We start from the raw sequence: 70,972 nt of genomic DNA, 5'->3' as shown, positions 1-70,972 counted from the left end.
ACTACGCAAGACAGTGAAGCTGATTTGGGCGGCGGCGACGTCTCTAGGCCACCAGCAAGTCATCAACAATCAAGCGGAATTCATCGGTCTACATAGAGTGTTGAAGAAAGCACAAGAAATGCAATGGTACGGCCTTCACATTGTAGGAGACAGCGCCATGATACTGGGAATAATGAAGCGGCGGAGCCAGCCGAGGGCCAAAAAATTGTTGCACTGGCACAGAATGGCACGACGTCTGGCAGATAAGTGCAGAGTGGAGTCCTGGACGCATCATTACCGGAGCTACAATAAAGCGGCAGACTGGCTGGCAAACTACGCAATGGATCACTCGGTGAGCAAAGTTTACATGTCAATGGGCGAAGCGGGGGAACACCCGCTGAGCACAAGTATCCAAGACCTCATGCAGAGCGATGTCGGTCATTGGGAAGAGCGAAGAAGAGATGAAGGGACTTTAATGAAGTAGAATGAGGAAAGAGAATGGGGAGCAGAGGCGAAAACCCCAAGGTAGACAGGGAAACTCGGCAGAACAAGACTAGTCTGGCGAGAATGGGTATTAGAGTTCAGGTGAATCAAGGTCCGCCAGTAGCACAATACACCTCACTTATTATTATTATTATAATCTCAAAGTCGAAAGACATCGACTTGGCTGCAATAACGCGGTGGAGTCTCAATCCACGGTTAGAGCCTCGGGCAGCACTTAAGCGCTCTTCCTCTGGGTCTCCACTGCGGCATTAAGCATCCCCATGGCACTGCGAAGTGCGGTGCGAAAGCACACTCCAAGGCTGCTGCCGGAAAGGCTCAAGCCAAAATCACTAAGCCTCGCGGCAAAGGTTCTGCACTCCAGGAGGCTACTAATATGGCCTCAGTTGCGATCGGTTCATACGGTGACACGGCTGCGAGCAAGCGCGCAAGCAAATGCCGCAGTCCGTCACCTTCGGTCTCTCCAGACAACCGACCAAACCCGCATTTCGTTGAGCGTGAGTTCGGTTCGGGCAGTGAGGACGAGGCCGAGTCCGGGAGCACTCACAATGCTCCTGGGGGCTCTGTGGTGAAGTACTTTCTCAGAAATAAGAGACGTGATCTGACAAGGAGCCATAAGCACAGATTAGTGACAACACCCGGTGGTTAGGGTGGATTTAGATTGCCCAACATGGATCCATGTTGCTCGTAGTGAATTGGGCCAAAAAAGGCCGCGGGCTGGCGATGGAAATGGCATGGATAACGGACGGGAAAGCAAGATCCACCAAATGGAGACTAGGATCCACCCTCACCCGATAACAACTAGGAGATATGGGATACACCATGTGCGGGTGGATCGGGTGGGGATCCTATGGAGGAAAGACTGTGGATGTCATCTGGAGGTAAATTCGGTGTCAACAACAAAAGAGAAGGCAAGAACCACCGCAATATGTCTCAGATCCCACACTTCCAAGTCCAGATCCAAGAGATTGAGGATCCCAAATCGAGTGACCTGGATCCAGGATATGGAGATTGTGGATGCAACGGATGTCGAACTTTCGTGGAGTAATGGAGACCGCATGCATTCGTTGGGTGATGTTGGGGGGGGGGGGGTCGAGGGCTTAGATCCATGATGAGTGTACACTTGCAGTAAGGTGGATCAAAGTGGCTTGGGTCCAGAACAGTGTACCCATAATACGGCGACCTCATTATGATTACGCCATGGATTCGGTGGATCGGATGCTAATCCAGCTGGGGTGGTGGACCAAGGAGAAAAAGGGCATGCAGCCGAGCCTGGTAGGGAATTTAGCAGGTAAAAGGCATAGAAGGTAGAAATCCAGGCAGATATAGGCCGAACTAAATAGACCTCAATTTGCACAGTATCACGCAGGTGCCTTCCTGCCCTCAAGAATCGGAACTTCTCTGGCCGTACGAGCTCAGTGAAGGTTGAGAATTGCGAATCTAGGGTTGGTAGTGATAACTGGATAACACATTGGCCAGATCCTACCACCTAGTGAGCTTTCCTTTACACATGCAGATCCGAAGGGTTAAACGAATTTACTACTTGGCCGGTATACCTAAGAGGCTCTCAGCTCTCAAGATCCCGCTACAGGAAGCGGCAAGTACGACGCAAAGAGAAAAAGGCAAGGGAACACACCCGCAAGGCAACCCTACGGCCAGATCCCAGATCTAGGCCCTGAATTCACCAAGCTCGAATATTTGCTTGGGATTCAAAACCAACTATGGACGCAGAGTGAAGATCGTACCATTACTGCTTTACCCCATCCCCACGTCTCGCCAAGACACTCAGGCTTCACCTTTCAACTCTTCGGAAGCTATCGAGAGAGCAGGATCGCGCCCTACCGACGCATACACAAGGTGAAGAAAGTTCAGCAGATCAAGGATCAGCGGGGGGGGGCTCCTCTGTTAGTCGGTGTCTGGGCGCTGTTGGTGAGTTGATTCCAGTAATCTCGCAAATTTGTTGACCCCGCTACGCCACAATAATGCGCGTGCCCGAATTCAAGCCAGGGATTTCACCGTGAGTCCCAAGAAGATGCTCAAGTGAAGATTCAGCCAGGGGAAGAGACGTCATCGGAGGTCGGATCGACGAAGACGCCGCTGAATGAAGCAAGATCCGCGGATCGATGGAGTCCTGGGAGGAACTATGTCGACGGAAGAGAGGTGGATCCGGGTCCGGATCTAGAAGAGAAATCGCTTCGGGGACCCCTGCGGATCTTGACGGAAGTCAAGATCCGCTAACAAAACAAAGGAAAGTGAAGGCGAAACGGTATGCATTTGCAGATTCACCGGTCAAGCTAACGCCGTACTTAAACCCAAGACCGTTAATCGTAAAGATGAGATAGAAGACCGATACGAGTATAACTACGCGGAAGAAAATGCAAGCTCCAGAGTCGAAAGAAGACTAAGCTGGATCCAGGTCAAGCTGGTCCGACAAGGATCTCGCGTTTGTATATCGCCACCAAGCTCTACGCGATTTTCTGTATCAAGATCATGTCATGCGGATCCTGAATCCACGACAGATCGAAGGCCAAGGGAATCAGTGAGAGCACCAACGATAACGGCGAGAAAATTAGTTGCATTTCAGAAAATATTACGTCTGCTTACAGATTAGGGCATCGTAGCGGGTGCGCTCGATGCGAAGGATATCTTCGGTCTAGACTTGGATCTCATAATATCGGCGACGCGGGACCTCTTCGTCGGAGTCAAGTCCCTCGCCGGAGAAAAGTCGCACACCATGTGTTGTCGCCGAGGATCAGCCAAGCTGCATCCTCTAACTACAAATCCACGGCTGATTATGGGTCAGATACGTCTTCCGAGCCGCGGCGCATGTCTTTAGGCTCCTCCAGGGCGTCAATGCTGGAAGCGCGAGCAAGTATCCGGGGACAGGAGGCGCCCTCAAGTGTGAAGAATCGGAATCCAGGGCGCCATACCCGTGATCTGATAACATCCAGCCAGTATCGAGCCAGATCCAGCAAGAAGACAGTGGGATTATCGTCGGATCGGGCTCAAGCTAAAATCGCCTCACGAATCCTTCCCCGCCAGTAGACCAGACTGCGACTACAGTGTCTTCCGACACCTCACCGGGTACTTTGAAACGGCACCTCGAAGCTGCGGTGAGTCGGATCCTGGCCGAACATGGTATGAGGGTGCCCAAGCCGCAAACGCAACTTATCCATGACCATGGAGCACGAGATGTCGAAATGGAGTCGGTAGAGGGAGACAACTCCCATGATGAGTTCGACCCAGATGATCTGGATATCCCATCCCCCTCGCCAGCGGCGGTAGCAACAGCTGCAGCCGGGACGAATGGATTGTCTATGATCTAGGGGGTACGGATCTCAACCATATCATATCTGAATGAGATCACGGGCAAGAATAGAGACGAAGAACGAGCGCGAGCATCGATCAGCAAAGTCAAGTCAGCCCTCACGAAATATCAAGCGTCGGATGCCGAAAAGTGTCTGACATTTGCGGACCTGCTGGCGGAATTAGCCAGAAACTGGTATCGGCAGTTGGGCAGATCCGCTATGAACAAGTGGTCGGATTTGCTACGTAGTTTCCAAACGCAGTATTGTGGATTGTCGCGCTACCTGCACGCTAGAGTATCTTCATCGGCTAAATGTGGCCGGTCTACGGGCCAAGTTGAAGATCAAGGATGGGGGATCCATGGTACTACGGGAACACGTGGATCATTTCATTGAAACCTTGGGAGATGTCGATCTGGCCTACCGGTTGACACTGTTCCGACTTCCAGACGCTGATGAGCTCGAAGAAGTGCAAGGGCGGTGGATCGGGCGAAACACCGTCAGAAGAAGGCGACTGTCGGATCTGGCAAGTATCGCCAAAAGGCTCCGACGCCCCCAGCCCCGGCTCGACGTGTCCACTAAGTCATGGCGCCCGACTCAGGAACCGAATCTGGATCTGATGGTTCGGACTCCGATCCGTAGGATTACCGCAAAGTCTGACCAACCGCTCCCAACGATCGTACGGCGAAAACTGGAGACAACGCCCGCACTGGTGATTACTTACCCGGGGACCGTAGGATGTACAGATTCCGAGATCTCATGGAGGGGACAGGACAAATCAGGTGCTCGCAGTGTGGATCCCGGAAGCACAACGGGGTTTTGGAAACATCTGCTTTGTGAGAAGTGTGGTAAGAAAGGTCATCCCGGGGACCATTGTTTCTACGTGTATCGAAGTTGCGGTGAGATCCACGATGCTGGCAAGTGCCCGATGGAGGAGTTCTACAACCAAATTCGCCAATAGTTCGATTCAGCCAAGCACAGAGGGATGTTGCCCGAGGTGGCAGAAAAAAAGTTAAACTAGGACGCTCGCCGGGTTTGAATTCGGTACGAGCCGAGCGTTCTAGGTATTGCATTTATGCATTTGTGAACAAGACGTCGCTATATCCAGGTCGCAGGCTCCTAGATCCAGTCGATAATACACGTGAGCTACACTGCCAAGATCTCTAGCTTGCGTCAAGTGAACGAATTTGCCAGGTCCGAAGTTTCTGCAACCCTGGATTTACGAAGGGGAGAAGCGGCAATATGGCCAATGGTTTGAGACTACCAAGGGTGAGGTCATTGCAGATCCACCCAAGGTTCGCCAGGTCACTGGATCCCGTGGATCTGAGAATGTTGGATCTATGGATCTGCTGACAGGAGAATCCCGTGGATACTGATAATACCATGCCCCAGGAAAACGGTTCCGACAAGCCAAGGTAGGAGGCAAGGTCAACAATGAAAAACCGATTCTGCTCCTGGATAGTTGTGCCGAGGTGTCTGTACTAGATACCGCCTTTGCTCGTAAGGTTGGGTGCCAAGTGGATGGGGGTCGGATCATAGATTGTGTTGGGATTGGTGAAGGCGTGTACCGTACGAATGGAAGAACGCGGATCAAGATCACGTTGGCGGGTTGTTTAGTGTTTTGGTTCGATATTTGGGTCGGAGATCTCGCGTGGCAGGATGCTATTCTTGGAATGGATTTCATGGTACCAGCCAAGGTAAGGTTGGATCTGGCAGATGGGACACTGTGCTTCCTAGATGAATATGGATCCAGCTCAGTGGGCGAAGACCGCTGTTCGGGGCGAGGATGAGAATCATAAGGGCAGACAAAACGACCTGGATCGAGGCTGGGGAAACCTGGGAAATGCCGGATCGGATAAAATGGGTGGAACTGGAGAAACCGTGGGTCACTTGGGGCGAGCAGTGGGTGCCTACCGTGATCCAAGGACCGGGTCGATCGCAGTACCTCCAGATTACGAATGTCAGCGACAAGAGATTATTACTAGATCACTGTGAGGAAATTGGACGATAGGTGGGAAAGGAAGGTATCCCTAGGCGACCTGGGGATGTGTCAGTTGGATCTCGTCGCTATAGAGAATAACATAATCTGTGCGTATGAAGCGACTACCCGAGACAGAGCATCTCTAGGATGTGTAAGCCCCCTGCGGAGCCGAATGGCCTTTGGTTGACCGACCTTCATATCCAACCCCGCGGATGATCTTACTGAGATATCGTCGGATTGGGATCCAAGTGGTGGAGGCTGGATCTGAGACAGCGGGAGATACCCAGAGCCGGTCCCCAGGTAACCAGGGGTCGGTGGATGGGGGATCGCAGGTGATTGATACCGGCCCGTAGGATCCTGCTAATCCAAAACTGGATCCGCGCTTTCCATTGGACAGAATGCCTGGATCCCGGTCGAGAGTGTCGACACCGCTTGAACGGGAGCCGTCGTGTGTATGCATACCAGAAGACCAAGTCGGTCCAGAAGCCCCCCCCCAGGTACCAGAATAACCGTTTCAATGAAAACAGAAGGGTTGACTGAAGAGGGGGAAATCGCGGTGCCTGGATCCACTGGTGGATCCGACAAAGACTGAGGATGAACAGGTATGTTACCCTGAAGGTGGGGATCTGCACGCCAAAGATCTTGAAGAAGGTAAGGCGGTAATCCCAGACGTGAGCAACAAACCACGGCTCCGTACGCGCACCAGACTAACGGCACGACAGAGCGGGGCATCCGCACCATTGTCACGATCGGCCGCAGCATGCTGCATCATACCAAGTCAGGAAAATGCGTCTGATGTTAGGTGGCGATGACGGCCATCTACTTGAAGAATCGCTTGCCGTCACCTAAGATCGATGGAAGACTCCGTTCGATATTGTAAGCAAGTCCGCGCCAAGTGTGAAGCACATGCGCGTCTTCGGCTGTCGAGCTCACATCTTAACTCCGAAGGAGAAACGTCTCAAGTGGGATCCGAAGGCTCGCGCCGGATTGTTCCTGGGCTACGAAGAAGTAATCAGGGCATATCGACTTTATGACATCGAAGCGGGGCAGGTAGTTATCAGTCGCGATGTCAACTTCGATGAATCGACATTTGTACTTTCAGCGCCAGTTACCGATGAAGATGTTGACGTCCTGGGCTTCGACTCTCTCGACATCGACAATGACGGTTCGCGTCAGCCAGAGCACAGGCAGGCGGGGAAGCGCAAGAGCCGCCCGAGTGACGAAGATGAATCTGCCACACGACCGCGAACTATGCGTCATCGACCCGGACTGGAAGAAGCAAGTGCGCCGACCAATTCGTCCTCACGTCGAGCAGACGAGAATGGAGACAAAAAGCTGGAGATCAAGATGAAGAATTGACCCCCCCCGTGTTTTGGCGTGCAAGTGCCAACGCAGTCGAAGCTGCGGTGGACTTATCGGAACCGGCGACTTTCTATTAGGCGGTGAACGGCCCCGACCAAGGGCACTGACGCAAGGCAATTTGTGCTGAGCTGAAGTCGATGCGACTTCGAGGAGTGTTCCGTGCTGCTAAAATTTCCGAACGGAGAACGTGCCATTGGTACCAAGTGGGTGTTCAAGATCGAGCGCAAAGCGGACGGATCGACCGAGAAGTACAAGGCACGCCTCCTATCCAAGGGCTTCAAGCAAACGTACGGCATCGACTACACTGCGACGTTCTCGCTGACGTTGCGCATGGTGATCGCTTTGGTCAAGTACTTTGGCTAGCCGCTAGAACAGCTCGACGGTGACTTCGACTGCCAGGAATTGGTGAATGCTATTTTACGGTCTCAAACAAGCTTCGCGCGTGTGGAATGAGACCTTCGACGAGTTCGTAAGCTCTATTGGCTTTCAAGCTTCGACCTTTGACCTGTGTCTCAACATCAAAGTTGTTGATGACCACTGTGTACTCATACTGGTCCACGTCGACGATGTCCTGGTCACCGGAAGTTCACCCGAGCTAAGCCCACGCACGAAGGGCGACCCCAAGACACGCTTTAAAATGACAGACAGCAGCAAGGGCGCGCTCGTCATTGGAATCGAATTGGTAGACGGCCCGGACGGTAGCGTGACGATGAGCCAACGGCGTTATATGGATGGCATCATGAAGTGCTTTGGTATGGACGGATGCAAGACTGTGGTATGTCCGGTGGATATGAGCTCTCGACTAGCTCCAAGCGACGCGGCGACCAAGGTGCAAGATCCGTTTCGCGAAGCTGTTGGTGCACTACTGCACCTGATGACCGAGACGCGTCCGGACATTGCGTATAACGGTGGGCTATGTGTCGTGCTATATGTGGAATCCCCAAAAAAGAACACTGGGTTGCGGGCAAGCGCATCTTTCGATACCTGCAAGGCACCAAGACGCATGTAATCTGCTACAAGCCGGATGACATCATCGACTTTCCGGATACTCTAACGCGGACTGGACTGGTGACCTTGCGGCCCGCAAGTCGACTTCCGGCTACACGTTCATGCTGAAGGGTGCGCCAGCGAGCTGGGCAGCAAGAAGCCGTTAAGTGTCCCGCTGTCTACGAGTGATGCGGAATACATCGCGCTCAGTCTGGCAATTCAAGAAGGCAAACGGATTTATCGCCTGCTGTGCGAAATCGTAGCGGCTGCCAATGAGACTGGGCCCAACCCCAAGGCCCAACAAGACAACCAGTCGTGCATCAAGATAACAAAGAACCCTGTGAGCTACGGTCGCATTAAGCACATCGACACTAAGTACCACCACATCCGCGATGAAGTCAAACGTGGTGAAGTCAAGCTCGAGTGTTGCGAGCCTTCTGTGATGCTGGCTGACATAATGACGAAGGCGCTCCCAGGGCCTCGTCACATGGATCTAGCCGCTTGATGCAGGTATCATTGCGACATTGAAGCGACGGTATCGAAACAGACAGCTACAACAGGCGCTTGACAAAGAAGAAGAAGAAGGTCTTAGTCATGATATCTACGACGTAGACCAGTTATTGGCAATGCGGTAGGTGAAATCGTGCTGGCGCGAGCTGGGTCGTGCCGAGGCCGGTGATCTTGTGTTAAACTGCTTTAGACACACTAAGATCGTGCCTGGGATGACGTCAACCTGGCGCTCTCGACACGACGATTTCATTTGCAATCCTGCTGAGGACGATACTACAATGAAGTCCCTAACGAGAGAAGAGCTGCTAAGTGACTCGACTGATTTGCCGTTCGTTGATACAACGGGGAATGAACCTGACGATGATGCCGATAATGCATCCGTTCAATGTGACACGCCAGAGCAGACCACACAAGAGAAAGTGGATGCAATACCGAGTGTCATTTTCATGCTTCCAGAGCACCCGGACCTTGATGCAAAACTGCTGAGAGATCTCCGAAAGCTACAGCTACGCGTACGGGATCAACTCCGCAGTGAACAAGAAGCTAAAACTACTCAGACATCGATAACCAGCTTCTTTCAGGCAAGCTGAAGGCTATCAGATCTGCAGAAGTGAAGATCAGTTATAATATTCAACAGGTATCAGTTTAACTCGGTACATTTTGCTAAAACTATGTATTGATATCAGATATAGGAGTATATCGGGTTTATAAGATATCGGTTAGGACAGTTTAATCTGTAGGAAGGCGCAGAGTGGTAGGATGGTGGGATGGGCAAAGAAGTCACGTGGTGGAAATCTTTGGGTCGGTAAAACGGCGAGCACCGTTGGCCCACACGCGGCGCAGATAGCGTCCAGCGGCATCACTGTGCTTGGTTGACAAAGTGCTTGCTTTAGACTAAGAAGAAGGAGAAGAGTCCAGTGACACCAACTTTGACAAGCAATCGGTACTAACAGGTCATCCGTTTCTGAAATGATACAAAAATGCAAAGAGGTAAGCTCTGGCAAAATTGATTTTAGCTATTATAGGAGGGATATCGTATGCCAGCGGCTTTCTACAGAGGGAAAGGGGGGACTTGGTGAAAAGGGGGAGCACGACCAGTGGCAAAAGTCAATATTCGACCGCGCACGCACCCGCGTCTCCTCCGCAGCGCCTGACAGCGCTCTATCTCGCTCTGCCCACACACACACGCTTCTAGTATACGCAGCACTATGGCGGACACGGCATCCGACAATCAACCGGAGCCAGCCCCACCCACCGAATCGGCGAGTGCTGACAACTTCGGCGATCTACTGGCGCAGCTACTACAATCACTACCCGCTGAGGCGTCACGGCTCTTCCTTATGGCGCTCAGTGGTCTATCTCCGAGTGAGAGTGCTGAGCTTTGTCGCTATGTTGATCGCCTACGCGACGAGAAGCAGTTTCGCGTGATTAAAGCCATGGCCGAGTCTACCATCGAGGGCAAAAAAAAGTTTATCCTAAACTTGCGCAAGAAGTTTATCGTTCAGCAGGCTAAGCTGGCCGAAGTACAGGCGCAGGAAGAGCAGAACATGGAGTCTCACCTTAAGCGCAAGCAGGCGCTAAACGGTGCGCTCGCCTGGCTACCTGGCAGCATTTCTTTCCATGTTTTATTGCTTCTCTGACCTTGGCTTCTTTTTTTTACCTGCAGCTGCCAGTCGCGTCAAAATGCTCAATGGTGGAGCCAACAAATTTCATTCGTTTAATGCTGTCGTTGGCCCTGATGGGTACGTTTCAACTCACACTCACATGCCTTTAGTTAACTTCTCGTGCTCACTGAATGTTGTTCTTCTTCTTGATTAAAAGCAAAGAAAATGATGGTCAGAAACTGACGTCACAGCTTTTGGCTGGTATGCCAAATGCGGATGGCGTCGTCGTTGGCCGCTCGCTGTCTTCCTCGTCTGTAGTAATCTCCAAGGAAGATATTTCTCAAGTGGGGCGTCTACTCAGCCACTCGCATATTGGCGACTCGGAGATGAACTTACGCGAACTGGAAATTAACAAAAAAGGTTTCATCCCGGGATTTAGCAAGAGCGCAACAACTGCAACACAGGACGACGACTTCTCGATGTCGAAGCGCGACCGTCCTGAGAGTAGCCGTGCGCTTGTTGAAGGCGAACAGAAGCCCGCGCAGCGCACACGTCCCGATGCAGACACGCCTGTTGCAGTCCACACTGACAACACTGAGAACTCCAACGGAGACATTGAAACTGTTGAAGACCCCGACGCTCCGACGACCAAGCGCTGGACGAAGAGTCAGGATGCGGCGCTTCGTGAGAGTGTGCGTATCCACGGTGAAAAGAACTGGAAGGCTATTGCCGAGTTGGTACCAGGTCGCAACCACGCCCAATGCCTGCAGCGTTGGCGAAAAGTGCTCAAGCCGGGTCTAGTGAAGGGCCACTGGTCGTTTGAAGAGGATCAAGTGCTCGAGTATTTGGTAACACAGGGCTGCAACAACTGGGGTCAAATTGCTGAGCGTATACCTGGCCGTACACCCAAGCAGTGTCGTGAAAGATGGAAAAACCACTTAGACCCGGCCATTAATAAGGGCCCGTATACGGAAGAGGAAGATTCTGTGATCCTTACGGCACAAGCACGGCTCGGTAACAAGTGGTCGCAGATCGCACAACTTCTGAAGGGGCGTACCGAAGACTCTGTGAAAATTCGTTGGAAGTCGCTCAAGCAGAACCCAAGCAAGGCTGCAGCATCGCACGCTCAGCACAAGAAGAATCAGCAGCAAGCACAGGCTGCCGCAGCACAGCAGGCGGCGATGGGCTACAACAACTCGGCGCTGATGCGGCAGCGACAGATGCAACTTTTGCAGCAGCAGCAACATCTGCAGGCGCATAACGCCGAGGCAGTACAGCAACTCGACCAGCAGCAACAAATGCAACAGATGCGTCTTCACGAGAAGATGATGCAGCAGCAGATGCAGCAGGGCCAGCACATTAGCCACGTTGCCATGCTTACGGAGGATCTGAAGGCAGAACCGTACCAGCAAAACCGCGCTATGCTCATGGGCCACTCGCCTGCTGCCGACCCGAATTTGTACGCCGCTGCTGCCTATGCCCAGCAATCTTATGTCCCACCGCAGCAATATGAGAGTCAGGAGTACGCTGCCAACAGTGGCTACGATCCGCGGTATTTCGAACGACAGACGTCCACTGGCGTTGCGAGTCAAGGCGCGTCTCCTGCACACCAGTCTGGCCAGCAGCAGCAACAGAATGGCAGTGAGACCTGGCTCCCGCCCTCTGCAGCCCCCGCAAACGGTGAGATCGACCAAGACGGGATGTCCCGGATAGCCGATAACCAGCAGCAAGCTCAGCAGCCGCAGCAACCTGGCGCCAACGGGCAGGGTATGTGGGACCCGTACCCACGACAGGATGCCGCACAACTGAGCCCGCTGAGTCTGCAGGTGAGTGAGTTTCTTTTCTAAGAAGGCCCAATGCCGCGTATAGCGTCTACTGCTGGCAGATGAAGCGAGCAAGGGCGAGCTACCGTCCTACGGACACCTTGAGGTTGACATTGGTTGCTGACAGCCGATATCGCGTGCATTTTGCAGGCGTTGTTGCAAGATCCTGCACGCGCTGGTACAATGGATCCAAGTTTTTACCAGCCCGTGGAGCAGCAGCCACCGGAGGCCGTGACGTACGAAATTGGTGGCTCAAGCTTCGGCGGCACACCGAGCATGGCGTTTCCACACACCCATGCGCTGTAGCGCTGCAGGTCGCCAAAAAAAATTCTCTGAATAGGAATGTATAAAGGAATTATAAAGGAAACTGTCGGTAGCAGGACGTGTACATGTGCTTGCCGTGGACCGTGGCAACGAAGCCACGGTCCGTGGCTCCAAACTGAAGCCATATCTGGTACATTAGGGCATGGGGTTAGCTATTTTGGCCAGTGCAAACCCACGATGAGGTTGAAATTATCTTGTATCCGGACAAATGCCTTTCTGAGGGAGTCACAAATAGATGGAAAGAAATCGGGATAACCGGAGACAATAAATTTGGGCAGGCTTCTCGTCAAATCAAGCACACCGAAGTCAAGAAGAGAAGCGGAGCCCTCTTCCTCCCTATTGCATTCTCCCTACCGCGGCCTCCATGGCAGACACACAGACGCTGGACTTGTTCGACGGCTTGCCGCTCGACTACAACTGTCTTGAGGGAAGTGGAGACACGTCCGCGGACACCTCCATGAACGATGGAGGCAGCAGTATCGGCACCAATGGAGCACCCCATGCAGTCGGCTTCGCTGCGCCGAACGACCAAATGCTGCTGGATAGTGACGTGCCCGGCTCATCGCCCACTAACATGATGGCGCCGAAGTCCGAAGGCGAGGACCTGCTCACGCCGCTCAGCTTCTCCTTCAACCCGAACGGGTCGACGGCTGTGGGGCAAAACTACCGTATGGCGCCGCAGCACAAGCACAAACGAGTGCGCTCGAACCCAGACGTGCTGCAAGGCTTTGGCATGGTCAATATGGCACCCAGCGTCATCACGCCCCCTGTCATGGGGGAAAACGGCATGGGATTTCCTCAGCATCACAACATCATGCCCATTAATCCGGTCCAAATGGCGCCGCATGTCAATTCCATGCAGTTTGGGGGCACGGCAACACCGCAGGGAGAATCATTCCAAGAGATGGACGAGTTCTTGAAGGAACTGTCGTGGTCGGAGCTCAACTCAGAACAGCAACAGCAGATGCCTGTCATGAATGCGGCAACGACGAGTGGCAATAGTGTCCCGGGCAGTGAGGCGTCGCCCGTGGCCTACCGCACTCAACGTATCCAGGAAGGAGTGAACGAGCTTAAGATGAAGCGTAAACGTCCAGTGAATCATCACTCGAGGCATCACTCGAACCCTGTCGACTTGCTGCACAACTTGGACCAGTTTCGCGTGTTGGCGCAGCAGAACAAGGAGCAGCCGCCTATGCAACAAATACATGCACAACAACAGGTGCAACAACAGCAGAACATGAACCCGAACCAAGGATATCCCAATCCGTTTGCCAGCTTCCAGGACCCTACGAACTTCCCTGCACCACCACAGCCGAACATGCAGCAATTTCAGTTCCAGGTACCACCTCAAGTTGCAAGTGGTACTGTGCACTCCCTGCATGCGCGTCGGTCATCCCTTGGTAGCAATCTGCCACCGCGTGCAGCCGCTCGAAGGCGTGGTGCCAATCGCTCGTCCGGTCTGTCCATGGATATGTCCCAGATGAATTTGGGCTTTCTTTCGGTTCCAGAAGAGGCAAGCATGGTTGATCTGAACCCGCACCGGTCACCGCCGCGACGCAGCGCGAGCTCGTCTGCCTCCTCATCGGCCCTAAAAAAGGTGATCCTAGATGACGCAAACCGGAAGCTGTACAAGTGTGGTCGCTGTGGTCAGCCAAAGGTGGGTCACATCTGCACGATGCCTGACCAACGCAACAATTGGACGCAGGTAGACTTGGAGGTCACCAAGGGACTCAAGGTCATGCGCATTAACTGCCACATAATGCCCGTGAAGAGCAAGTGGGTTGCCCAGTGTGACGACCACAAGCCGCCGCAACTTGCTGCCAAGGGCGAAGTCAAGAGCGAGGAAGAAGTCGAGGCAGAACCGCTGGGGCTTTAAGCTCGTGCTCAACTCTCTCAGTCTCATTGCACGTTCTGCCCACGTACAGCGCGAAAGCTGCGCACCAATAACGATAATATGGACAAGTGTGGGTTTGATTGGGTGGCTGCTGGCGAGTCAATGACGTACAGACTGAGTTTCTTTAGTGAGCTTACACTGAAAACTCGGCGTCTTTGCATTGCTGAAGTTAGCAATTCGCGCCGTCCCTGTAGAAATTAATTCATGTAAAAGGATAAATAGGACACATTTCCTCTCCCAGCTGGAAGCACAGAAGCGCTCGTTGAGCGGGTCGCTTCATTTGCACGGTGGACCAATCTTTGAAGAAGGCACAATCACCGTGGTCACCAGACCCTGGTGTCACTCAAGTTTTAGGACGTAGCGACGAGCTCCCTATGCCCTGGCATTCCAGGCTGGAATCCAGCACGGCAAATTCGCGTCACGTGCCGTCCGGCCCGAACGTGATTAGTTTGTAACTGTATACACAATCAAGTTAATAAAATTGTTTCCAGTGCCGAAGTAGTGAGCGTCGATACTATCGGTGATTAATTTACATGTAACTACAGTGTACCTACGTCACACTGCACCGAAGGCTATGTGCTCCATCGAGACGAAAATGTCCAGCAGGTGTCGTGTGTTGTCGTCTGCTACTGTATTGCTCTAACTCCAAATGTGATAGCTTCGTAGAACTTATAGTCCAGTCAGCATAGACAAGATCTGTATAAATGAATACAAGGATGATATTCGATATTAAGTGGGACGATAATGTGAGATAGACCAACTTACTTCTGCATGACAAAGAAAGCGCTAGTCGCTGCTCTCATGGCCGCCATATGTTTGGCATCTGAACTGGTCCTCAGCTTCGTCAGGCCCTGGGCCAGGCCTAGCTTGCCATAAGTAACCTGCGTCTCCATCACCACCATGCAGCGGAGGCGGCGGAGGCGGGCGGGTCTACTCGCCATAGCGGCTCTCCTCTCTCCCTGTACTTCTTCTAACAACGCTGACGAATGGTCCACTAGCGGCGCACGGGACGCCACGCCGTGCCTCGTATCACCTCAGGACGGCAAGTGCGTCGCACTGACCCAAACCGCAGCTGGGGACGAGTGGCGCGTAGCGCTGGAGGGCGCGAGCTACCACTTCGATGATGTGGCCCTTCCGCCGCTGGTGCGGAAGCTGGTACTGCACGGGAACATGACGCGCGTTACGTTTGACGCTGCCAGCCGCTGGACGGGCGAGCGCCTGGCCGCGCTGCTATTTATTGGCCTGGACCTATCCAACACCTCGCTGCCGGTGTTGCCGGGATCGCTTACACAGGCACACTTGGTGGACTGCGTGCTAAATAGGATGGCTGTGGCATGGCTGCTGTCGCTACCGAGACTTGAGACGCTCGTATTCTCAAACAACACTGTAACTGGTGAGAGGCAAACGCTAATGGAGCTCAGTGAGCAGCAATTCAAGCTTCTCAGCTCCCGCTTGGCGGAGAAATCAACAATTCAGACGGAGATAGACGAAGCGCAGACGATTGAGTGTCAGGATGTACGAGGTGGGCGCGTAGAGAGGTTTACTGGCAGTCAGGTGTGCGTTGTCCCCGACGACAGTGCTGTTGCTCGACAACTGCAGACGTCAGCAGACTCTGGATCTGACGCTAAACTAGCAGAAGACAACAGCGATGACATGGATGCTTCCAGTCGCAGCTCGTCGTCCGATGACGGCCACACGCCGACACTCGTCCTGCTCAGTATGGGCTTGCCGTTCGTCTACTTTTTGTACAAGGTGGCCCTCTACATCTACTACATGCGGACCTACAACCGAAGTCCCAAAGAGAGCAAGAGCGCCAACGTCGGCACGACAAACGACAGTGAACGGGATCGACCCACGGCCAACGAGTCGACCACTTCTCCACCAGCGAGCCCATCGCCTCGGGTACATCGAAAGCAGGACAAACAGCCATTCTTCAGCAACAACGTTGGATTTTGGGTGGATGAGGAGCTGCACCCCTGGCGGTTGGACTTTCAGCGTCTGAAAATGGTCAAGTGCCTCAACCTGCTGACTTCTGAAAAGCGCCAGACGCTACGCAAGCAAAGCGTGACGAGTGCTATGAACCCTCGCGAGATTTGGCTGGCTTCTTTAGCTCGTGCAAAAGGAGCAGCGGTGGCAGTGTCTCCAGGGGGAGGCGCTACAGATACTTTAGTGGTGGCAAAGTTTTTGACTCCGAAGGAAGACCAAGGACTGCGCTCTTCTGCAAGTGGAAACGGTGGAGGAGGCGCGAGCGATAAACTCAAAAGCGAGTTAAAGCGTCAAGCTGTATTCTCACATCCACAAGTCGTGGCTTTCATCGGCGTGGCCTGGTCGCGCGAAACGAACCTGGTCGCCATTACAGAGTACATGGCTCAAGGCGACCTCCGACAATGGCTTCATCGCACTGCGAACAAGCAAAGTGGAAAATGGACGGTACTTAAAGCTCAAATGTTGCTGGACGTAAGCAGAGCGTTGCTTTACCTTCACTCCATGCACCCACGTCTGGTACACGGCAACTGCAACTCCCGGAACGTGCTGTTGGACCAGTCACTGCGAGCCAAACTGAGCGATTTTGGTATGGACAGTCGAGCCGATGGCCTTAGTGAGCAGGAGCTCATGTCGTACAGTGCGGTGGGCTCTGGTCGATGGATATCACCTGAAGCGCTACTAGGGCGCGAGACTAGCGCTTCGTACCCGGACGCCAGCGATGTGTACTCGTTTGGAATCCTAATTGCAGAGATGGATTCGCACGAGCTTCCGTTTTCGGATCTGATGCAGGCCAACCGGTCAGCTGTGCCCGAGACGGACATCCTACAGCTAATTGCGAGGGGAGCGCTGTCGCCCACGCTGTCGTCGGCGTGCCCGAAGAGCATCATAAAACTCGTGAACGCGTGCACCAGCTACAAGCCTAAATACAGACCTAGCAGTTCGCAAGTGCAGCAGGACCTCCTGCGTATTTTGGAAGACTTCCGGGCGATTGAGAATAACACGACGGCAACCATATCAGTCGGAGCACCGCGCTCGAACCCGCCGTCGAATTTGGTATGAGGCTGCTTCTGTGTAGCTCGATATTGTCCCGGCCACCAAACCTCGGACGGACTTTGCGCTATAATTAAGGTGTTTTGCCGTTCTAAAACCTATATCGACATTTAGATATATAGGATAAAAAAAGGTGCTGAGTCCGAATCTGACGTCGAATTTTGCAAATTCGAACTGCCACTATTTGTTGCAGAATTCTTTGCAGTTAATAGCCTGCCACGTACAGCGTTTCTGTCTCTATGATTGGCTTAAGCAGGATAGCAGCCGGAGATTCCCAATCATTTTGGATAAATTTCAATAAATGACGACAATCGTGTTTTTTACCATCATGGTTAACATGATACAGCTGGTGTTACAATTCCTTTAATATAGCATAGATCAGTCAGTCGTTCAGCTCGATCTAAGATAATCAAATTGATTCATACCTGCAATATCTTATACATTGCAGTACGACTACTGCAATGATATTTTTGATATGTAACAGCAACAGCACGGTGGTCACCGATAGACGATGGACTCGCCCTATAGCTTTCCTCACAGACGCCCGTATTGGCTCAAACCTGGCGCTACAGGAAGCTAGCATTCCACTTAGCATACTGGAGAAAGATGAGGACTTAAATTTGCGTTGAGCTTAAGTTATGATAGGTCAAGTATGTAAGGACTTATACCTTACATCTTTTCGCTATCGAGATAATAAATTACGTGCTCAATTTAGACTATACCGCTCTCATGTAAAACGCGCTGCATGCCTGAGCAGTTTCTTAAGACAGGCATCTAACAAAGGAGGGTAAGCACGTCTTAAGCTCTCATCAGGAAGACGAGATATTATCAAATTTATTTGGGCCACCTGATTTTTTATTTTCCGTCCGAGCCTTTTTGGCCGGGACAACAGTATAGGAAGTTTTTAAGCCCGTAAAAGGAAAGACAGATATTCTTAAATGTGGTTCTACTCGATTTTTCACCGACCCGCACCAACGAGCTCCCGAGCCTACATCAAATAATAAACCCTATGTTACGGAATGTTGCCGTTCCAGATCCTTCATTAGCACGCCCGAGCGCGGTCGTGCACGCGTCACACCGCACCAAGTTTGACCTATTCACGTCAATAATCCTCCGTCTACTTACTCGCAATGCTCTTCACTCGTTGAGTCACGACGCATTACTTCAGGGCCACCATGCTCTCCTGCAGGTCCAGGACGCGCGTCCTGGACCTGCTGGTCTCAAGTCGGACGAGGAAGCTCTCCAGCGGGAAAAACTACGGAGCACCGAACTTCGAAGCACCGGGACATAAATAGAGCCAACATCTGTGACACAAGTACGAATGGCGTTAAGGCACCCTAAGAAGACGACAACACAACAGCCTTAGAGCACCCTTAACGTGCTTCTGCACCATTAGCACTGATCAGCGCCCTTATTTGTGGAAATAAATTACCAACAGAGGCAGCCGACAGAGGCGAAGTTTCACGATACTGCCGTCCATATTGTCAATTTTGCATTCATCACATTTTATTGTCACATTTGATTGTCTTGTTGTAGCGGCTAATCCATCAACAACTTTTTTCCCTGATATTTAATAGCACCAGATACATGTACGTGGTGCACGAGCTGCGCTCTAGAGATGAGCGCGAGAGGCTCGACCTAGCGTTCGCACTTTAAGGAGAGATAATAAAGGACTTGCACGTGAAGCGAGCAAGGCAATGGCGCTATGCAACGCCCAATGTAAGAGTGAATTGTCAAAATAGGAGTGGAAATGCTAAACACACATGTGGTTTGTTATATTGATAAGGAACAAAGTAGTAGCTCGCTCCTGAATGTAGCACGATGTTTATGTTGACGCGAAGAACCTGCTGATTTCTTCATCCGTCTTCTGCATTTCAGCTAAATTCCCGGTGCTTGTCGGTACCCGCTTTGCTGTACACAGCAACATCCGTGCGAGTCTCAATCGCATAACGCGTAAATACGCGTCAGTGACCCGATGACGCCCAAATCTGCGAGCGTTGAGCACATATGAGTAAACCATTCCGATGATCATCACTCCACAGCGATACCATCGGGCTGAGTCGGCTCAGGGATCCAGCTCGTAATTACTTCCTTTGGAAATGATTCTTTTGAGCCACTATCAGTATGCCACCTTTGCAAGTACGGCAGTAACTCATTTTTCCATGCGCTCAAAACTTCTTTGCGATAGCATTGCTGATGAAGCGGCTCGTAAAAGCTCACTCTCAGCGTTGTTGGGGACAAAACTTCCACGACGATATCTCCCAAGTGATCCGTACTCAAGTGAAGCGGCAGAATCACAAATTGCGTCTGAGATAACCATTGTTCTGGTGGCTTTGGCCATCGCAATGCCAGAGTCAGCGACGAAAAGGCAACACATCCTCGTGACCTCTCTGCTATCAAAGTGATTGCCATGTCGATGGCAGCGTCGTTTAGCCTGCCGCGTAGGACTCCACAAGCAATATTGCTAAACTTTACAACGCAGGTTCCCGACTTGGTCTTCAGCTCTGTCATCAGCGATAGTGTCGAAAACTTCTTGATCACATCGTCGGACAGTGTTTTGTGCATTTGTGCAGATTCGGAATGTAGCAACCCGTTCGTTTTGGTCTCCATAGCAAATAATTCAACTGGGTGGGCTTGAACAAAGCGCCATTCCTGTTTTATCCACTTCAGGTCTTCAAGTAAACCCTTCGATTTCGCCTTTATGTCGTACAAACTCCTCATTCTGTACAAGAAAGAGCTACATAGACATCACCAGTGTTAGTAGCAAATACACGACTTAATAATTGTGATGTGGCGCCCTTAGTACTCCTCGAGCAACTTTAATACTCTTGTAGCACCCTTGGTACTGCAGAGAAGAAACTGTTGACGTACCTGTGGAGAGTGATGTCGCTTGAGCTGAATGAAACCATGAGCCCCCATGGCGCGTCTTCCTTATTGGCAGCAAGACGGGTCCTCTTGTTCATCATCGAAGCCTCTGCGTTTTTCACAAGAACGTCTGGAATAACAAAAGAATGTTCCTTGTGGCTGTTCGCGCTGGTTTCCGTTGCAATTTCACATCTAACGGGACGAGCTTGGATGAATTTGTCAGTCATCCGCACTGGATACTACTCGAGCACATTCGAGACCTTCTCCACGTTTGGATGATAGTAACACCACTGAATAATTTCTGTCATCGTGGTCGTCACCTCAGAAGAAAACAAAACAAGAGCAAACTTCGGTTGTGGGGTGCTCCATCCTTGCTTCGTCTTTTTTCTTCTTCGAGGTTTGGGGGCTGCGAGCTGGAGAAATTTTAGATCTCGAGCTTTGGGAAGAATGTCCGATGACACGGTAGCCTCAACAGGCAGGACTTTTGCTTGGTTTGTTTTGATGTCAGATGTATCCACGTCCTCGTCGTCTGGAGAGAGTTGTAGTGTAGGCTGTTCAGAAGGTTGCGCAGGTTGTGTTGGTTCTACAAACAAATTATCGGACGGCGCTGTATCTTTGTCTGAAAGAGAAACGTCGTGCATCGAAATGCTCCACTTTCGAGCGAGGTCAGCTAGAGATTCAGCCTTCGTGGCCTGTTCTTGATCAACTTCCATTTCGGCCATCACATCTGCGTAATCGAGTTGGTCCAGGTAGCTTCCCGTATCACTATCGAAGCTATCGTCAATGGATCCACAGTCACCTCCAACTTCTTCCTCGAGCACTGTCTTCCACTTGCTCATCTGCTGGTAAAAGTCAACTGTCGGTAACGCACTAAGTTTTTCAATAATTGGTTCAAACATTGCTTGTGCTCTTGCATATTTCTCAGCGTCGGATAAGACAGCCATATTTGCCTGTTCTTTTCGTCGTAGACGCACGTACTTAACAGAACGTTTTCCCGTGCTCAGAGCCGCAGCAGAAAAATGCTTTAAGGGTGCTGCAACGACTTGGGGCGCCATAACCGGAGGTGGTCGTGCCTTCACCATATTAACCATCTCACGAAGCGGGAGCAACCCATTTCTAAACGTCGCGTACAATTCTTCAGTCTTTGTCGTGCTCCATCGAGCTGGTACTGATTCTGCTGGAAGTGATTCGAATCCATGCATTTTGCTAGCAACAATTATTACGTGCTGGCAAGGAAGTCGGCAGCTTTTATAAAACAAACAATTGCACGACCATAGTAGATCGTCAGCACACCATTCTTGACCATGCAAACACACCTTCCATTCGGATTGGGCCAACCCGACGTGCCGACATGTAGCTTCACTCTGGTGCACCATGAACAAGTTCCACTGAAACGAAACCTTCACAAATGTGTCGTTAGACAGCTTCACAGCAACGCGTTGCAAGAACCGAGGAATATCATCCGGGGGACGCGACTGACTTGAAAACTTGCGCAACGATGTCAGGGCGTGGTTGACACCATTGATTTGGTTTTGTAGTAATCCCGCGATTGTTCGATCAATCCACGATTTTTTCCCAAGAAGCCGTTTAAGCTGGTTCCAATTGCTTTCAATCCTATCGTCGTCGTATTGCCCGCTGTAAAGTAATCCCACGACCATGGTCGACCACATATCGCTACACCACTCCCAGTTGTTTTGAAAGTACGAAAAAAAACCTTTGGGCACGGCTTACTACAAATATCGGGACACTTTCCTTTACACAGTTTCTCGAATCCATCTCTTGCTCGCTCAAAAGCTTCTCTGGTAGTACTGTACATCATCTGCTTGATCGAGATCTCCACTTCATCTCGCTGAACACCATTAAGCCCATACTCTGCCCGCTTTATAATTTTTTTCCAGTTCGCCATGGTGTGAAACTGGCAGAGTAGCACTGTGGCTTGGGGAAAGCATCTCTCTAACACTTTCCATTCCTTGAAGTCTTTGTCTATCACAAAGGTCTCAATGTTTCTCCACAAATTGTTGTGCGTCTAGAAAAATTCCAAAATAGTCTCCATTGTCTTTATCTTTTCGCTGAGAGCGATAAAGTCTAGTACAGGCACGCCACGTCCTGTTGCACTAGTCACCAGCAGGCCACCTGCATTTACATATAGATAAGTGACAATTAGTAAGGATGCTACACCAGAGATAAGGGCGCCCTAGAGATAAGGGTGCCTAGCGTAAAGGGCGCCGCAAAGATAAGGGCGCCGAACGAAAAACATTGAAGAAAATTTATATGACTTCACACAATTAATGAGTAATCTTACCGAGATGAAACCCCAAGTTGTTCGTGCCGTAAGTGTAGTCCATGCATAAATTGTCGCCCCATTGCTCAAAAGCTACCTTTTGAGTGGCACTTTGCATCACAACGCCGCACGTCACATCGTTTTGATCGTGGATAACAAGTACCTCATGATTCTTGAACTCCACGAGGGTATCAAGCATGCGCGCTTGCTGTTTATCAGCGGAAGTACTTTTCAGTACCCTTTGCACAATATTACGCGCTTGCTGGGGTGTCACCTGACGGTCTAAGGCGCCCGATAGAAACTCTTGAATGCGACGCGAGTCTGTGTTTGCATCGGCAAGAAGGCCCACTTGTTCGAGAACCAGACTATCTTCCGGTATCGACCCGGCTCCAAAGTAACCCGCGTAAATCGCTGCGTTCGTGCGGTGATTATGTGTCCATGTCTACAATCAGAGACATCAGCTTGTTAATAGTTCATCAGACTCTTCAACAATTGTACGGCCACGTACCCAGTTCCGTAAAACAATTTCCCCCTCTGGTTTTTCTCCTTGTGCGGCAACATTTCTTACTGCAGCTGTGAAGCGGGCTTGACATCCAGTGTATCGACTTGGCGTACTGCGCCGACCTTTGCTGCGAGACTTTTGCGAGCACCCATGTGTGCAGCGGAACACCTTGTAGCTGTGCTCCATACTCGTTGGTATCTGCAGAGCGTTCAATCTAATAAATCATATCACCATGTTATCAGTATTCAATAATATGATGGTACAATCTTTAAACTTACGAGTTGTGTTTTTTCACGGTCTGAGTGTCACGGGCCCGGAATAACAGGAAAAAATCGCTGCTGTACCTCTCTAAAACGCGGCTAACCTCACTCCACGACGAAAAACCCAGCGTAGGTAGTGGAGGTATCTTGTTGCAAACGCCTTCACGGGATGATTCCATCGCCATACGAGCTGGATACGTTTCGGTACGCCTGGCGCGGGGCGTGCGGTCGGATTGTGGGGCTTGAGCATACCGTTCGAGTGGATCGTAACGAGAATCGGCTGGTGCTCCGTCAGATGAATGCATCGACAGCGTCTCTGCTTCACTTTCTTCGCCAGTGCAGCTGCTCGTTCCACTCGATCGCCGCCGCCGCCGCTTCCCGGATCTTGCTGTACGTCGACGGCAAAACGTTTTCCGCTTTAGAGATTGTCTCTCCGACCAAAGCAATTTTGTAGCGCCTACATTATTTCGTTTAATAATACACAGTTGTTATTTTTGTGATTCAGCAGAGCTCCAAGAAGCAGCAATATAAACCTTGTCGATGAGAGTGCTTTGGCTTCGATTCTGCGCACGCCGTTAAAATTCATAGTAAACAAACGTAGAAAGATGTCTAGCAGCCGATTGTTCTCACCGATCTCCTCAAGAAGTTCCTGCAACTCCTCGTTTGAATCGCTCATGTGTATAAAATATTCGTCGCGGTCGTCGTCTGGGGCGTCACTAGAAGAATTACTATCCATCGAAATCTCGTCGACGGAGAAATACACGTCATGATACCAAACATGGTCAAGCCGTAGATAAACGCACGTACCCTTCTGCATTGACTTTACCCTCAGCGAAGTGCACGTGCGCGCAAGCGATTCCCGGCGACAGATACTTCAGTTGGCGATCGTCTGGCAGTATCGCGCGCGGAGCCCCCTTTTCCGCGCTGCGCGTTTTCTAGAATGTTCACTTAAAATCCGACGGCCAGTATTTATCGTACCTAAATGAGAATGTATTGTACTACTGAGTAATTTAAATTGTCACGGAAATTTAATATTTTACGTGTAATCTTTGAAGCTCTTAAAAAATGACGAAAATTCTTAGGGCGCCCAAACGCGTTTAAACGCCCTTAAAGGGACCTTTTATGCAAAAAACTTAAGGTGCTCCAACCACTTCGCACAAGTACGCCATATTTGCAAACACGACATCGCTAATTATTGTAGGCTACATCCACGCAGAAACCACCCCTTTGTCTAAGCGTAAAGCTGGAATAATCATCATGGAGCCTCGGCGTTCTACACTGCTAGCCCATTAATCCTCTGTCCCGGATCCAACTCCTGACGAACCTGTTGAAGATAACGTGCAGTTCATGCTCACTACGTCCACTGCGGATTTGCCTACGGGCTTAGTTACTGGATCTCTCGACTCCGCATCTTCGCCACTTTTCGAAAAGAGGCCCATAGAGCCGCCTTCCGGTTGCGGAAGTACTGCTGCAAGCTATGTCGTTCAATGCACCGCTATGCGGGATTAAATATGAAGCTAGACGATATAGTAAAAAAAGTTGAACACAGTTTACATGTTGACAATTATAAATAATATACAGCTTACAGAAGTGTAGCACTTCTGTAAAATTCAAAGTTTACAGAAGTGCTACACTTCTGTAAAATGTTAAGGTTACAGATGTGATACAATTCTGTAAAAGAGGTCATTTTAGGAACTGTAATAGCCCGTTAAAATGAACTTTCCAAGCAGTGTTGCTAATCTGTAAAGCTAATACACGCACAACATTTGCTGTTTGAATAACTATGAAGTTTACATTAGTGCAACACTTATGTAATTAAACCGTATACACACTTTCAATTGATAAGCTTTCGTACACATGCGCGAGGCTTGCTTCTCACCGTGTCCGCAGCGCTGCACTGACCTCTTTTTCCGCTATCATTAGCTTCACCATCACTCGAAATTAAAATGTCTGCAGACCCGCCGTCTCCACGCGGGCCCTTATTTACGCCTCCATGGCTTTGGCGCGCAGTAGAGCCCCCCCCCCGTTTCCACACCAAGAGAAGAGTCGCTCATGTTACCGTCGCACGTTGTTAGCTCGTTTATTGGCCCTTCCACACCATCGATTCCATCCATATCAATCCAAGAGAATTCGTTCAGATATCGCGTAGCAGTGGGCCTGGTAATTTGTCGCTGCAGTGGGGCTGCCGTAGCTTTAGCGTCAGAGGAAGACGTTCGACTCAAAGAGTCACTAATACTTAGTTCCTTATCCAAAGGACACTTACAGCCCAAGACCAGGGCTCAAAGTTAACACCTTAACTTTTATGCTTCAAAACCAGAAGTGTTTTATTTACTATTGTTGCGGCCAAGCCGCCTAGGGGTAAATGTATCTCTTTAACTATCTAGCATAGTTAAACCTAATCAAATGCATAACGTGTGGCTTTCGGCCAACGTACTGAGAGACCTTGTTAACTCTCCAACTTATGTACTGAGAGTTTGTTAACTCTCCGGGTATTTCGTACCCCTGTGTGTTCCACACTATGTAACCCCGTTACACTCTCCCCCACTAAGATGAGAACATTCCGTTCTCGAACTTTCCTCAGCGAGGTCACGTCTTGTCAAGACGACGGAGGTCACTAGACCTCACCTCTGCGTTCTGCAGCTCCACGAGCTCACAAACGCGTTCGCATCCTTGATGCCTGGCACTTCCACTCCGGCCCACGGCCCCACGTCTCCAGCGCGTCGCGCCGCCCCTGCCTCGTCGGTCCCTGACCCTCAACTGCGCTCCGCAACTGCTCCAAGAGAACCTTCGTCTCTTTCTGTGGCAGAGTACCACCAAGAGTATCGCCGTCGACACGGTCAACGCTCCATGAGCCGTCAACAAGAGGAGAGCAAAGCTCAAAGCTCGTCAGAGCCGCGGGCGCCGCCCAGAGGGAACGATGTTCTGTTCTCGGAAATGAAGAGGGCGAAGTCGACTATGACGAGCCCATGGGTGGTGAGGATTACTCCAACCCAACCTCTCCGAGGTCGCACACTGGTGCCGCGTCTTCTCCCGCTTCCTCTGTGAGATCTAGCCGCTCGGCGGCGTGATCTCAAGCAAGAAGAGACTTGCGGACACCGCATCCGTTCTCTAAACGCTCGAATCCGATTCGCGCACTGCGCGATGCGCCACCGCTATCGTCGCGATATGACGAGGACGTTCGATACGATCACACCGTCATTACGAATGACCTGGACGAGGTCCAAGGCCGTCATTTGTCCAATGAGCAGCGCTCGCAGTCGTTCCTACCTGTGGTCCGACCACTAGTTCTTACGTCACGTCGTGACTACGGCTTCCAGCCGCGGAACCCTGCCGAAGCGGCCCGCCTCGCGGCGCAGCAGCCGCTGAACACGTACGCGTGTGGGCCTGCGGCCTCAGCTGCTGATGAGCAAGTGCAGCGGCACCGGCTCCGAGAGCGATATCTGACTTCACAAGTCACAACTCCTCAGGAGTATCAGGCGCGCCTGCAGATGCAGCTTGACCGCCAACCGGTTCCCTCTATGCGAACCATTCCGGTTGTTCTCAACCCTGGGGAATCTCAGCGTGCTTATGAAGCACAATTCCGAAGCTGGGTGGAGAGAGCTCGACGGCTCCCCTCCTACAATGCTCTTCGAGCAAGTTTCTCTGAAGCTGATATTCGTCTTGAGAGACGTTTGCGCTTAGCCTTTGCTAAGTCAAAAGCACGTCGACAGACACTGGGACCCCGTCCTCATCACCTCGAGGCGTCACCACCTCTTGCTCATGCTGCGAGCGCCGCTCATTCCTATGAGCCGGCTGCTACAGCCACTGGTCGGAGCTTGAGCTCAGCCACCGACCTGTCATCCCCGCGTTCTAGCGGCGGGAAGCGCTCGGCGCCTGACGACGCGGTCGTACGCCGTAGCGGCGGGGCAGTGAGTGTGCCCGATCAAAAGCGTCGACGACGTCAGGGCAGTCCTGCCGGAGGACAACCTCAAACTCCCAAGGGTTTTGTGACTGAGGATAACCCCTCCATTTCACAAGGTACTGAGTACGACCCTGGCGCATGCGCCTCGCCATCAGGCATTTCACATGGAAGTGGAGCTCGCCGTGCTCATCGAGCAGAGCAGGAGGAGGCCGAGCCTCAGCTGGACTCTCGCGTCGCGAGTCGCAGCGACGTGTTCGCGCTGGAGCAGCGTGTGGGTTCTCTGAACCGGTATCCCCATGATACGACTGACTCTCTGAGTCGCCTTGCAGATGGTCTCGATAAGACGAACCACCGCGTGGACTGGTTTGAACAACCACAGTCGGTTCAGAACCGAGTCGCGGACCTTGAGCGTCAAGTCGCTCAGCTGCAAGGTCAGATCGACTTGCTGTTGCGTCTTGTGGCCCCGCCACCTGCTGTCGCTCAGCCCGCCGTGGTTCGGCCTCCCGCTGTTGCGCAGCCTGTCGTGGCCCAGCCACCGTTGGCGCCAACGCCTCCGCGCTCACCTGAGCAGGGTTCTGATACGGCTTGAGTAAGCCAACGTAGAAGACTGGATGCGTGCGCATCTTCTTCGGAAGGTTAAGCGTATACGCTAGGCCCTTCTTGGCCACGACCTTGAACGGCCCTATGAACCGTGGTCTCAATTTTGTCTTAAAGACTGCAGACACTGCAAGAGTAGGTAGGTTTTTGGCATTTAATAAAACTAGGTCTCCGACCTCAAACCTTTCTTCATTGCGTCTGCCTTTGGCATCTGCACGCTCTTTTTGCATGTCTTGGCTTTCAGTCATAGCGTCGCGTACTTGACGCATTACGCTTAGTCTCAAAGAGACAAAGTCATCGACTTGCTTGCGAGCCGCAACAGGGCTGACATCAGCTAGCCGCTCGGCTATCTCTCCCCCATCAAGCCCTGAGCCACTGCGTGATGGCGTCAGTGGAACGCGAGGATTAACCAAGCCTCTCACATAGAACGGAGTGTAGCCTGTCGAGGCGTGCACTGCATTATTTAATGCGAACTCAACGAGTGGGAGCATCTGGCTCCAGCGTTTTGGCGCCTCAGCGCATACGCTTCGGAGGATATCCTCCACAACGCGATTCACGCGTTCGGTTTGACCATCGGTCTGCGGATGGTCCGCTGTGGACATGTCCAACCGAGTGCCGAGCACTCTGAAGAGGGACGTCCAGAACTTCGCGGTGAAGCGCGGGTCTCGATCCGAGACAATTGCCTCAGGCAAGCCATGTTGGCGAAAGACTCGGTCTAAAAACAGCAAAGCTGTACCTTCACCATCTATGGTGTCCGGCACCGCCGCTAAATGAGCCATCTTGCTCAATCGGTCTACAAAGACCACAATACCCGTGTTTCCTGCCTTGTCCTTGGGAAGGCCAAACACAAAGTCCATACTCATGGACTGCCAACATCCCTTGGGGACAGGCAAACTCGCCAATGGCGCTGCCGTGCTCGGCGCGGACTTCGTCCGTTGACACGTCTCACACGTGCGTACATAGGTGCCGACCCACTTATACATCTTGGGCCACCGGTACATCGTGCTCACCGAGCCGTAGGTCTTCTCCCGACCTAAGTTCCCGCCCACGGACGTATCATGAACCTCATAGAGGATTCGATACTTTAAATCCTCATCATGAGGAACGACTACACGAGGATTATCCTCAGAGTCGGTGCCGTAGTACAGCAGACCGCCATCGAGCGAGTATCGATGCAGCCTCGAGCGTAAGCGCCCAGACAATTCTTTGTCAGAGTCTTAAAACTCTTCGCTCCCAAGAGCCCGTAGCAGCGCTACGCACATGTCGTCTTGTGCATACGCTCCGCGTATCAAGTCAGGCACTGACGACGTCACTGTCGTGACATGGGCTAACTCGTAGTCCGGCCTGCGCGAGAGCGCATCGGCCACTACATTAAGCCGCCCCGGCTTGTACTTCACCTCGAAGTTATACTCGGCAAAGAAGGAAAGCCATCTTGCCATTCTCTGAGAGAGATGAGGCGACTGTGTCGCAGTGCGTAACGACGCATGATCAGTAAAGATCACAAAAGGCTTAGAGCCTGACAGGTGTACCCTGAATTTGACTAGAGCATACTTCATTGCAAGTAGCTCTTTGTCATGAACTGGATAGTTCTTCTCTGCAGCTTTGAGCTGGCGAGACTCAAATGCGATCACGCGCTCACGCCCTTCGGCGTCTGCTTGTAGTAAAGCACAACCGATTGCCAAATCGGAGGCGTCACAGACGACGCTAAACGGACTATCCGGGTCCGGTAGCGCAAGGATCGGAGCCTGTTGAAGGCTCTCCTTCACAGCCTCAAAGGCTCCGTCGTGCTCGACGTTCCAGCACCATGGTGCATCCTTCCTAAGGAGATCTGATAATGGCCGAGCCAATTCGCGCTGGACTTGCGCAAGTAATTGACTAAGCCTAGCCACTTGCGTAAGTTTTTTTGGTTCTTGGGAACCGGCCAGTCCACGATGGCCTTGACTTTGGCAGGATCTGCCCGTAAGCCACGCTTCCCAATGAAGCACCCGAGGAAAGGTATCTCCTCCGCGCCAAAGACGCACTTGTCCAAGTTGGCATACAACTTATTAGTGCGCATGCACTCGAGCACCGCTCGCAAGTGGTCAATAAGGTTATCCACGTCTGACTTTCCGTGCTCGGCACGACTATGGACGAACATATCGTCAAAGTACGTCTGAGCGTACGCTCGGTGGGGCCTAAACAACTGCGTCACAAGACGATTGAACGTTGCTGGTGCGTTCGACAGCCCCTGGGGCATCACCAGCCACTCCCAGAGCATACTGCTCGGAGTACTTACCGCTATCAGCGGAATGTCGCTCGCTCTCATGATTAATTGGTAGTAGCCATCGACCAAGTCGAGCGCGCTGTACAACGTACAGCCTACCATGTTGTTCTGCAGAACGTCCTTGCGAGAAATCGGCGCTTGCGCCGGGATAGTGGCCGCATTTAGCTTGCTAAAAGCACGAACAATGCGCCACTTGCCGTTCGGCTTTCTGACACAGAACGTGGGTGTCGAGTGCGGAGACTTACTCTCGCGCACCATCCCTGCCTCGTGCTTCGCACGGAAAAATGCGTCGATGACGTCACACAGCTCTCTCGGCAAAGGCCATTGCCTTGTTACGCAGTATTTGGTTCCAGGAACCAGGTCAATCTCATGACACACGCCTCGATCCGGAGGCAGGCCCGTTGGTGGGGATTTCGAGACAACGTCTCCATACTCCTTCACCACCGGGTAGAAGGGATCCGAAGGATCTTTGAGGATCGCCGATCCACTTCTTGCGCTCAGCGCCTTCTTGGTTTCCTCTAGGACCGCGTCGTCCACGACGGATGAGGAGTTCAACTCCTCCTCAGGTCCCAGCAGGACCACCTCGGCTAGCTCGCCTGCCTTTAAGGCTTCGCCAAACTCGGCAATGGACATCTCGTCCAGCTCTAGCAGAGCATCTGCAGCGGGCAGAGTGTCAAGGCTGATGTCGCCTTCTACCTCCCCCGTCACTCCGTTCACGAGTGTGTACGGCTGTTCACAGCAATCACGTGGATCCTCACCGCTCATCACGTGGGACACATCGTCCGACGTCGAAGACGTCACAGACGCCCTCCGTCTTCTTCTCCTCTCCCCCCGCGACCTAGCCCGGCCGGATGAGGGCGGTGTGGTGACATCTCCGTCACCATTACCGGGTGCAGCAGCACCATCACTCCTCGAAGAGGATACAGTGTCTCGCAAGATACTCGGCTGAAAGCCGAGAGGTCCTCGACCTTCACACATTGAACTAGGTGTCACTTCACCTGCATCTTCTGGGCCACGCCCATGATGCCTCGACTCGCAGTCGACCGCGACCCTCGGGTCACGCAGCGGTAGGTCATCGACCAGATTCGTACCACTCAGTGGATTACGCGCCACTCCGCGCTCGTCCTCACCAGGACCCAGCAGTTGGTCATCGACCTGACCTGCACCGCTCAGCGGATAACGTGCCGCACCACGTACGCCGTCAGGGCAAACAGCAACCTCGTTGCTAACAATTTCGGACATACCAATGTCCAGCACTACGGCCGCCTCGGCCTCGTGCTCGCGCCAGAAGTGCTTTCGCTTCCTAGCAGAGGTGGGTTCATGACTCACCTAAGCTCCACTAGGAGCAGGGTGCGACGCACCCAGCGTTTTCGACTTCCAGTCGATCCATGGCTCATGGCGTTCCAGCCATGCCATGCCAAGGATGAGGTCATACCTCGCATCCAGGTCTAAGACCAAACAGCGTTCCACGCTATCGAAGTTCCTAAACTTCACTCCAAGGTCGACAGAGACCTTCGACACAGTTACCAGTGTCCCCGTCGCGAGACAGACAGAGATCGTATCTCTCGTTGGCACTTCCAGTGCCTCAGCATACAGCTGACTCCCTTCCAGGGTGGAGCGACGGGCGTAGTTGCCCGAGGCTCCCGAGTCAATCAAGACTCTCCATGGCTTTGCAAAGCCCTTCACGTTCGCTTGAACGACTAGCAAGCCCGGCTTGCACACACTCTTCTCGTAAGAGAGCTCAGCTCTCTTCGAGGCTGAGCCCCGTTGCCCTCTACCTCTTCGAGGCACAACAGAACTCAGTTCTTCCCCAGTAGGCCGCCCCGCGCCTACTTGGAGTTGCCGTTTCCCGGTGATGACCCGGAGGGTTGGCTCGCCGGAGCCTCGCGCTTCTTGCGCAGAAGGCAATAGGCCCTCAAGTGCTTAGTGCTATTGCACACAAAGCATCGGCGGATGCCGGCGTGCTGCTCCCCAGCAAGAAGCTCCGCTTCTTCATCTTCAGCATAGATGAGGTCCATCGGCTCTGGACCGCTCGAAGAGCTTGCGCTACTACCACTATAACCAGGTCAAGTCGACCGGAAGTTGTGCTCGGCATTCAATGCCACATCTACCGCCTCTTCGAAATAGTTAGGGTGTACACGGAACACTTCCGTTCGAGCTGCGCTCACACGAAGTCCCTCCATGAACACGGTCACGCTGACCAGTTCTGGAAGAGGGTCCGCCGCCATTCCGGCGATAAGAGTTCTCAACTCTTAGACATAGTCCAATAACTCCTTCTTACCCTGGCGGGTAGCAAGGAACTTCGACCGGATACGGTACGCCTGATTAGGCGGCGCGAACACGCGCGAAAGCTGTTGCTTCAGCTGATCCCAAGTGGGAAATGCAGCGTCAACAGACGTGCCGCACGTTAGTGCCCATTCGCGAGCGCGACCTCCAAGCCTGGAGATAGCCAGCGCCACGCGCTGATGCTCAGACTGGAGCAGGGCCGATCCCATGGCCATCTCGACCTCACGGGTCCAGAGAAGGAGATTCTCTCCATCCTTCCCCTCGAAGGTTTTTACGCTCACCATGAGCGGTTTCAGTCTCATAGACTCTTCACGCGTCATCGACGCCGCCGCCGTTGCGGCGCTCATCTTCTCTTGGACATGCTCCAAGAGCGCGTTCTCGTAGCGGGAGAACGATTCCAGCCTGGCAGGGACCGCCTGTGGACCTTGCGATGCAAGATGAGCCACGCCCTCCGGGCCAAGCAAGGACATAAGCTTAGTAAGCGCGTCCTGCTGCGCCGGGGGCAAATTCGCGAACACGGGGTGTTCCATCCTCGCAGAGGATATAGTCAACCGACTCAGGAGCGGGATTGACTACAAGTGCTACCAAGTGCAGTGGGGCTGCCGTAGCTTTAGCGTCAGAGGAAGACGTTCGACTCAAAGAGTCACTAATACTAAGTTCCTTATCCAAAGGACACTAACAGCCCAAGACCAGGGCTCAAAGTTAACACCTTAACTTTTATGCTTCAAAACCAGAAGTGTTTATTTACTATTATTGCGGCCAAGCCGCCTAGGGGTAAATGTATCTCTTTAACTATCTAGCATAGTTAAACCTAATCAAATGCATAACGTGTGGCTTTCGGCCAACGTACTGAGAGACCTTGATAACTCTCCAATTTATGTACTGAGAGTTTGCTAACTCTCCGGGTACTTCGTACCCCTGTGTGTTCCACACTATGTAACCCCGTTACAGTCGCTCTCGATATATCGACCTGAAGTGCGAATTTGATTTTTTTGCGTTGCTTGTAAACCCTTTGAGCGCAGTATTAGCTCCAACGACCGCAGCATCCGTGACCGTAACAGCTTCCTTGGCTTCCGCGTCTGTGTGTAATCCGTTATGAAGCTGCAATCTGGTAGCTCTCATCGAATCACTCACGTCGTGAGTAATGCTCAAAATTTTCCGTCGAGATTCTACGCTGACAGCACTACCAATCAATCCACCTAAACCGTCTACAACGGCTGCTGCACGAAATACCACAAGTAGAGAGTTATTTTCTCTAACTGCCATAGCCATTGCAGTTATCTCCGCCGTTAGGGCAGAATTTATCACTTCGCTAGTTAATTCGTCATGTAACTGGATAAATTGGCCAAACACTCGGTCGGTTGGTGCCTGTGAGCTGGTCCGGGCCGGTCGGATACGAGATGCGTCTTGAAGAACGGTAGGTATGTCTGCAGGCCTTCCCCTGTACGGGTAACAGGACGGATCACTGCAACTGTCTTGGATGCCCTGTGGATACTCGTCGAGATTGAAACCAGGGTCCTCAACACCTTGTAGGTGGAGGTCATGCTCTGACTGTGACAGGCCTAGCCACTTCTGTCTTAGCGATTTTCCTTGGCGATCCCGCAGCCATCTCTCCGTCGTTACGCGATCGTGGGATCCATTGAGCTCATCTGTAGCGAAATGTTTCCCTCGAGACGATACGGCTGGCGGCGACAGCGTTGTTATCCAGCTATAAAAGCCTTTATGCGCCCGCATGGAGACCACCCCCTCCACTTTTGCCTTTGATGAATGAACGGTCGCTCGGCGACGTCGTGTTTGCCAATATGGCGTACTTGTGTCACAGCTGTTGACTCTTTTTATGTCCCGGTGCTCCGAAGTTCGGTGCTCCGTAGTTTCTCCCCTCTCCAGCCGTTCGACGACGATATCCAGCCCGTCCACAGCGTTCTCCAGTCCGCCCGCCACGCTCCCCAGTTGCACTACCACGCTCTCCAGCCGAGTCCCTATACTCTCCACCTCAACCGTAGTAGGCCTCGCTGGAACTGCAGCGTTCTTCAGCTGCGTCCTCAGCTGATCCACAGCGCTCTTACTCTGTTGAATCACAACTATTGCTTGAGTCACGATGCTATCTAAACGCGAGCATACACTTAACTTCACTCGCTGGGGGATCATCCGCTGAGCCCCGTCACTTTTCCCTAGACCATACTCCAGTCTCGGTGCCCGCCGAGCGGCCACGCTCCTCGACATCTCCATCAGCCCAGGAACAGCGGCATCAGCTCGTCGTACGCCTAATTGTGAAGTCAACGATTAGGCAGCGCAATACGTCGGGCAACACGGTGGACGACGTCATTGTAAATGGGCAATCATTCAATGACATCATTCCGAAGCTATGGGACCTATTCAGTGAAGTGCTGTACAGTGAAGATAGATGGATACTGAGAGAGCGGACGTTGGAGAATGAGAAAAGGTTATGCATCTCAAAGTGAAGCAACACCTTGGTGACACAACAAAGTCCGAGCAAGGATGGAAGCAATGGTTAGTGAAGATGCGTGGTGAGACTGTAGAGGCAGTGGTAGACGGTGTTCAGGTGCGCATGCTTCCGCGTTACAGCTTGCTCCATGGTTACTTCCAGAGTGAATGTCACTTCAACATGATGCGGATCATCATCGTCTCTCTGATTCGCTATAAATTTAAAGTTTATGATCATTTAGATTACTGGGTGTGCTGGCTGATAGGTTTGCGGGAGTCAGAACCGCTCTCGTTCGGCAACTTTGACTGGAATCTACAATACTACTACGTAGTACATGTACGGCGGGTGTAGAAAGTCAGGACATCCTCCTATTTTTACACACTCTTGAATCCTGTGGGCGCTATAGGCATCCGTTTGGCGCGAAACTTGTCTTGTTCAAAAGCTGATTTCTCTGCTATCCTCGCACACCCTTTCTTCGTTGGTAGAACGTGTAAGCATTCCGCCAATCAGCGTTCAATTGAGAATTGGCCCCCCGATCAGACCTAAGTTTATACTGAAGTTTGTATTGAGCATAATGCTACACGAGTGTTGCACTATCTTAAAGCCATAGATCAAGTTAAATAGAGCCGTATTGTAAGCTTCAATGGTATGCGCGCGTTTCTAGCTCGCTCTCACTTTGCATTTGCACTTGGCGACCTCAAATGCCAACGCAACCCAAGCCAAAGCCTCGACGTCACCAATGGCCCCAAGATCTCGGTCTACAATGCGTTTACAAGCATAACAGTGGTCTTAAATACGGCAAGATCGCAACGCAGCTAAACATACCCAAGGCTTCTGTTGCAAAAATCATAAGATACTATAAGAAGCATGGCCACGCGCTTGTATCTCAGAGGTCTGGTCGACCAAGAATGACAGACGTACGTCAAGATCGTAGCATCGTTCGCGAGGTAGAAGAAAATCGCTCCATCATTGCCTCAAGACTGGCAGCCCAGGCCGGGACAGAGATCGGTAAGTCTTTTTCACGCAGTACAATCCGCGAAAGAATCCGTGAGACTGGTCTTCACGGGCGTTCCACCCGCTAAGCATCGCAAGCAGCGCTTAGCCTACGCGAAAAAGTACGAGACGATGACCGAGGTCGACTGGGAGGAAGTCCTGTTTACTGACGAGGCCATGGTTGAGATACACGGCACCACAGGCCGGGTTTCTGTGTGGCGTAGAACGCACGAAGCGTTTGCTCCAGCCTACGATTAAGCTGCCAGTCTTTAATGATATGGAGCTCCATTTGCGGTAGCGGAGTCGGTCTACTCCACATTTGCGAAGCGTCTGTGAATGGTGAATATTACCGCAAGATTTTGGTAAACGAGGTACCATTCACCACGGCTCTGAACGGCTTTGCCAGATTAAAACCTGTTTGTACAGGATAATGCACCTGCGCACACCGCCAAGAAGAACGAAAAGGGTGCTGCGTGATCTGATTTTGAAGGCCCTTACGCACCCTACTCAAAGTCCAGACCTGAATCCGATCGAGAATATCTGGGCTATCATGAAGTGGGAGTTTAACAAGACTCCTGCGACGTCCCTCGAAGATTTAAAGCAGAAGTTGCCCAAGATTTGTAATCAGATTCACGATGACGTCATGAAGAGAGCCGTACGCTTCAAACCCAAGCGCCTCGATGCCGTCAAGCAAGCCAAGGGCTGCCACACTAAGTACTAGTGGAAGACGTTGAAGTTGAAGTCAAATCACTTGATGTTTGTGTTGGATATGGTTCACATCAGGGGGTGTCTTCAGTTTTCGCCACTTATGTTTTCAATTAATCCTGCTCTACCAATAAAAGCTTTAACGATGCACCTCAGGCACATTGCTCCTAAAGGCCCTACATCGGGCTTTTGAACAAGCCAAGTTTCGCGCCAAACGGATGCCTATAGCTCCCACAGGCGTCAAGAGTCTGTAAGAACAGGAGGGGTGACCTGACTTCCTACACCCGCTGTAGTATGCCAATACAACTGTATTGGCATCAAAATTTGATGCTACAGAAGAAGAATACAGCTTGTATTCTTGTATCGAAATGCTCGGTCACAGGTGATCAAAAGTGCGCTCTCAGAGTCTGGGCCACAGCGGGAACGATCTCGTGTATCATATTAAACTTATCGAAACCTGCACGATTTCTATTGACGTTGACTCAATTGGCATGTTAGTATTTAAAGCCTGTATAGAGTAGGTAGCAATCTAGATACTGAGTGGCCGATTATAACAGTGCCTGTACCGCCATTGGCTCTTGGCAGAGACTATTGACACAAGAGGAGGAATGGGTGTCATGAGACTGAAAATCTCCAAAAGCGGAGGACTGGGCATGAATTCTATCACCCTCCTAATGTCGCGAGTCGCCCTGGAACGGGGCGCTTGCGCTAATTAACGGTAGCGAGCTCTAGACGTGCGGGACAAAAAGAAGGAATCCAAGTCGACACAAGTAGCAATATAAGTAATATAACGCCAAATGGATTAAGTCAACTCGGGTTTTCAGGAAAAATTCACGACTGACAAAACTCACCTCGCCCACAATGTCACTCTTACCGTATCCTTACTCAGTCGAACCACACGTCAGCACGACCTTGGGTACACTGTTGCCGTTGACGTCCCTTCCTTCGCTTCACTGTCCTTCGCATACGCTGCAGTATTGCCGTAGTCCGTCTTAGGGACCTTGTCCATCGCTGTGACGACAGGGTGTACCTTGGCCTTAGATGCACCTTTGACGGTGTACTCAGCTGGCAGTGTTGCTCCCTCTTCACATTTCACGTCGATGCGACGGGGTCAGGCACAAACCCGGGCAGCGAAATTCGACAACGTCAGAGCTGATTCAGGCGACCCGACGGCCGCTCATCCTCTTGCCGTGCGGCTTCAAGTGGCTGGACGTAGGTCACTCCAGACGGGGAGCGGGAACCGTTCCCATGACGGTTGCCACCATTCTCACTCGCGACATCCTCCCCGATTGAATCTCGACGCCATCGTCGAGCCCGTCTACCAATGCCTTCCTTCTCCGAATCCCTCATCTTGGCTCGCAAAGTGCGTCGTTCCGCCTGTATTCCACTCAGTCTGCGTACTTGTTGTCGAGGTGTCTCCACAGAACCTTCATCCGCTCGCCAAAATGCCTCGCTGAGACGGTCGTCTTGCTCTCGTTCCTCCATGTCACGGATCCAACCGTCGTAGCGGTCCTGGGCCACAGCAATCGGCGAGCGTTCTTCCGACGTATATTCATACCAACGCCACAGATGGCTAACCACGCCTAGCACCAGGACGCATCCGTCGAGTACCACTGTACGACGACCTCACCAAACTCCACGACGCCCTCATTACCCGAAACTCGTAATTCGTCGTCACCGTTAAGACCGCTACCCCAGGCCACCCTAGACAAACTCCCTCGACGACCTCGTACAGGAACAACACACCGTAAAAAGTAGCGTAGACGATCAGCGTCACCACGGTCCACTAGACACGCACAACGAGCCAGGTACGAGCTCACGTTCTTTAAAGCTCAACACCGGAACAGTACCAATACGTCACGGTTGTCTTCCACGCCAACGTCACCACCTCAGGTAAGAACACGCACCAATACGCATGCAAGGCGTCCAACCACTTGTACAGTAGACTTCCTAGACCGTGTAAGTTTTCTTTTCTAGTAGCAAGCGCCACCATAGGAGTAGCCAGCACGGCTTCATAGGTCTTCCACCATTTCGTCTTCCAGAGCTGGTCTTCTACGGCAGGGCTGCGCACATAGCTGCTAGCGCGTAATACAAAGTCTTAACATCTTAGTCGTCGAAGAAGTCAGGGATGACCCCAACGGACGAAGACCAGCTCCGCTCTCGCCTTGACGACAAAGACAGGGAGGAAGACGACGCCACCCCTCTTCACTTCATGATCCAGTTCTGGAGCCGCCTCCGAGCCGTTCTGGCTGCCAACAGCCACTCCGTTGGGCTCGACGCCCTCGACAGACTGGTCCTCCGGCTTCTCGCTGACGACACTTCGCAGTCCCCGTTGAAGCGCGTTGTCGTCATCCTGCCCTCTCCAGAAAGCATGTCCGCCGTCCAGGTCCGAGAGAACTCAGTCTTCCACCCACGTCCCCAAGCGATCCAGCTCACGTACGCCACTCAACTCAACTCCAGCCAAGTAGCAGCGCACGACCAAGAAGGCAAGCGCCAAGCCTCCCTTCTCGTTCGATCTCCCCACCGGAGTAGACGCCACCATCGAGCGCGACCTGAAGCGCCTCGTGAAGATCTCGGAGGGGCAGGGTATAACGCCGCCACGCATGGCCTTCCCGTAGAAGGGATACCGCGTCTGGTATCCACCATCCCGAGCTTTACCGGAAGCACTGGTGCTTCTGGATGCGTTTTCGTCTCTTGCTCCTACTCATCGCGATGTACCCTCCGACGGACAACGCTGCAGCTCGTCGCAAGTTGAAGGCAAGCGCGCTCCGAGCTGGCCTGCAGTTGTTAAGCGCCTTCTTCGAAGAGGGTGGGCTACTACGAGATGTTGGCTGCGTTCGAAGACACCGTCTACGACAATCTCATGTGGATCGGAGGCAGGGCCGCCAAGCACGCTAGCGGAACCAACGACAAATTCAAATCTCCCACTCAAGAAGACGTCGGTGTCCTGTTTAACCGCCGTCGGGGCGACTAAGTCATCGCCAACACCCTCGATCCTTTCGAGGTGGATAGCAGCGGCTACCGTTCCATACCCGAACTTCTCGAGAAGAGTCAAGCAATTGACCCTTCGCGCCTCAAGAACATGCGACGTTAGGACAAGGCCCTGGCTCGCATCGCTCTGGACGTCTCCGGCAGCAACCCTCTGAAAGATAGCTGGGTCGGCAACCGCAACCGTGGCCCGTGGAAGAAGATCCTCTCTGACCGTTCTCTTCGAGTGACTCAGGTCGAAGTCGCCAAGCTACTGACTGCAGCCAAACCCGTCATAGTGCTCAACGGTCGACCGTTCCAGGCGTCCGAACAAGGGAAAGACGATTCCGACTTCAAAGAAAACGGAGAGTTCACCGCCCTGAAAGCGTCCCCGCCCGTCAAGTATCAACCTCCAAGCTCTCCCAACAAGCATTTAGCGTACTACATGGGTCTCTCAGCCAACGAAGAGGACCACCCAGGCAACGACCATGACGACGAAGACAAGTACAAGGCCCAAGAAGACACGAACGATGACGCCCACGACCAAGATAAAGAGGAAGACAATGAAGAGGCCGCTGAAAATCTAATTTCCACCGCTAACGGAGCGGCGTCCGGCGTAGGCGACAAGTCGAGCCCTTTCTCCAAACCGTCGTCGACTTCTCCCGAATCCCAAACTCCCAAGTGACAAGGTTACCATTTTTGAGTGGAGCGATCCCAGGTTTCTTCTCTTCGCTCTCGTGAGCCCGATCATTCCGTTCGTAGCCAAAACAATTATTTCTCACCAATCCCCACCACCATCCTATTTCCTAGCTCCGTTTATTCTCGACAGAGTAACCGTTCTTTGCTGACTCAAAAATTTCACCACTCCACTTATACCATAAGTAACACGTCCTCATTGACGTTTTTGCGTCGACCAACCAAACACTTCTTCGCAACTCAGGCAAACACCTCTTCTTCTTTTCGGCATCTTCATAAGCCATCACTAACCGGGCATAAGCCGGCATCAAAACCGTTCTTTGTAGCCAGAAGGTCTCGTTGTTGGCAGTTAGAACCAAGTATTCCACAGTTCGGTTCACAATCCGTTTAGCCACCACTTCCAGTAAAGGCGTTTGGACTTCCGCTAAGACCGTGTCTTCTCGATCAACTGTTAACCGTTCCACGAAGCTCGAAGGCGGGAGGTCGGATTCATCTAGGGGCCTATTACTACTTCCTTCTTCGGTCTCTTCAGCGCCAGGCGGTACCTCATCCAGGAACGGTCGAGTCCATTTACCTCGGTAATTTTTGAGTCTGCTCACATTCACGGTCACCAGCTTCGGGATGAGCGGGGATCGCAGCCTTGCAAGCGTTCTCCCCGACTTTTCTAGAGACTCGGTAAGGTCCGTACCACGAGAAAGCGATCTTCTTCGTCCTCGTTTCACCTCTCCTAGCCCTGAAAATCCGGTACATCCAAACGGGATCTCCGACTTCGTAGGTCGCCTCCACTTGATCCTCCAATCGCCTAGCGTGCCTGTCTTCAGTCGTCAAAAGCTGACGCTCCACTAAGTGGCGAAAATCACGTATCGAACGGTACAGTTCGCTTCTATACTGAGCCACTTTGCTACTCTTCCTCTTTGTTTCGAGGTTCAGGAAAACCATGTCGAGTGGTAACGTGGGGTCCCGTACGTACAAGGTGAAGAATGGGAAGCTTCAAGCGCTTCATGATAGGCGGTACGGTAGGCAAGCAACACCCGTGGCAGGTAGACATCCCAATCGCTCTGAGCCTCACTCACGAGCATCCTCAGCATCTATATGAGAGTACCGTTGAACCGTTCCACAAGCCCTTGGGTTTGTGGATGGCACGCAGAACTGTACCGTTTCTTGATATCGAGCGTATGGTAAAACGACTAAGCCACTTTCGACGTGAAGCTCGAATCGTTGTCGCTCAACAACCGAGACGAAAGCCCGTGTCGAGCGACGCCGCCATTCATCATTACACCCACAGCAGTCATAGTGACTAGCCGTTTCGACGCGAACGCCTCGGCTCACCTTGTAAAGTAGTCGACGAGCACCAGAATATAACGGTTTCCACCTTCCATCACGGGTAACGTATCGATAGCATCCACGACTAGTAAGTCGAACGGTCCTCTCAGTTCAACCACCGGCATCCCTTGCATTACTCCCGCGCTCCACGGTTGAGAACCTTTCCCACTGCCACACGTGTTGCATTCTATCGAAACCACGGTCACATCCTTACGCCAGCCAAGCCAGTACGCGACTCCTTTAACCTTTTCCGTCGTTTTAGGCAATCCCAAATGAGACGACATGGTATCCTCGTGATGGTAGTGAAGGATGGTCGCCACATAAGAACGAGGTACCGCTAGCACCGTAATTGTACAAGCCCGTCCGACTCGCGCTGGTAAGTTGACAAACCGACGCAACGGACCGGCCTGCACCACATACCGAGAAGACATCCGTACTACGCTGGTAGGAAAGGTTCCAACGGAAGAGCGCAATCCAACTGGAACGCCACTAGCGCTTTCATCCACGACACAGCCTTCTGTTCATCCTTGAACTGCTCCACGCCAAAGTGAAAACTTTCGGTAGGAGAGTCAGGAACCCCTTCAGCAGATTCGCTCTCCTTCTCTTCGGCGTCCGTTCCCGTTATAGGATTCTCCGGTTCCGTCTCTAGCTCAGGCTCAGCGGGACTTTCGACCGGTTCTTCGACTGAGCCCCGTCTAAGTTCTCTTTGTAGCGGGGTTACATGGTGTGAAGCATACAGATGTACGGAGTACTCGGAGAGTTAGCAAACGCTCAGTACATAAGTTTGAGAGCTAACAAGGTCTCTCAGTACGTTCGTTGAAAGCCACACATAATAAATCGATAAGATTTAGCTATATTAGATAGTTAAACAGATACATTTTCCACTAGGTGGCTTGGCCGCGACAATAATAAATAAACACTTCTGGTTTTGAGAACGATTCCAGCCTGGCGATGACCGCCTCTGGACCTTGCGACGCAAGATGAGCTACGCCCTCCGGGCCAAGCAAGGTCATAAGCTTAGTAAGCGCGGCCTGGTGCGCCGGAGGCAAATTCGCGCACCCGGGGTGTTCCATCCTCGCAGATGGTATAGTCAATCGACTCAGGATCGGGACCAACTAAACGTGCTGCTAAGTGCAGCGAGGCTGTCGTAGCTTTAGCGTCAGAGGAAGACGTTCGACTCAAAGAGTCAAGAATACTAAGTTCCTTATCCAAAGGAGCTTACAGCCCACGACCAGGGCTCAAAGCTAATACCTAAACTTTATGCTTCAAGCTACGACAACGCGTTCTTGGAGCACGTCCATAAAAGATGAGCGCCGCAACGGCGGCGGCGTCGACAACGCGTGTCGAGTCTATGAGACTGAAACCGCGCCTGGTGAGCGTAAAACCTTCGAGGTGAAGGATAGAGAAAATCTCCTTCTCTGGACCCGTGAGGTCGAGATGGCCACGGAATCGGCCCTGCTTCAGGCTGCGCATCAACACGTGGCGCTAGCTATCTCCGGGCTTGGGGGTCGCGCTCGCGGGTGGACACTAACGTGCGTCACGTTTGTTGACGCTGCATTTCCCACTTGGAATCAGCTGAAGCAACAGCTTTCGCGCGTGTTCGCGCCGCTTAATCAGGCTTACTGTATTCGGTCGAAGGTCCTTGCTACCCGGTAGGGTAAGAAGGAGTTATTCGACTATGTCCAAGCGTTGAGAACTCTTATCGTCGGAATGGCGGCGGGTCCTATTCCGGAACTGGTCATTGTGATCGTGTTCATGGAGGGACTTCGTGTGAGCGCAGCGCGAAAGGAAGTATTCCGTGTACACCCTAACTCTTTCGAAGAGGCGGTAGATGTGGTATTGAATGCCGAACACAACTTCCGGTCGACTTGACCTGGTTATAGTGGTGGTAGCGCAAGCTCTTCGAGCGGTCCGGAGCCGATGGACCTCAGCTATGCCGAAGACGAAAAAACGGAACTTCTTGCTGCGGAGCAGCGCGCCGGCATTTGCCGAGGCTTTGTGTTCAATAGCCTAAGCACTTGAGGACCTATTTCCCTCTGCGCAAGAAGAGCGAGGCTTCGGCGAGCCAACTCTCCGGGTCATCGTCGGGAAACGGCAACTCCCAGTAAGCCTCCCCGCGGAAGAGCTGAGTTCTGTTGTGCGCGAGGCGGTAGAGAGCAGCGGAACTCAGCCCCGAACAGGGCTGAGCTCTCTCACAAGAAGATGGAGTGCAAGCCGGGCTTGCTGGTCGTTCAATCGAGCGTGAAGGGCTTCGCGAAGCCACGGAGAGTCTTGATTGACTCAGGAGTCTCGGGCAACTACGCCCGTCGCTCCACGTGGAAGGGAGTCAGCTGTATGCTGGAACGCTGGGGGTGCCAACGAGAGATACGGTCTCTGCCCGTCTCGCGACGGGGACATTGGTCACTGTGTCGAAGGTCTCTGTCGACCTTGGTGTGAAATCCGAGAACATCGATAGCGTGGAACGCTGTTTGGTCTTAGACCTGGATGCGAGGTATGGCCTCATCCTTGGCATGGCATGGCTGGAGCGCCATGAGCCAAGGATCGGCTGGAGGTCGAAAATGCTGGGTACGTCGCTCCCTGCTCCTAGAGGAGCTTTGGTGAGTCATGAACCCATCTCTGATAGGAAGCAGAAGCAGTTTTGGTGCGAGCACGAAGCCGAAGCGGCCGTAGTGCTGGACATTGGTATGTCAGAAATAGTTAGCACCGAGATTGCTGTTTGCCCTGAGGGCTTACGTGGTGCGGCACGTTATCCGCTGAGCGGTGCAGGTCAGGGCAATGACCAATTGCAGGGTCATGGTGAGGACGAACGCGGAGTGGCGCGTAATCCACTGAGTGGTACGTATCTGGTCGATGTCCTATCGCTGCGTGGACCGAGGGCCGCGGTCGACGGCGAGTCGTGGCATCGTGGGTGCGGCCCAGGAGATGCAGGTGATGTGACACCTAGTTCACTGTGTGTAGGTCAAAGGTCCTCTTAGTTCTCAGCCAAGTGTCGCTGTCTTCTCTTCGAGGAGTGATGGTGCTGCAGCACTCGGTGGTGGTGATGAAGATGTTGCCACACCATCCTTATCCGGCCGGGCGCGGTCGCGGAAGGAGAGGAGTTGAAGACGGAGGGCGTCTGTGACGACTTCGACCCCGGACGAGGTGTCCGACGTGACGAGAGATGAGGCTTCATGTGATTGCTGTGAGCAGCTGTACACACTCGTCAATGGTGTGACAGGGGAGGTTGACGGCGACATCGGCCTTGCCACTCTGCCCGCTGTAGATGCTCTGCTAGAGCTGGGCGAGATGTCCATTGCCGAGGTTGTTGAAGCCTCGAAGGCAGGCGAGCTAACCGAGGTGGTCGTGCTGGGTCTGAGGAGAAGTTGAACCCCTCATCCGTCGTGGACAACGCGGTCCTAGAAGATACCAAGAGGTCGCTGAGAGCAAAAAGGGGATCAGCGATCCTAAACGTTCCTTCGCATCCCTCCAACCCTGTGGTGAAGAAATATGGAGACGTTGTCTCGAAAGACCCACCGACGGGCTTGCCTCCGGATCGAGGCGTGTCTCATGAGACTGACCTGGTTCCTGGAGCCAAATACTGCGTGACAAGGCAATGGCCTTTGTCAAGAGAGCTGTGTGACGTCATCGACGCATTTTTCCGTGCAAAGCACGAGGCAGGAAATGATGTGTGAGCGTAAGTCTCCGCACTCGACACCCACGTTCTGTGTTAAAAAGCCGAACGGCAAGTGGCGCATTGCTCATGATTTCAACAAGCTAAATGCGGCCACCATCCCGGCACAAACGCCGATTCCTCATAAGGATGCTCTGCAGAACAACATGGTAGGCTGTACGTTGTACGGCGCACTCGGTTTGGTTTATGGATACTACCAATTGCTCATGAGAGCGATCGACATTCCGCTGACAGCGGTGAGTACTCCGAGCGGTATTCATTGGGAGTGGCTGGCCATGACCCAAGGGCTGTCGAACGCACCAGAACGTTCAAAGGGCTTGTGGCGCAGTTGTTGAGGCCCCACCAAGCGTACGCACAGACGTAATTTGACGATATATTCGTCCATAGTCGTGCTGAGCACGGAAGGTCAGACGTTGAGAGCCACATTGATATTTGCGAGGGGGGCTCGAGTGCATGCGCACTAATAAGTTGTATGCCAGCTTGGACAAGTGCGTCTTTGGCGCGGAGGAGATACCTTTCCTCGGGTGCTTCATTGGGAAGCGTGACTTACGGGCCGATCCTGCCAAAGCCAAGGCCATCGTGGACTGACCGGCTCCCAAGAGCCAAAACGACTTACGCAAGCGGCTAGGCTTAGCCAACTACTTGCACAAGTACAGGCGGAGATTGTAGCGGGCCAGGTATTTACTCCGTTACTTGCTTACACAATAGTGTTGAGCAAGCTCGCAATAGGACGACTGAGTATTAGGTTTAAGGAAAAATCAACTCTGACTTTATTTTAGGACCAAGGCCACAGCCCTGGCCACTCATATACACGTCATAGTCCAATTGGCTAATAATGGGTCTGGCTCCCCATATATCAGCCAATGGCATGACAGCATTTCAGCACACGCTAGTCGTGTGCTGATGTACCTACTTATGGAACGAAAACTACCTACTTATATAATGGAGGGGCCCATTACAGAGATGGCTCGGCCATTATCAGATCCTCTTAAGAAGGATGCACCATGGTGCTGGAGCGTCGAGCACGACGAAACCTTTGAGGCTGTGATGGAGAGCCTCCTCCAGGCTCCGATCCTTGCGCTACCGGACCTGGCTCGTCTGTTTAGCGTTGTCTGTGAAGCCTCCAATTTGGCAATCGGCTGTGCTCTACTACAAGCAGACGCCGAAGGGCGTGAACCCGTGATTGTGTCTGAGTCTCGCAAGCTCAAAGCTGCAGAGAAGAACTATCCTGCTCCTGTCAAAGAGCTAATTGCAATGAAGTATGCTCTAGTCAAGTTCAGGGCACACCTACTAGGCTCTAAGCCTTTTGTGATCTTTACTGATCACGCGTCGCTACGCACTGCAACACAGTCGCCTCATCTCTCTCCGAGAATGGCAAGATGGCTGCCGAGTACAACTTCGAGGTAAGTACAAGCCGGGGCGACTTAATGGGGTGGCCGATGCGCTCTCGCGCAGGCCGGAGTATGCGTTAGCTCATGTCACGACAGTGACGTCGTCAGTGCCTGACTCGGTACGCGGAGCGTATGCACAGGTCGACATGTGCGTAGCGCTGTTACGGGCTCTTGGGAGAGAAGAGCTTAAGGACTCTGACAAGGAATTGTCTAGGTGCTTACGCGCGAGGCTGCATCGATATTCGATCGATGGCGGCCTGCTGCACTACAGCACCGACGCTGAGTATAACACTCGTGTAGGCGTTCCTCGTGATGAGAATATGAAGTATCGAATCCTCTATGAGGTTCATGATACGCCCGTGGGCGGGCACTTCGGTCGGGAGAAGACCTATGGCTCGGTGAGCTCGATGGACTGGTGACCCAAGATGTATAAGTGGGACGGCAGCAATGTACGCACGTGTGAGACGTGCCAACGGACGAAGTCCGCGCCAAGCACGGCAGCGACGTTGGCGAGTTTGCCTGTTCCCAAGGGATGTTGGCAGTCCATGAGTATGGACTTTGTGTTTGCCTTCCCAAGATTAAGGCGGGAATCACGGGTATTGTGGTCTTTGTAGACCGATTGAGCAAGATGGCGCATTTAGCGGTGGTGCCGGACACTATAGATGGTGAAGGTACAGCTTTGCTGTTTTTAGACCGAGTATTTCGCCAACATGGCTTGTCCGAGGCAATTGTTTCGGATCGAGACCCGCGCGTGACCGCGAAGTTCTGGACGTCCCTATTTAGAGTGCTCGGAACTCGTTTGGACATATCCAAAGCGGGCCATCCGCAACCTAACGCGTGAATCGTGTTGTGGAGGATATCCTCCGAAGTGTTTGCGCTGGGGCGCCAAAACGCTGGATCCAGATGCTCCCTCTCGTTGATTTCGCATTAAATAATGCAGTGCACGTGTCGACAGGCTACATTCCGTTCTATGTGAGCGGCTTGGTGAACCCTCGCGTCCCACTGACGCCGCCACGCAGTGGCTAAGGGCTTGATGGGGAAGGGATAGCCGATCGACTAGCTGAGGTCAGCCCTGTTGCGGCTCGCAAGCACGTCGATGACTTTGGCCACTTGAAACTGAGCGTAATGCGTCGAATACGCGATACCATGGCAGAAAGTCAGGACACGCAGAAGGACCATGCAGATGCCAAGGGCAGAAGCAAGATTGAGAGGTTTGAGGTCGGTGACCAAGTTTTATTAAAGCGTCCTGATAGACGCATAGTTGTTTTGAAACAACTTGCTCGATGAGCATGATCCAAATGTGAATGCGCTGTAGCAGCGAAAGTGGTGTGTTCCGGACGGGGATCCAACCACTGGCCTTTGGATTTAGATCCACCATTGAGCTATGACGCCCGTATGTTTGTCCGAGTATGGACTACGCATGGTATGAGAGGGCTGCGCCCGGGTGGAATCGAACAGCCTACCTGTGGGTTCCGACGCCAACGCTCGGCCACTGAGCTAAAAGGGTGTTACCCTTAAGCTTGTCCATTCTAGGACAACAGTTCATGGAACGAAAGGACAGTGCCCTGGTGGGTTCGAACCACCGACATGTGGCTCTCAAAGCCAACGCTCAACCATTGAGCTGAAAGGATGTTGCCCTTAAACTTGTCCAAGCGTGGGCAATCGTTCATGAAACGAGAGGGGACGCCCTGGTGGGATCGAGCTACCGACCTATCGCTTGTGAAGCGAGAGTTCAACCGCTGAGCTGTTGGCGACGTCTCGGACGAGTCAAAAGACTAGCTCTAAGCGGTTTGCAGCTCTTGCAGTAGGCGTGGGGAGCTAGCCTAGCTCTGGGGCCGCTTGAGAACAAGATGCGTGGCGCGCTTGGAGCATTGGGCCGTGGGCTGACGACGCTAAATTGGGTATCAACGATGCGTAGGCCCAGCCGGTTTCAAGTGGAAGATGAAAAAGTGTCACTGGGGCCGTAGCCAAGTCGCTTTCCTGGGGCACATAGTGACACCTACCGGGATCTCACCTAATTCGAAGAAGGACAAGGCCGTGATGAGCGTGAAGCGCCCACCAGATCTACATGCGATCCGCTCGTTCTTGAGACTGACGAGCTGTTTCTGTCGCTACATTCCGGGATACGCCTCGATTTCGGCGCCCCTGGATTTTTAGTCCTGTAAACCGTACTACGAGCGCGACGTTGGCATGGAGCGTCATGAAGTTGTCCAATTTGCAGTTTAAAGTGCATCACAAGCCAGGGATGACGATGAGGCATGTAGACGGGCTGTGTCACCTGGAAGCGGAACAAGTGAACGCGTAGTGCATGGCCGACCTGCTAAACCCGACGAAGAGTGCAGCGGGGCTGCCGTAGCCTTAGCATCAGAGGAAGACGTTCGACTCACAGAGTCACATATACTAAGTTCCGTATTCAAAGGAGCTTACAGCCATGACCAGGGCTCAAAGACATTACCTTAACTTTTATGCGTCAAAACCAGAAGTGTTTTATTAACAATTATTGCGACCAAGCCGTCTAGGGGTAAATGTATCTCTTTAACTATCTAGCATAGTTAAACCTAATCAAATGCATAACGTGTGGCTTTCGGCCAACGTACTGAGAGACCTTGTTAACTCTCCAACTTATGTACTGAGAGTTTGTTAACTCTTCGGGTATTTCGTACCCCTGTGTGTTCCACACTATGTAACCCCGTTACACTCTCCCCCACTAAGATGAGAACATTCCGTTCTTGAAACTTCTTCAGTGAGGACACGTCTTGTTCAGACGGCGGAGGTTACCACACAGCGTTGTACAGCTCCGCGAGCTCACAAACCATATATTTGCCAGCGCCACGACGCATTAAAAGGCATATCATAGCTTTCTCTGCTACTTCTAGAGCTTGAATGCGTAACATAGTTGCAGTAACATGCACCCCTTCATCCCTCAAATCATTTATCCAGCGTATGAAACAAAGCTTCTTATCTTTTGGCAGCACCATGTCTCACCCTTAGCTCGTGACATTTTCTTGTTGATAGAAATTACTGATTGTTCGCTTGATGTCCTTACCCCTTGTTAGATGGTCGAGGACCTCTAGTTGTGCGCCGCTGTGAAGGATACGGCCTCGGTCTCCTGGAAGTCGTGGTCGCCCTTTTGGACAGCGGCGTTGCGTAGGAGCCATAATGAACAGACAGAAAGGCAGTTCGTACGACTGAATGCAATAACTAAGGATTCCCGTTCGGCACCTGATTGGCTGAAGCCCTCCTGAAAGTCATAGCAAATACAATGCACTGTAGTACGTGATACAGTTCTGCACCCCGTTTTCGCGCCCTTGGACATTTGATAAACTTCCGGATGTGATGATCCTATTTTAAAATGAACGATAGTTTGTAAGCGAAAATCTGATTTATTTGTAAATCCTATATGGTCCACCCCCGCGAAAACGGGGTGCAGTACTGTAGCTACATGTAAGGGAAATTCGGTGCCATTAACGGTTAATTTAACGGAAATGCTACAGTCCATGCGTCAAATCCGCTTATTTTCCATGTAATACTCCATGTAATGTCCATGATGTAAAATATTTTCATTCGGTAATTTATAAAAACAACCCAGTCGTTGAGTGCAATTATTGTCCAACTCTCATCCGTGTATTGTCCACGATGTGATCTATGTAGTTAATACCGGTACAATACTGTATACCGGTAGTTGTACCAATCACACCAGCCTTTCATTTGCTTTTCAAACCCAAACTCGCCCCCCTTCGAGCATTGCCGCCGCCGCCGCTCCGTTACCTGCACGCCGCAGCCTACGTCACGAGATCAACCGTTGCTGCAATCGCCGGCCATGTCGCTCAGTCTACCCGCTTCCGCGACGTCTGAGGTGCGTTATCTTGCTGTTTGTGGTCTCTGTGAACGTGTTTCTAACCGTGCGTTATCTATTTGTAAATACAGGGTGGATCGTCCGACTCCTCTTCAGATATCGACACCACGGCTTCCGCAGCCTCCGGCGCGGCTGCAAACTCGGACGACGCCTCGCCTGACACGGACGATTTCAAGCGTCCATGTATTGTCCAGGTCGTAGACTCTCCCTCCCTTGTGGAGGGCCCCGCAGACGTGACGTATCCGAGCTGGTCGGCGTGGAATGAGTATTTGAAGGCTTACTCGGTAAAGTCCCGCCAGGTCATCCGCATCCAGTCAACGCTTAGTTGCGTATTGAGAAACAAGCGGCTGGGTCAAACAGCGGCAGCAAAGCAGGGAATGGATGTTCCGTACGTACCAGAGACGTGGGGTGCTTACCAACGCACATACATCTGCACACATGGCTGGCCAGCAAAAGACAGGAGCAGCGGATTGCGAACCAAGCACTTCGTCCGAGGATGCGGTTGTCCATTTCGATTTGTGGTGCAGCTCGTGCAAGTTGACGGCTTATGCTGCCTTCGCGTGAAGAACGGTGTGTACCAGCACAACCATGCGGTGGGGACAGCGCAGTTCAAGACGTACGCGGAGAACCGTAGGTTGGACGACACGGACACGAAGGATGCTGTGGACAGCATGGTGATGTACGGTAGAAAGCGCGCACGCATCTATGAGTATCTTCTGGGGAGAGGCGAGAACCTCGTCAAGAAGGATGTGGACAACATTGTGCAACGTGTTAAAGCAGAGATAAGAGGAGGGTTGAATGACGACGACGCTTGCGCCGCAACTCTCGCGGAATTCGCAGCTATTGACGGTAACGTAGTCACGGTGGACGAAACTGATGCGGGACACTCTGGTGTGATCAGTATGACTTCCAGACATATGCGCGACATGGTTACTAGGTTTCCAGAGCTTTTGCTTGTGGACTGTACCCACAAAACGAATCGGTAAGTCCTCCCATGTATTGTGCAATTATTTGTCCATGTATTGTCCATGCTTATTTTAATGTCATGCCGATGTATTGTGCGATTCTTGTCCATGTAATGTGCATTAGATACAACTACCAGCTTTGTACCTTCATGATGATAGACGACAATGGGCGTGGGCAGCCTGTACAACAGTCTTTGCTCGAACGAAACGCCGATTGGCAGATGTCCGGAGCGCTGGATCATCTATTTCGGATTGACGATAAGATTGGCGACAAGGTTCAAGTTATAATGGTCGACAAAGATCTGAATGAGATCCGCGTGTTGCGTCGGTACTTCCCTAAGTCGCGCGTGTTGATTTGCGTCTTTCACGTCATCAAATATCTCCGCACAGCGTCCAGGAAGCCAGTATATGGTAAACTTTCGTCGGACGATCACGACGCCATCGACGCATTAGTCCACAACATGGTATATGCCTTAAGTTCAGAGATCTACGAGACCAATTGGACCTCCATGAAGGCACTTTGCACTAGGACTGGATATATGGCATTTTACAACTACATGGATGAAAACTGGAACACTTGTACGGAGATGTGGGTCATGTACGAACGCTCACGGTTGGCACATTTGCGCGTCCACACGAACAACCATTTAGAGAATTGGTTTGGGCATTTCAAGGACGGGGTAAACTCCAACATGACCATGACGGACACCGTGAAGGCCCGTGTGGGTGCTGATGCCAGGACTTCCAGTGAATACGTGTTCGACAAGACTAGGATCGGGTTACGTGTCAACCGCAACTACGACGAGGAGATGTGCCAAGTTTTGCGCTTTACGACGCATTTCGTAGCAACACACGTGGAGAAGGAGTACGTAATGGCATGTTCGAAGGTCGACAGGTTCAATTTCGACTTAAAGTCAAATCCAGGCTTCGTGGAGGTGACGGGTAAACACAAGACGCATGCTGTGGATTTGAAAACGTGGAGCTGCACTTGCTCGTTTGCTTCTGCAATGCGTCTGCCTTGTCAACACGCGATCGCGTTTCGGAAGTGGAGTAACGCCCCAGGAAGCGTAATACCGCTGAGTTGCATCGATGAAAGGTGGGTTAACTCACAATTTATCCACGTATAAGCCGTGAGTTGTCCATGTAATATCCAATATTGATGTTGTACTGAGGGTCTGACATGTCATTCATTTAGATGGTTACATCCTGCTGAACAACCGATGACTCCGCGGCCTTTTGTGCTTAATGAGTTTAAACCAGGGGAGGCGAAACACAAGGTGCTTGACGCTAATGTTAAGTACAAGGAGGCAGTCAGCGCGTTCCAGTCTATATGCAGTGAGCTAGCCGATATCTCTGATGACGACGAGTACCGTGAGCATTTAGACTTGGTCGTGCAACAATGTAGGAACATTAGGCAGCGCAAACGTGTAAAGGTTGAAAACACGAAGGTTCCAGTCACGAGAGAAGAAACAGAAACAGATGAAGTGACCTCTCCAGTGACAACCAGCCGAAATCGAACCGGAACCAAGCCCGAAATGGAGCAGCTTGCGCTTGAGACCACTCCTGATGACAACGAAGAGAAAAATACTGATAGTTGATTGCGCATCCGTCTGAACCCCAAAACTGCGAAGTCTGGTAGGCCCCGGTTGAACAGAAAGGAGAGAGAAGCAGACGACAAGAAGAAACGAGCGTTGTTTAACGAGTCAGAAGTCCATAGAAGATGTCTTGGAGAGGTGACATTAATACAACTTGCGCGCAGTCTTCAACTTGAGAAGCCTCCACTTCAAGACACTCTACGTCGTGTTCTGCCACTCCAAACCAAGTACAACAACGCGGGTAGCAAGAAACCCAAGTACACTAGAGAGAGTGCGCCTGTGCTGAATGAAAACGCGCTCTACCTACTTCCACCCAAACTGTTGGACAAGTGCGTTGCCGTGCTGCCTGTGAGCAACACCAATGAAACAGCCATCGATGTACTCACCCAGAGTCAAACTACACAAAAAGACGAAGAAACATCTACAATACCTGGACAAATCATGGACAGCAACGGACAAAACCCGGAGATCGAGTGTGTCTACATCGCGGGTATCGGAACATTTTCACGCGAACAGATTGAGGCCATGGCATACTTAGCAAACGTAAAGCGTTCGTGTGATGATGGAATGGCGTTTACCAAATGGTTAACACAGGATGCAGCCAGCGCCATACCAGCAGCACAACAATCGACACTTCAGAGCATGGCAGAGGCCATTGCTCGCGCCTATCCCCAAGATACCATCCCAATTGACGGCAACGATTACCACTACGCGATGCTGTACCGTCTCAAGCCGCCCCAATGGGCTAATGATGCGCTGATTTTGGCTTTTTGCGCGAGATTGTACAGGACGGGCACCGGCGTTCGCATCGTCGGTGTCGAGGCAGCCTCGGCGTCAAAGAAGAAGAAATCTATGAGTAAAAAAATGAAGACAAAGGTTCAGGAACTACTCACTGAAGCGGATGTACTGCTCATTCCTGTAAATTTTGGGAACATGCATTGGTGTGCAATGATCGTGGATGGCAAGCAGAACAATGTCCTGTACTACGACTCAATGAACCTGAAGACGTACAAGGACGTACTAGACCGCATGTCGTGGGATCTGGCTACTACGCTCAGCGACGACTTCAAAGTTGTGTCCGTCAATGGACCGATCCAGACAGACGGATACAACTGCGGATTCTACGTAATGTTGAGGTTTTGGCGATATGTAGACAAGAGTGTGTCGCTGGACGTAACTCCGATTGGTCTAACGCTGTTACGCTTCCGCATCCTTCACTTCGTGCTTCACGGTAGCAAGCCATAATGCAACTAATACAATCTCATTTCTATTGAAACTGGAATCGACCCGCCTAATGTTCATGCGTATGGTTGACCTCCTGACTTCTGTATACCGGTATGTACGAGAGATGTCAGAGGACTTTCGTTTGCGAAGGTCTAGCAACTTCTATTCACTATGGATTTTAAAAACAATGGTAAGTAATTTATTTCGACACATGGACATTACATGGAGTATTACATGGAAAATAAACTGAGTCGACGCATGGACTGTAGCATCGGCCTTAATTTAACCCCAATGAAAGTCCTGTTTCTGTTTTGAAGTCGGCTCGATGATTAGAGAGATAATAGTGTCATTCGCACACAGGTGGGCACTACCGTATTTGAGATCTCCTACTTCAGACCCAATATTTTAGAAGTTGTATTGTTGCAATATACACAAGATCTGTACACGTACCGACGCATCTCTATCACGTATTATTTAAACAAAACAATTTAGTTATCAAGTTCTTCTTCGGGAACTACGAAGTTTTCTATGTCGTGACGCGTATCCACAGCATGGCGCACTACTGGCACTTCTTCCAGCAACCGTCGTAGCAGCTCCCAATCAGGTTCACTGTCGGAAAGCTCCGTTCCAGCCTCTAAGTTTTCAGTAGGCTCAATGGATACCATTTTTGCTTTCTCAAATCCGCTTCTAACCGTTTTGCGAGACAACGCATTCCACGAATTCTTCGTCCAGCCTATTAATTGCTGCCGTGTAGGTGCTTTTATCTTAAACGGAAGCGTCGAAGTTGAAGCGCGTAGTTGTTTTAACATGTTCTCCACCCAATCTGTATTGAATATATTAATAGCGCTGCCATTGGCCATAGAGCCGGTAGATAGTTACAGTTTAGCATGTTTTTTGTACTCTGAATTAGGAGATCTAGACTTGTGCGCTGTTCCATTCTCGATATGTGATTGGCTGGAGGGCAGTCTGAATTAGGAGGAGATCTCAAATACGGTACCAGCACCCTGCTCCTCCAAGTGTTTACTGATCGCTGAACACGGATTCCTCACTGCTTAGTGCACCTTAGAACAGCAGCACAAAGCACTTTTTGTGCGATAGAGTTCCGGCGCTCATCAAAATATCGTGCCGCTGAAATGATTTTATCTTTCATCTCCATAGCACGGTGCAACTGGGAATTTGTGTTACATGTGCTGTAGCACTAGCTACAACTTGTAGCCTACGCACTACTGTACTAGCTAGACCGTCATGCCTAGTAGGCATTGCCTACACCCTGACCGATCGAGTCGATCATCGACCGATCCTGCTGTGGCCCGGGTTATACATCCAGCTTCGGTACCGTGCACCGGCTTTCACTACTCTGGAAAGATACTTCGAACAACAGAGCGCTCGCGCGAGCGCTCTCTTGACCGTAAGCTCTGTGTCGCGAGTCGCGACACGCGAGCAAGCTGAGAGTTAGTGCATGCCTCCCGAAGCGGCTACTCTTCCCTAGCCGGTGGTTCCATGCGGCAGTTATAATATCTTCGTTCACAACTCTCCCCGTCGCTTCATATCCGATACCCTGGCGGACGTCCGTCGCTCAAGATGAGCCTCTACGCCGTTGCCGTGAATTTCTGTTTTTGCTACATAGACATGAGTCACGTTGAAGTGGAAAACTGTCTGCCAAAGATCTTGCTTATAACGCCGTGGCGAAACGACGGCCTCGCTATTCTTCCTGATCCGATTCCTCCTGTCTGCCGCTAATTCGTCGGGGGTAACTTCCGGAAACGATGATGACGGCGCGAGCTAGACTGCAATGGCTCACTATCGAGTTTGCTTTGTGAGCACCACATGCTAGTCAGTAACAACGACGAGGAGCCCGAGTCGGCCCTCGCTGAGGCGAATCTAATGCCGAATAGTAAGGCGCCGGGCGACGATGTGGGAGCTGAACTAGCCTACGAGCTGGCGGCCAAATTGCGGTGGAAGGAGCAACCCAACGATTCATCGAATGAAGACGAAGCCGAGGACGACGACCTGCCCATGCTCGAGAGCAGCCGCACGTCCTGTGCGACGCCACAGGCGCCAATTATGATCATGTCGACGGTGGACGAACCAGTGGATCGCTTGAGCGACAGTGTGCCTGAAGGGGAGCTGCACGTCTGGGTGTACGAAGCTCGACAACTTAACGCGTCATGGCCAATGAAAGACGCTTTGTATGATAAACACGGGCTGCGTGTTAGGTGCACGTTGCTAGGAGCCGTACAGCAGTCTCCATGTAATTTTTTAGGGAACAAGAGGAACCCTGTTTGGCGTCGAGAACACGACGTGGCGCGTGATGGTCTAGGGGGGCATTTCGCGTGGGCATTGGGCCAACCGGACGTAGCAGATGGCGACAGGCCCAGCGTCGGTGTCGAAGCCAGTGAATGTAAGCTTGAGATCGACGTGGTGTGCGGAGAGCGTGTTGTAGGCTCGGCCAAAGTAGCTCTAGAGGATTTATTGCTTTCTTCTAAAGGTTGTGCCTTCGAGGAAGAAGCGTCCGACGGGAGTGGATCGAAGGTGATTCGACTGGGTCCACATTGGCTTCCACTAACTGGAAATGCCGCCGGTTTGTTGCAGATTTCGCTCGAATTTGCACCCGTTCCAGCAAGAAATAGCGATCTTGTGAGCGTTCGAAGCTCTAGCGTCATGCTGCTAGACAATGACTCGGATGATACGTCGCAGCCCAGCGCTGAGTTTGCTGATATCATCTCGCGCCAACGTAAGGCTCGCTTTCAGCCCCGCGATCTTGTGCAGACCTGTCGAGATGTCCCTTGGCATGATCAATGTGACGCCTCGCCCCAACCGAGCGAGAGTTACTCGAATAAAGTTATCGTGTCAAGAAGTGGAGGGGTCACAATGTATATTCCAACTCAAGGAGAGAGCACGCCCCCCAAGGCAAAGAGCGTTGGTAGCCCCCCACTAGCCCCAACACCTCCCACGGGATCTTTCGGTCTACGTTCCGGTGGCGACCAGGAGCAACTGATGGACAAGCAGCTCTGGGATTTGTACTACTTTGGCATTTCGGACGAAGCTCCCGAGGCCAGAGACGCGGATGGATTTACACAGACGACGAGCACGGGGTCGGACTTCTCAAACGAGTTTCCAGACCTCGCCAGCCGCTCGGGAGCCTCGGTATACAGTCGCCATGCCAGTACCTGCGCTAGTGACGTATTGGCGTACAACGAACTCATTCAGGACATGGAGAGTGCTCTCAAGTCTATGAAGGAGAGCACACCCGCACCTAGCACATCTTCCAATCAGGAGAATGAAGCTCAACCTCAAACGGAGACTAAAAGTCCGATTTCGTCTCCGCCCAAGCTCCGCCTTAAGCTTCGTCGGTTGAGCAAGCCAACACTAAATCTCAGCCATCCTCTCGACCGCATCCAGTCTCTGTGGCATGAGGCTAAGAATCGAGCAAGCAACAGCAGTAATGGGAGCAACTCTCCAAAAGACCGCAGTCCCCAAAGAAACGACGATAGCAGTCCACGTAGCAACATTGCCAGTCCAGTAACATCTCGTCCGCGATCTTCTCCAACAAAAGGAGAGGGAATCGTCCTCTTCGATCCCCAAAATCTGCCACTTCCAATCACTTATCAACGTTCAACCTCCCGTGACCAGGCACTACAAACAGCAACCAAAGCCGAACGTGATCGACTAGTAGCGGCGGCTGGACCAAGACGTCGGTCGCTTCCGGTAAATACTTTTTCCTTGCAATACCGACAGGAGATGCTACTACAACAGCAGCGAAAACGTGCGCAGAGACAGCAACCAGAAACTCAAATCAGACTGCAACCTTCTCTACTGGCGAGTGTGGATCCTCCTCTAGTCAGTCGTGCTCGGAGCGAGTCACTCCACTCGCTAACAGATGTGTATCTTCCGAAGACTGGGGATATGCACGGCGTACAGGTAACGACTCCACCTGCTAACACAACGGACAGCCCCGCAATACGAGGAGCGCCGACACGGGCAACAGCGCGTCGCCATTCAGGCAGTAACGTCGTGTATATTAACGGCGCTCCATTGTGTGCTGGGAAGTTTATCAACGTCGGGAATGTGCCAGGCGTGGTGCGATACATTGGCACTACGCGATTTGCGACGGGTACGTGGGTGGGCATTGAGCTGTGCGAGCCAAAAGGCAAGAACAGTGGCACTGTCGATGGCGAAAAGTACTTCAGTTGTGCTCCAAACCATGGGATCTTCATCCGCTCTAGCCGCTTGGACCTCTCAGTGCAGTAGGTCTTTAATTGTTTTCGGAGTGGAGCCGCTATAGTCTCACCGCGACAAGAAGCACTGAGAACCAGCCACACAGCAACGGAAGTCGATGTTTTTCCTATCAGTTTTTTTTATGAATTCCTCTCGCGTCGTGGAAACGAAGCAGCATTTGCAGATCGCAATGCATGCTGCCTTCCTTTCCCAATCGACGTTGAGGAACGCAATCCGAAACACAAAAAAACAAGGTGTCTTTCAGTTATCTGTTCTAACTTACTTAATAATTCGCCGAAAGAATTCCAAGTCCTTCGCAGGTGGAGCCTGCAGTTGCTGCACTCGTGCACGACGTATCGCTGTGTGCTCGATCTGAAGCATTTCCACGGTACAGATAACGTCCCAAACCTGCACAACGTCGCTCACTGTTAGATCCAACGCCGAGTAGAGCAAGTTGACATCGGTCGAAGACAAGTTGAAAGGTTCGAGTGCAAGATGGAACTGTTGCCTTGACACCACCAAAGTCTTGCGCGTAGTTATCAGGGACGGCGATGTATCCACCGATGAAAATCCGCCGGAATCCGAAATCTCAGTATTCTTCAGGAACCGCTTGGCCTCTTTTAGTAGGGACGAGCCTGACGTTTCAGTCTGCATCGAAATCGTGGTACTATTAAGACAACCACACGTACTCATGTATTCATCCAGGGTCATTCGCTCAAAGATATTTCGTTGGATTCGTCGATCGATGTTCAAGAGTCCTTCACGTCGTAACCTGGCGAAAACTTGGGCTAAGGGGATGGAATGCAGTAGTGCACGCTTAGCTAGTTTTTGCAAGATGGCATCACGCTCTCGTAGCCGCTTTTGACATTCAACGTCGACCACACTTCGAAAATCGGAGGCAGCGGAGATGCAACCTGACTTCGATGGGGTAGCTGGTCCCATACAATACACTGTTGAATTCGTGAAGAATGTGATACTAGCCGAATGAGGTCTACGTCGAGCTCCAGCTACCTTTCCACTTTCGTTGAATCCTGGCGCTAACAAGTCATCGGGTTTTTGCGCTTGACTTTTAGTTTGGAAGCCCACGCTAGCACCAGCAGATTTCGGGCGGAAGTGCGGCTTCTCGTTACGTATCATCTTAACCGATGCAGTCGAGAGTACATCATCTAAGCCCAGACGATAGGATCGAGGATACTGCACCGGGTCCTCGACTGGAAGTTCATACCGCAAGTGGGGCTCTTTGAAGCGGTCTATACGTGCTCGAACCCGCGAAAACGTCTCCGCTGCTTTGGTGCATAATGATTGCTGTCTATCTGCACAACGTGGATCCACGACACCTTCTGTTTCAGTCTCCTCAGTTGACTCAAAAGATTCCACTCTGCGTATTGGAAATCGCTGGAGTCCGTCGTGGTCATTGAAATCCGTGTCTCCATTCTCCTCTACACCGAAAAAAGTGAAGCGTTCTACGGGATAGCGCCGTCGAGAGTTGACAGAGCTCGGAGACTTTGAAGAGGACGCTGGGCACCATGGCTTTTTCTTGACTACTCGACGACGTGGGCTATTGACGAGCTGATTCCGTTTTGTCTCATCCTGGTTGTCAAACTTGTTCAGAGGATACGCGACCACGACCGAGTCTGGTAGCAATGCAGCAGCACTTCGCCAGTCGAGAATTCGCTCACGAGTTTTATCGCGAGGCTCAAAAGTGCCTCCAACGCCTGCTCGCGATCCTGTGTCAACACTATTGCTGTACCCGAGACGCCACTCCGCTTTCGTGTTATCTTCCTGGTTTGAGCCAGAGTTTCGGTTGATCACACGCTCTCGACAATCCTTAGCGACGGTCGTGTGCAGATCTCGTAACTTGTGGATTTGATCCATAGGCGGTCGATAGTTGAGGTATTCGCGGTGTTTGCAGTCATTTTGCTCGTCTTCGTAGACACTTTTCTTTTCACTTTCGACTCTCTTGTCTTCCAGTTGCGTCAGTCTCAGTAGATCGCGTCGCACGCGAGCATCGGCGGGTTGAAGACTCACACTCGGTAGTCGTCTACCATTAGATGAACTCACATTGTAAAGAGCACCACGACGTCGAATCTCGCGAGTCTGAGCTTGATTTCGGACATTCGAGCCGTCGTCATTATCACCAGGCCGCAAACCTGTTCCTAGTTTGTTACGACGAGATCGGAGCAACACCATTGAAGATCGAGACCATGCAAAATCGAGGCGAGCTCTCGTAAATTCTACCACTGTACTATCGATATCGATCGAACAGGGCCAAAAATAACCTTCGATTGGGTTGGAAAGACTCACAAAGTTATCCTTGGCACTAGAAACCTTCGTTTTTATTTCATGCATGTCGTGTTTATAGATAAAAAGTGCGCCGATCACGGTATTCTAGCCTACTTGTCGTGTAGAGCTGTCTCCTGATAGGCGCTGTGTTTTAATACTGCTTCTGTTGCTGTGGAGTAGCACAGGAAGTTGTTTAGGCCGCGATGACCCGCGAGGCGCGATCATCAATGGCCTTCTGGGCGTTCAATCTCGCCTGCTTCATGGCGACAGCGAACGCCGACGCTGCAAAAGCAGCTGTAGGGCTACGCGCTGAGGTCGTGGCCCTCATATCATCTTCACCATCGGTCGGGGTCTTGTTCACTCCGATCGACAAGGCTGCGACGTCCGACTCCAAGTCTTCGAGTTGCATCTTCCCACTCCCCGTGGGACTGCGAACACGGTCTTTGTCTTCGCTCAATGAGCTGCTGCTGCTGCTGCTAGTAGCTGTCCACGCCGGACTCTTTGGCGTTTGTTGCTTGGTGGATCGACTGCTCCCTGGTGTGTAAACATCTGACTCGGTTGGAGTTCGGGCACCGCGTGGGTCGATTAAACCATTTTCACTGTGGTGTCGGCTTGTCAACGCACGTTCCACCGCCGGAAGCACCGGCACTTTTGTGCCATTGTCGTTCGTGCCAGCAGCTAGCAAGCCCGATACGTCAACGATCCAAGCCGTCGGGTCGGCACTGGTCAAGTTGACATAAATGGCAGGTGCTCCGCCGTACAAGCGTTGGAAAACTTCCCAAACTTCTGGCGACAACAATTGGAAGTCCGCATCTTCACCGGCACTTGCCGCATCACCGGCAAGAACCTCGTCACGGATGAGACCGGGACGACGGATCAGCTTGCCACGCGCCAGTTCCAACAGTGACAAATTGTCGATTGGACCGGGGGCGCGCCCCATGCTGGCCACATCATCGTTGGTAGGGGACGAGATTGACGTTTCCGTGTCAAATCCGTAGTCCAACTTGCGACTCGAGTTGGAGCTCGAAGCGGACGAAGTGAACGCCAGCCAGCTGCGCAGCCAGCGACTGGAAATCACATACATTTTCTTTTCAGAGCTGCCACGACGACGTGACAATTTGCCGGCTGCCATGACTCGGTGCACTTCTGTGAGTCGGTCACGGTAGCGAGGAGTTGCCGCGGGTGCAGGCATTGAGGCACTGACGGGCGAGTGGCAAGTTGAAGGCGCAGGTGCCGATTTGTGGTGACGCTTGGTTGTAGTTGCCGTTGCCATGTCGGACTCGACGACTTTGACACGGTCGTCGCCAGATCGTGCCATAGCTTGCAACAAGCTGCAACAGGCAACACAGGCACGGCGCGGAGTGGAAAACTTATCGGTAAGGGAGACCTGGTCTTGCGAACAGGCGCCGCACACCAGTTCGCCACATACGCGACAGTGGTGGCGACGCCGGGAAAGTTTCGTGAACATAGCGAAGCACACTTGGCAGCATTCACTCTCGTTGTCCTGTCGCCAGGCCACGTCGTACTTGGCACTTTGCCTCGCTGCGCGGCGGTGACGTCCTTCTCCGTTGGAGTGGGGGTCGATCCTCTCCGAGGCGCGACTAAAGGTTTGGGACATGCGCATGAGCGCGCGCCCCGGTCCGCGACTACGGGCCATCGTGTCCCTCGGGCCCATACTGGCGGCAAAGTCTGGCAATTTCGAATCGCCGTCGAATCGATCGTCGCAATCGTCTTCGGACATTTCGCCATCCGTGAACACAGCGGCATCGGTGCAGCGGACGGTTAAATTGAGCTTGGAATCGTCAACGTTGACAATATTAGCGGGGTTACTGGAGTAGTAAATCATCATGGGACGCTTGCGGTCTCTGGAGAGCATCCGGCGGTGCGAATGCCGCGGAGGTGGCTGCGAAGCGGCGAGCGACTCGGGCGACATCTTGCTGGTGCTTTTCTTGCCCTGGAAGCGCCGAAAGAGTGACGACGAGGAGGAGGAGGAGGTCATGTCAGCGCTGCTGGCGCGCTCCATCCGAGAGCGACGAAAGTGACGGGGGCTGCTCATATTTAAAACGGACTTGGCCCACCTAAAGCGAAACGACTTAAAGTTGAGTGACGGGAAAATGCAACAACACTTGCTGCCGCTTCCCAGCACTTGATCCCCACGAGATTGCGCAGTGACAGCGTGGCTTCTTTTTCGGTTGTGGCGGAGGCAGAGGCACGTCGCGGACGCTCGGGCCTATTGATGGGACGACGCCTGATCCCCCGCTATGCACCAAATATTCACAGCACCTTGCTGGGCCGACGAACTATCATAAATCAGTAAAATGAAGTACGGTTTGTACTGTACTGTACTAATGAGCATTTTCATAATACATAAAGAAAACCCAGATGATACCAGCGGGATTGGCGATCTGCTTTGGTGCATGACGTCTCGTTCGAGGCTTCCTTAAGAAAATATCGCTGCCAAAAGCTGAAGAGTGGTGGTGCAAGAAAGAACAGAGTCCAAAACAATCACAAATCTGTGAGAAAATGCAATGATGTCCGGACCGGACGTGTAAATGCATAAGTACTGTTTAGGCAGAGAAGTTACTGCATCTTGCACTACCTTTCGCGCAGCTCCGTGATAGCCATAAGTCTTCATTAACTCAACGTTAATCATGGGATTAATCTGCGGTGAGCCACGAAGAGGCAATGATGCAAAACAGTAGCAGCAGCGTAACGTTCCTGCTTGTATCCTTGGATGATGGGCGCTGGCGTCGTGCGTAGCTTCTTTTTTTCAAAAAGCTTGGTATTAATAGTTGCAATTAGAGATTGGACCGCTATGCACTAGATATAAGTAGTCGTACGAACGCTCGCTTATGATGCAACATTCAAAGCTATTTTGAAGCTTACATTTGACTGAAGTTTGACTTACGGTATCAACGGCGTTCGTTCAGGATAATAAATTGGAAATGAACAGACCAATATTTGTCTACTGGATTACGGTAATTCGTTGTAAGGCCACTTTTCACAACGCCAAATCGCAGTTTACGACTGGACACTTTTAATAACACCTGCAAATTTAACGACTGCGAGCTATTAATTAAGGGAGGTTTACTTGAAAGACAAATGCCTCATATTTACACTTTTGGAACGGTTGGTTGCTTGCATTTCAAAATATGACAGGTTTTTGACAGCTCGTGTGTTTCTTACCCGCCGAACGGACAATTTCACCGTGGCAACTTGCATTTTTTGAGCGTCTCGGCAACCTCGGCGGTATGACAGCAAAGCTGCCTTTTGCATTGAGTCGGGTGGCATCTGGTAGGTAGGAACAACCTGTGCTGGCGAAAATCGTGCCGGGGCCTCAAAGCTCCATCGTCAACCCGACTGCAAATTCCAGAACTGTGTCGTCTCAATCGAAATGCACTGGTCCGACGCTCTGACACTTCACCGCGATCTTCCGGTGGAATTTTCCTGACTCAACTCGTGTGACGCACTTAACGCTTGAGGGCACGTCAGCGAGTAAAATATCTGCCTTTATAGGCGTACGGTCAAGATCACTGCATGTACAGGAACTACTGCGAGCAATATCGACTCGTAGCAAAGAAGCACACTTCCGTCAACCTCTTGAGGTCCCCCCAACTGTCTACAACACGAAAGGCTGGTTTGTCGCCCGCCTCTGAAACATAAATTTGCTGCAAAGAGATCAAGCAAACCTTACTTACGCTGCAGAGCATGGGCATATTTGACAACCGCAATGCGGACCAAGCAATGATCTTTGGACTGGTACGGAAACTTCGCGCGGTCGAGCTCTGCTGAATGTCTCCGACTCGCTCATTCTGGATGAAGAGAACCGACTCGATAGTAACGGGTGCTCCAGCGCAAAGTCACGGGTGGCTTGATGAAGTCGGATCGAATACGGTCAGTACGCGCTGATGTCAAGTTGGTGTGCTCACAAACGGACAGCTTGACAAGTCTACCGTATCGGCCCTTTGGTCCACCCCAAGCTGCAAACCTGCTGGAAAGGCTGTCAGAACTTTTGCTCATAGAACGCTCGTTAGGCGCAATCACCTCGGACGGCAGGCGCGGCAAAGCTTGGGGCGCTGCACATAGAGCACGGAAGAGGAGAGACCGATGGAAAATCCGTTTCTCGATGACCATCATCGGATGATCCATCCTGGTCGCGGTTGTTGCTGACATCATTGAGCAATCTCATGAGCGTATTAATAATGGTACAGATATCGGCAAAATTGACAATACATGTTGGCTATTGAACTTGCTACTTGAACTTGTACGAAGACTTCTTTTTTTATGATGCTGCCTATTCTTTGGCCCGGGTTAAATCTCCCGAAACAAAAATCAAGCTATTGAAAATCGACAGACACAGCAGTTACGGATAGCCCTAATACTCCATTTATTAAGCTCGATGTCAAATAATGTGAGCTTTATTAATAGTGTTTAGATCGCCCATCTTGGAAACTTCGTCTCGATATGTCTCTACATGATATGAAACGTTTGGCGGGACCCCGGGGTCCCGCATAAAATATGCTCGGTATTGTGTTATTTTGGGCAGTCGCGACTTGTGACACAATCTTCAGTTTCGATCGGGTGTCGCTGCGGAAAATGTCGTCTCGGGCGTCTGGCGGCTCACGTTCAACCGTCCCGCCTCGAAAGCGTGCAGAACGAGTCGACAGGAAAGAGACCGCGTATATACGTGTATGTGAAAAGCTAGGAGAAGATACCGCTAAGAAGATTCGTAACGACTGGGATCAAATGAATACAAGGCCCCACGGTCAAGACAAGTTTTGAAGCGTCTCTTTCATCCATGCGACTCCCTCGCCACCCTGTCAAGGAGCTATCAGCGAGCAAGTTAAAATCACTATCAGCTAAATACTTCTCCACTCCCTCTCAGCACTTGCACTATTATCCAAACGTACCAGAGTCATTACAGAATGTCAAGGCCACGTCCAGTGACACCAACAGTAGCAACAAGAAGAAGTTGAAAAAGAAGACAAGCACTTCAGCAAAGCCACGCAGTAAGCAACTTTCCATCTGAGAGTTCTTCACGTCACACACACAGCAGAAAGAATAAGTACTTCAAGTTCAGTCATACTAATTTCAAATCAACTTAAAATGATACCGGTTTCTGATGGGGATACCGGGGAACCGCCAAACGTTTCATATTAATAATAAGCCTACACTATTCAGTGGTACATGAATACAATAGTGGTATAATAAGAAGCGCAACGCAATAGTAACTCAGATCCATTTCATAGTTCACCGACATTCCGCAACAAAAGTCAAATTCGCTTGTTATTGCGAGATATTTGGCTATCCATACGGTAATACTGAAGTACCGCTTCAACAACCTAGGCAACCACAGTGTGGTCCACACTACGTGGTACTGTACAGACTGATCAAGCTAGGCAGCCACAATACGTGGTATTGTACACCATTTCCCGGCCAAGTTACCAGTTTTACCAACCATCGTGCAAATGGCCCGTTCTTCTAATTTAAGGCTGTGTGGAGACACACCATTTTTAATTTTAGGCTACGGCATTTGGCGATTTGCAAGAAAAAGCCACTTTTCCCACGACTTGCATTTCTGCCCATCACACTTTTCAAGCAGGTTGCAAACCTGGTGAAATACATAGAGCCTAAGGCTGATTCTCAACCGGCACGACCGCACCGCACCGCAGCGCATGGCTTAGTAACGTGCGTCCGCATCGGTTGAGACCAAAACCAGCGACTGCGAGCAATCAATAACGACAGCTGGTGGTTACGAATAAATATTTAGTGATCTCAGCCGGCACATTCCAAGACTCCACCAGCAAAGAGTAAGTGAACCTGAACTGCATGTATATGTATTTTACTAGCAGCTCACTAGCCATGTTGCTGCATACAGAATGTCATCTCCTGGACAGGCAGCGCGTACGCCCAGCGCGCTATCACAGCACGAACTCTGGCCGGCTAATCATTTGCAGCACCAAGCCTCGCAAGGCTCGCAGCTTGGCAACTCCTCGCAGCATGAACTATCTGAGGCTGAACTCTCCCTACTCGAAGTCTCACACCACGGGCAACATGAACTCCGGTTGCAGCGAGATATGTTGCCGTATGCAGAACAGCTGCAGCATGGGCTTGAACAGCAGCAACTCGAGTTGCAAGAGCCAATGCCGCATAGACTATTTGAGCTCGATAGCCAGATTGAAACATTTTCGCAGAACGTATTGAATACATGTGATCAACCCGCATTTTCCGACGGCCCGCAACACGCAAGAGATGGAAAGCGAAGTAGAAAGCCAATACCACAGGCAAGTGTGTACAGCTCGTAATCGGCAGATGAAATAAGGAAAGAGTGCACACGCAGAGGTCTGCGGGTGAAAACAAAATTAAAAAAAGACCGAGCGTATCGACATTCTCCTTCGGCACGACGTTGCGAAAGCAGCTTTCAGTAGTGTACTTCTTGGTGAAGAGGGATCTTCGAATGGCAAAGTGTGCAAAACTGCAATCGGCACTCGGACCAAACACTGCATGTATCGCCTACTCAATATTCTGTTTTTTGACGACCTTGCCGCTCGATTCAGCGAGTCTGGGAATAAACCTCCTCGTGATGACCTGGACACAAGATCTGTGAACGACAGAAGCAGCTTCTGGTTGGACGTTCGGTCTGCTTTTATGCATACGTACCCTGAAGACCACGCATTACATCAATTGGTAGCTGAGGACGATCTCTTTCTAGGCATTGACACATCTACATTCAAGCCGCATTCAGCAAAGAAACTCTATGAAATGTGGAAAGAGGTCGACAAACTCTACATTATTGCCGAGAGGAAGTTCACGACGTCGGGGCAGCACGAAAACGAGTTCCGCAATTTCGTCAATGGTTGTGGATACGTACTGTACTTGCAGAAATGTTTTAACGTAAGTGTTATAACTGTGAATTGTGTATATGTGCATGCTTAACGAGTGCTTTAGCTGAAACCAGAACTTAGAAACTTCGCAAAAGGTGGACTCCTGTCCACAGACGAGTACGATACCCTGGATGACAACGGAGAAGCTGTGTTCAAATCACCGGCCGCCAAATCTACACCGTCTAAACGGAAACGTGGGAATAGCGAGCACATGGAAATTTTTGCCGGGGCGTTTGTAGAGTATGTGAAGGATCGTCGGGTGGAAGCTGAGCGTGCCGGCACTTCGGCCTCCACACATCTACAAGAAAAGTCTTGCATTTTGAAAATGCTTCGGGATATTCGCCATCAGCTGTCAGAGCTTGACACAGAGATGGCAAATGCAGGCGAAGCGACAATGGAGAGGCTTAAAGAGGATAGAGCCCTTCTTCTTCGTCAAAGACAGTCGCTAATTGATGATTAAAGGGCAACGAGAATTAGTTCATGTCTTGGAAAGATGAGCAGACACATTTCTTGGAAAGCTGAGCAGATCGTATTCATTTGATTCTACTATTACTTGTTGCTATCCATTTGCATTCTACGCTGAATGTTGCGACCAGGACGATGTAAATCGCTCTCTTCTATATGCTGGACTAATATATCTCGTGATACCGCATCTAGAAGCTCAATGAGGTCGCCGTCTTCCGTTTCGTACTGAGTATTGCAATAATTAAGATCTCTCGAGCCGTTCCATGATCGCAGGTCTCTTCGCATCGCAATAATTTCACGCGACACAGTATCAGGATTTTCAATTGAGTTTTGATCGATGCAAAAATTGTGAAGCCGCAACGCATTAGACAGCTTTACACAAAGTGGCCTTTTCAAAACCCTCCACTTGTTAACGAGTAACTCAAAGGCCATCTCTATCCGGATTCGACATTGGCTCAAATAAAAATTGTAGTTGTCGCGCTCAGGATGGCCCTTCAATTGGGCTTGAGTAAAAGGCGTCATGACCACTCTAGATTGAGAGTATGCATTATCGGCGACAACAAAGTAAGGACCTTGTAACCTCGAAAGAACTTGACTGAGAGACCACTGCAGGAAAGCAATAGAATCATTACGACCACCCGGAGAGCGGCAAGCCATGGCCGTGAATCGGTACATGTAATCTGCACAAGCTTGGACATTAAGACCATTCCTTTGATAGTAAAAAGAGACTACTCGTCCACATTCGCTGGCCCGAGGAACGCGAGTCGGGCAAAGCCAACCATCGATTGCTCCAATGCAACCAGGCATGACACCACCAGTGCTGACAGATCGAAATCCAGCTGCTGTATCCTCCATTTCGTCATCACTAGTAAGAAACTTAATAGCTAGCTTTTGGCAGGTATTGATTGCGCGTAGCACAGCATGTACAATTCTATAGAAACCAGCGCGACTGGTCCCTGTAATAACCCGAATATGATGGTAGCTACCTCCAGTGAGCCACGAAATACAGGCTTGTAGCATACCAGCAGGTGACACTGGAGGCTTTCCACGGGCCCGTCGTGCCGATTGCAACGGGTCCATGACCAATGCTCCACCAACGTTCAACAGCAAACGTTCAAAAGCCTCAGAGCTCACTCTGTAGTACTGTTTGAATTCGCCTTCCAAAACTAATCGCTCAGCATGTGAATTCCAGTTGATACGATCACGAACTGTCTGCATTTCATCGCTTCTGTTATCGTTGCTGACCAAAAATGATGCGAGAACAGGTAAAACCAAATAAAAAAATTAGTTTTCTTCAGTTTAAGTAGTAGTTGTAAGTTAGACATGGTAGTGAGCGAATATGTACCTCGCGAACGAAAGAGGAAGTGATCTTTTTAACCCCCCCCCCGCACTTACGGCTATTTTCGGTCCCTGTCTACGACCCCACATGTTGTATATACAACATGTTAAAAATAGGCTAAACTTGAATTTTGTATTGACCTCCGTAAGTACGAATACGTTTTCTGCACTGCGGGAAGGTCAGACGCTCGGTGATACATTGATTGCGAGCTTCTTCGCAGCGCTATGTAGCCACATGCTGTCTAAGACACCCACGCTGCGCCAACAAACCTTAAAAAGACGTATATCCAACATATTAGAAGTGTCCCTTTTACAGGGCTTGAACATGCCATGTACGAAGCGCAATGGCTATGTGTTAGATATTCATCGACAAGTTCACTCTTACTCGCTATCGTCCTCTCCAGCACATCCCTCCCCACCACTTCTCTCTTCAGCGCCGACATCAGTGTCGGAACCAGCGCCCCCCTTCACAGTACCGCTGCCAGCGCCTCCTTCCTTCGCACCGCTGCCTTCGGAACCAGCGCTCCCCTCCACAGTACCGCTGCCAGCGCCTCCCTCCTCCGCACCGCTGCCTTCGGAGCCAGCGCCCCCCTCCACAGTACCGCTGCCAGCGCCTCCCTCCTCCGCACCGCTGCGTTCGGAACCAGCGCCCCCCTCCACAGTACCGCTGCCAGCGCCTCCCTCCTCCGCGTTGCTGCCTTCTTCTGTATCACTAGCGGCGCGTAGGCGCTTCTTTGCCGGGATGCGCATCTGGATTCCACGACCAACACGAGGGTGAGGCCGCTCCTCTCCGTTCTTCCACATGACATGCCAGATTTGGTGGCATGTCATGGTGTTTCCTGGGTAGGGGCCCGGCCGGACTCGGTCACAGAGGTAGACACTGTGCATGAAGAAGTACAATTAGTAAAAGTACGATTACATAGGCCACTGTCACACTTACTACTTGTTACCGTCGCTGCATGCCTCGCAATAGAACCTCGCTGCAGTGCGCTGGCCGACCTTCTGCTTGCGAATCGAGCAGACCTTGCACTGGTGCTGTGGCCTCTTCCGAACAACCTTCCCGGATCTGGGTCCACTCTGGAAACTCGGTCAATTTGTGGGCAGCTGATATCGAGGCCACATTTTGATCGGAAGGTGCTGGAGAAAATGTCTGCATGATAATAAACGAGTCAGATACGATACGACATCTACCACATGATCGCCGGCAAACATGTAGTATATACCTCATCAATGAAGTCAGCCGAAGTGACCTGCAAAAGCTGCGCCTGTAACTCTGCTAAAAACTCGGCATGATCAGCACCTTCACCAACCAATTTTCGAGCCTCACGGAAAATGATATAGGCATTCACGAGTGCCATGTCGACTAGGCCTAAGAAGACCGTCTTGTAGTACTTTCGAAAGCGCACCGAGAGTTGCAGCGAATAGCGCTGTAGCCTTAGCTGGTCGTGGATATCAACCCCGCCCATCCAGCGATGATAGTCGCGCATCGCTGATGGGCAGGGTATGATTTCCTTTCTGCCGCCACGTAGATGCCGCCCTTCGATGGTACAGCAACAACGGCATAAGTTAGGAAGCCGTCGTCACTAAGACACGACCCAAAAGTAACGTACCGTATGTTTCAATAGATGTACTGCTGCCAGTCGAGAGAAGGTAGACAGGAAGGCGGTCCCACCAAAGCATTACCTGTAGAAG

General features: G+C 51.6%; 8 protein-coding genes and 1 pseudogene across 9 annotated transcripts; 4 read left to right on the top strand and 5 right to left on the bottom strand.

The window, feature by feature from the left end:
- Positions 1-9,833: 9,833 nt before the first annotated feature.
- Positions 9,834-12,358, top strand: PITG_19851 (myb-like DNA-binding protein, putative; the record flags this gene model as incomplete). Its single annotated transcript, XM_002896016.1, has 4 exons — positions 9,834-10,209; positions 10,292-10,367; positions 10,447-12,055; positions 12,203-12,358. 4 exons carry the CDS (start codon positions 9,834-9,836, stop codon positions 12,356-12,358), a joined length of 2,217 nt encoding a protein of 738 aa, XP_002896062.1.
- A 316-nt stretch (positions 12,359-12,674) lies between these two features.
- PITG_19850 (uncharacterized protein) lies at positions 12,675-14,252 on the top strand (the record flags this gene model as incomplete). Its single annotated transcript, XM_002896015.1, has 1 exon — positions 12,675-14,252. The coding sequence occupies one exon, from the start codon at positions 12,741-12,743 to the stop codon at positions 14,250-14,252; it is 1,512 nt and encodes a 503-aa protein (XP_002896061.1).
- Positions 14,253-15,151: 899 nt separating this feature from the next.
- Positions 15,152-17,315, top strand: PITG_19849 (protein kinase; the record flags this gene model as incomplete). Its single annotated transcript, XM_002896014.1, has 1 exon — positions 15,152-17,315. One exon carries the CDS (start codon positions 15,171-15,173, stop codon positions 17,313-17,315), a length of 2,145 nt encoding a protein of 714 aa, XP_002896060.1.
- A 20,236-nt stretch (positions 17,316-37,551) lies between these two features.
- Positions 37,552-37,890, bottom strand: PITG_19848 (uncharacterized protein; the record flags this gene model as incomplete). The annotated part of the gene is made up of 1 exon (XM_002896013.1): positions 37,552-37,890. The coding sequence occupies one exon, from the start codon at positions 37,888-37,890 to the stop codon at positions 37,552-37,554; it is 339 nt and encodes a 112-aa protein (XP_002896059.1).
- Positions 37,891-38,527: 637 nt separating this feature from the next.
- On the bottom strand, positions 38,528-38,947 carry PITG_19847 (uncharacterized protein; the record flags this gene model as incomplete). The annotated part of the gene is made up of 2 exons (XM_002896012.1): positions 38,528-38,765; positions 38,820-38,947. 2 exons carry the CDS (start codon positions 38,945-38,947, stop codon positions 38,528-38,530), a joined length of 366 nt encoding a protein of 121 aa, XP_002896058.1.
- Positions 38,948-47,887: 8,940 nt separating this feature from the next.
- On the bottom strand, positions 47,888-47,959 carry PITG_30603 (annotated as a pseudogene). The gene has a single exon. The product of its transcript is annotated as a tRNA-OTHER (tRNA).
- Positions 47,960-55,919: 7,960 nt separating this feature from the next.
- On the top strand, positions 55,920-58,102 carry PITG_19846 (uncharacterized protein; the record flags this gene model as incomplete). The annotated part of the gene is made up of 2 exons (XM_002896011.1): positions 55,920-58,013; positions 58,046-58,102. The coding sequence occupies 2 exons, from the start codon at positions 55,920-55,922 to the stop codon at positions 58,100-58,102; spliced, it is 2,151 nt and encodes a 716-aa protein (XP_002896057.1).
- Positions 58,103-58,589: 487 nt separating this feature from the next.
- PITG_19845 (uncharacterized protein) lies at positions 58,590-60,500 on the bottom strand (the record flags this gene model as incomplete). The annotated part of the gene is made up of 3 exons (XM_002896010.1): positions 58,590-59,024; positions 59,184-59,868; positions 59,914-60,500. The coding sequence occupies 3 exons, from the start codon at positions 60,498-60,500 to the stop codon at positions 58,590-58,592; spliced, it is 1,707 nt and encodes a 568-aa protein (XP_002896056.1).
- A 127-nt stretch (positions 60,501-60,627) lies between these two features.
- On the bottom strand, positions 60,628-62,649 carry PITG_19844 (uncharacterized protein; the record flags this gene model as incomplete). The annotated part of the gene is made up of 2 exons (XM_002896009.1): positions 60,628-61,090; positions 61,148-62,649. 2 exons carry the CDS (start codon positions 62,647-62,649, stop codon positions 60,787-60,789), a joined length of 1,806 nt encoding a protein of 601 aa, XP_002896055.1.
- Between the last annotated feature and the right edge of the window lie 8,323 nt (positions 62,650-70,972).

The sequence above is a fragment of the Phytophthora infestans genome, genomic scaffold (genome assembly GCF_000142945.1).
Source record: "Phytophthora infestans T30-4 supercont1.110 genomic scaffold, whole genome shotgun sequence".
Taxonomy (NCBI): Eukaryota; Oomycota; class Peronosporomycetes; order Peronosporales; family Peronosporaceae; genus Phytophthora; species Phytophthora infestans.
This window is presented reverse-complemented; position numbering and strand designations above follow the sequence as displayed.